The 72,089-nt window shown below is 42.9% G+C and overlaps 2 protein-coding genes across 2 annotated transcripts; one reads left to right on the top strand and one right to left on the bottom strand.

The window, feature by feature from the left end:
- Window positions 1-14,816: 14,816 nt before the first annotated feature.
- Window positions 14,817-28,108, bottom strand: LOC127237416 (lysozyme-like protein 1). Its single transcript, XM_051205704.1, has 5 exons — window positions 27,982-28,108; window positions 27,686-27,849; window positions 27,020-27,178; window positions 15,672-15,750; window positions 14,817-14,987 (listed from the first exon to the last, which is right to left on the bottom strand). The coding sequence occupies exons 2-5, from the start codon at window positions 27,822-27,824 to the stop codon at window positions 14,918-14,920; spliced, it is 447 nt and encodes a 148-aa protein (XP_051061661.1). The 5' UTR covers window positions 27,825-27,849; window positions 27,982-28,108; the 3' UTR covers window positions 14,817-14,917.
- Window positions 28,109-52,427: 24,319 nt separating this feature from the next.
- On the top strand, window positions 52,428-52,919 carry LOC127237391 (protein BEX3-like). Its single transcript, XM_051205642.1, has one exon. The coding sequence runs from the start codon at window positions 52,452-52,454 to the stop codon at window positions 52,764-52,766; it is 315 nt and encodes a 104-aa protein (XP_051061599.1). The 5' UTR covers window positions 52,428-52,451; the 3' UTR covers window positions 52,767-52,919.
- Window positions 52,920-72,089: the final 19,170 nt, after the last annotated feature.

Below are 72,089 nucleotides of genomic sequence, written 5' to 3' on the forward strand. Positions count from 1 at the left end.
ACAGCCTAACTGTTGCTTGTGTAATTAATAGAAACCAAATGCCCCAGTAGCTGGCCATACCACAATGCATGCTTTCCTTTTTCCCACTGATTTGAGAATCTCTCCCCATGAGCTCATTTTCATCTCTGTCCCTTGCACCCCAGGCTTCAAATGTCTACAGTCTAAAGGTCTTTTGTCAGCCACACTTAAAGACTCCCGCCTCCTTGGAAGTGAATTTGCCTGCCTGGGTTCGTTATTTGCATGGCATTCCTCACAGATGGGGACCTTGACCTTCTGAAATTCTTGTTTAAGATTAGATACCAAACGCAGCAGTCCACAGGAGAGTTAACGGGCAGCTTCAGTACACACAGCAAGACCTCTGGAGGGGTCTGATTATTAACTCATGGGGAAATGTGGATCTGATAGTCAGATAGGATGTAACTCGAATTCTAATCCTATTCTGGCACTGGGGTCGTTGAGTCCTAAGGAGGGAGTAGCATAGGATTTGGCTCATAGGAGGCCTTAGTTTGGAGACTTTTTTTCTTTTCTTTTCTTTTCTTTTCTTTTTTTTTTTTTTTTATTCCAGAAACATGAATACCATTGAGCCCCACTGTGGGATTTGAGAGCCCTGTTTTCTCTTGCTCAGATCTGCTCCCACCCTGTCTCCTGCCTTTTTTTTTTTTTTTAACCAATGCAGCATTAGAAGTTTAAAGTATTCCACAGCTGATCAGTAGAACAGAGGTTAGAAGCTGTCATGCAACTTTTCCTGAGAAGACTAAAATAAATGTGTGTTCACCTTCCCCGATGGGCATCAAAAATTGGAGAAATGGTCCATTCAAGCCTGGTTGTCAAACCAGTGAGCTTATTGGTGTTACATGAATATGAGTGAAGAGTCACTTGCAGGAGCCTTGGTGACTTAAAGCCAGTTTGTGGTGGGGGGAGGGGAATCTCACTCCAACATGGATTATCACTCACAAAAGGGTATGTATGCTCTAGCATGCCGCAAGACTGCATGTAGTTAGGTATAGAACCAGAGGGAACTGAACTCTCAGGTGAGGGTCTAGTGAGGCCTCTCAGCTTAGCCACCACCAAAGACCCCAACCACTGTTCTGCTTCCTGCTTATCTCATTTCATGACTGCAGGGACAGGCCTTTTCTAGGCTTTTAGATCCTGATGGCTGATGGTTCAGTCAGGCCCGGAGGAAAGAGCCCCACCCACTCCAGCACAAGTCAGTTTGGTTTTTTTTGTGTCTCTAGGAGGTTTGTTGAATTTGCAAGTCTACAAGTAGGGAACCAGCCTAGAAATGCATGTTGTTCATTTGTTATGTGTTGTTTTGTCATTGGAAACTTTCTTTCAAACTTTGCTGAAAAATCTGGATTTTACTGACCAGGCCTGGAGAAGCAGGCTCTTGATCAGTTCCCATGTCTCCGCTGGTCGCTCTGTGTGTCTGTCTCAGCATTTGGTGATCTTTAGTTCCTCATTCTATGATTCGTGTTCAGAACCCTGTGTTTGGTATGTTAGGGTATTTCTGAGGGTCCACCCGACGTCTCTCCCTTCTTCTGTTTCTTTTCTTGTTCAAATGGCTAGCAGACCACCAGGTGGGTACCTGAGTGTGTGAGTGCCTATCTGTATTCTGTATTGCCACAACAGGAAAGGTGGCACAACAAGGACCAGAGAGGCTTCCTCCCATATGGACAGAGGTTACATAATTCTGACAGATTTATATCTGGTGGATTCAGAAATCTGGGGAAGCCTCCCTTCTTTAAGAATACACTTAGTATTCATAAGTTAAAAAAAAAATAAAGGTAAAAAATGTTAAATATCTGCACTGCCTTTTAAACATTTTTAAATTAATTTGTGGCTAGCACATGAAGAGATAAGTTTCATTCTCAAGCATATCATTGCACTAGGTTCGCATTTGTCCCCTTACTACCTTTCCCTTCTCCTCCTTTCCTTCCCCAGTCTCCCTTTGTGCCGTCATGGCTGTATATTTCATGACCTTGTCTGTTCCCTCCTCTCTGTCTCTCCTTTCCTTACTCATGCCCCCCCCCGACTTAAATCTATATATGAAAGAATATATGTGAAATCCATATAGAAAGAAAACGTGTTCTTGTCCTAAGTCTGGCTTATTTTGCTTAACATGGTGGCCTCCGGTTCCATCTATCTCCCTGCAAGTGACAGGATTTCGTTCTTTGTTACAGCTGAATAAACTCTCTTGTGTCTAAGTACCATGTCGTCTTTAAGTTTTGGAATTTGTTTGTTTTGTAAACAAGCATACAGATGTTTTCTTATGGCATTTTCATGCACAGTTTGATTTGCTGACCCCCTCCCATTAGCCCCATCTTCCTGCCTTTCTATACTCTTCCATCCCAAATCGTCTTTTTTTGTTTCATGGTACAGGTACCATACTTCCTTTGCTCAGTCATTGGGTCATGGACATCTAGGCTGGTTACACAAGCTTGACTGTTTCCAATGGCACAGCAGCAAGCATGCTGGGAAGCTGCCTTTTATTCATTTTCTGAGTTAGACGTTTCAGAGCCTGTGACCTGGCCGGAAGTTGAGTGACATCTTGGTCATCTGACAACTCAGTTCAGTACCGTTGCCCTCACATTCAGGCCTTTCACACAGGAAAGTCCCTGTAAACCACCACACTAATTCCCAGGTACTGACCCCTGACCTCACTAGGGTGGGGATTTCCTAGAATTCCCTTAAATTGTTTTGTCTTCAAGGAAATTTCTGCAAGTATACAGGTGAGGTAAGGATTTCAACTTCTCTTCCCCAAACTCTAGAAGTAGCTGAATGTCTGTTCTGGCTCAAAGCCACCATGTGAATAGCCACCACCATAACAAGCTGGAGTCCTTTAGGGTAGTGGAAGGTGGCTTGGATATCTGCCACTGTTGTGACTGGGACTGGGAGGCCCTCTGGACTGAGTTAGAAAAACAATGGTAAAAGCTTACAACTATGAGCAACATAGAGATGTTCAGTGAAGCACTGTAATACACCAACCAACCCTGTGAGACGACCTTAACACACTATCTGAAGGTTACCAAAGGCCTGAAGGTTTAAATTAGCGACCATGCTAGATAAAGTGTGAACTGAGGACTGCCTGGCTCAGCAGGCTGTATAGGTCATGGATGGAGGAGATAGGCAGGTTCCTGAGAGTGAGAAGGACCTTCAAAGTCATGTAGCTTCTAGACTTCTCATTCTCTGCTTGGTCCTAGTCTAGCTACCCTGTGCTAAATGCACTCACTATTTTGGATAATTAAACTTTAGATCACTTATAAAGCTGAGCCTAGCCTACAGCTGGAAGAGAATTAGAATTTGTCCTATGCAGCAGGTCATTGAGTAAGGGCCTCAGTGCTTCCCAGCAGCCCAGCTTGTCAAGGCAGCGACCCAGCCCTGGCTACCAGGACAGGGACAGGTGACTTTAAAATGCCCACAACCATTGCAGATTAGAGGAAGGGCCTCTGAGGGTGGAACCCAGAACACATGTCTGGAGAGCCCTAGGAAGCTGCTGGTCAGTCACATCCTGGGCTTGTCCCTGAGCCAGCTTCCTAAGAATGGTTCACAGGAAGTGCTCTTGATGCCCTTAGTCCAAGGCTACGTGTGAGGAATCTTAATTTCTAGGAGATGCTATATAAAATTAGGAATTTTAAATTTAAAACCAACTGGGGGCTTCGTTAAGGTGAGGGAGAGAGACTATAGGATCCCTTAGACCAGTGGTCTCAACCTTCCTAATACTGTGATCCTTTAATATGGTTCCTTGTGTTGTGGTGACCTCTAACCATAAAATTACTTCTGTTGCTACTTTGTAACTGTAATTTTGCTACTGTTATGAATTGTAATGTAAATATCTGTGTCTTCCCATGGTATTAGGAGACCCCTGTTAAACAGTCATGACTCAAGGTTGAAAGCCACTGCCTCAGACTAAGTTACAACAAATGAGCATGCCTTTTCTGCAGACCAGGGAGCATGGCTGTTTTTGGATTCCCAAAGGTTTCTAAGGTATAGATTAGGAGTTTCCAAAAGCTAATGTGTTGATTACTCCAAAGGCAGCTGGAGAACAGAGTTCAGAATATGAGCATTGGACAGGATGAAGGCAAATGATAAGGGCCAGAGCTACTAGAAGCTTTGTTGTCAGGGCCACAATCCCACACGTTAGACCTGGTAATCTGTTGAAAGGGTGGGAAATACAGCCTAACTCTCCAATGACCCCAGGAAGCTAAAAGTTTAGAAATACTATCTAAAAAGCCCTAAAAACCTCAAATTCCAGACTCTGTTCTCTGCCAGTAAATAGGTGAAAGGTCACACCCCTTGCCGCTTAACTGACTTTGTAAATTGCTTGTGAAAACTCAGCCCCAGCGATCTATCTAACTGCCATTTGTCACCCCACCTAGAAGCCCACGCAAATGCAGACCTCTAGGGCTATAGAAAACTGATTGGTCTATAAAGCATGGCTTGGATGATTTAAAATGATTGGTCTAAAAACTATAAAATGGTTTAAATTGATTCTCCCGCGCTGCAAGGGCTCTTGGTGCTATGAGATGATTGGTTTACAATGTGCGGGCTTTGTTGTAAACCCTATAAAAGCTGTCTCGATTCTGCACTTGGGGTCCTCAGTCCTATACCCCTGCATGGCATATGACTGTGGGCCCCACAGCACTTGGAATAAAAAAGTCCTCAAGCAGTTTGCATCAAGACCACTTCTCGCGAGTGATTTGGGGTGTCGCCTTTGCTGAGTCGGAGCATGAAGGTCCACGCTCTGAGGGTCTTTCACTGTGAGTGGAGCTGAGAAGTTAATGTGTTTGGGTTTTGTCTGGCAGTGCTGGAGACTCAACCCAGGGCCTTGGGGATGTTTAGGCAAGTGCTGTCCTCTGAATGTAATCTTGGCCCCGAACCGGTATTTCTTAAAAAGCTTCCTACATGACTGTCACCAACAACTGTGACATGGCACAGGTCTGACGTGTTTTTAGTGTTCAGGTCAGACTGAAGCCCCAGATTGTCCCACCAGCTTGCTCTGCCTCTTCCACAGTGACAGCTGTTTGCTGTATACTGTTCACAGGCTTAGGGCCTGAACTTCTCTCCAGGTGCTAAGTGCCCCCCATACTTGTCTTCTACTTCTCAGAAGGACCCTTCCTTCACCCCATTTCCTTCCCCCCTTTCCCTTTCTCTCATTTCTTCCTCCCTCCCCTGCTCCCTCCCCACCCCACTTCATTGCTCAGAAAGATTCCAACATGCTTATTTTCCACTTTATATTACTAGGTTTACATGAGGGTCAGATTTTAGCATACCACTTATGTAGGTTCTATAAATTGAGTAATAGAGACAATAGCATTTGAAATTGCTACTTTCACACACACATTCAATATAATTCAAGAAAGTCTATAATAAACAAAATATCCAAATTTCAAAATAGAGCAAAATCATTCACAGAACCATATAGACCCATCTAAGACCTCAGGCACAAGAGATGAATATGACATAGATCATGACTCTGACACTTCCTTCCTCGTGTAATTTTTGCATTAGTTTAGTGCATTAAATATTGCAAGGAGGTAGGTTATTAAAATATGCAGACCTCGGCGACCCCCAGTTCTCATGTGGCTTGTACACATCTTCCTGTCTGCTGTAAGTCAGTGTTCACACCCTGCAGCATTCGCTACATTGCAGAGACCACGCAAGTGTCCCCTACACTGCAGTTTAGGAAACAATAAAAACCCAAGGTGCCAAACATGTTCAGTAATGGTGCATGTTTTCCCCCAATTATCTTCCCATCTGGCCGGTTGAACGTGTGTACAACCTGTGGGTATGAAGGCTGCATTATGTTTATCATAAAAGTGGGTGAGAATTTTGCTTTCTTATTAGCTACTTATAAAAATCTTTAAATCAACTTTACTCATTTTTTTTTTTTTTTTTGGAGAGAAAGTTGTAACCTAGGCCTTGTACTTCTAATGAAGTTGCCAAGGCTGTCTTTGAACTCTGATCCTACTACTTGCACCCCCAAGCACATCAGATTTTTATTTAACTCCTTAAAAAGAAGTAAATCCTTAAAACTCCTTAAAAACGAAGATGATTAAGAAAAAACAAAAACAACAAGGGGAAGATTGGCCTGGGGAATATCTCTGAGAGAGAGTAAGTACTCGCACTTGAGTTCTTTGCAAGGCAGAAATCTAAAAACCACCCACGGAGGCCCCAAAGGCCTCATCTGGAGGGTCTGAGTCTGCTGTCCTGTCCTGCAAGAGAGGGGAAGGGATGCTTTGTCTGCCCAGTAGCAAGAAATAGTTGAAATTTCAAAACACATCAACTGAGGCCCAGAGCAGAGGCCCAGAGCAGAGAGAGCAGCTCTGCAGTTCGCAGAAGTCACCCGGAAACTGAAGAATTTGGATCTGGAATGCCACCTGATTATGTTCCTGCCATGCACACAGTGTACCACAGGTTCCAAAGCAAAGAGGACAATCTGCCACTGACTGAACTCTGCAAAGCTGTGAGTCCCTGGCCACAGAGACATGCAAGGAGGAAAGGTCCGTGTGAGCCTTTCCTCTGCCCTTGGTCATTTGGCTCCATTGCTTTGAGGCCTGTGGTAGGAAGTACATCCCAGAAGGCCACATATGGAGGAGGCCTGCTTGCCTCATGATGAGCAGGAATCAAGGAGGAGAGGAAGGGGCTAGTGTCCCAATATCCCTACAGAGGACACACTCCCAGTAATGTAACTTCCTTCCATTGTCATTCTTTCCTGAAAGTTCCACCATTGACCAAGCCTTGAATACACTGGCCTTTGAGTGATACTCTAGAACAGTGGTTCTCAAATTTCCTAATGCTGTGACACTTTAATACAGTTCCTCATGTTGTGATGACCCCCCAACCATAAAATTAATTTGTTTCTACTTCAAAACTGTAATTTTGCTAGTTATGGATCATAATGTAAATATCTGATATGCAAGCTGACTGGTGTATGACCCCCATGAAAGGGTCATTCAACTCCTAAAGGGTCACAACCCATAGGTTGAGAACTACTCCTCTAGATCTAATCCTCTTTATAATGTGACTATCAGACACTTTGTTAGAGGAGTAGAAGCTGACTCACCCAACAGGCTTTCTGTTGTTCACTGCTGAAAGGACTCAGTCTGTCTCCATCAGCTCTGCAGGGCCCAGAGGCCGGCCACTGCTGGTGTATGGTGATCCTAGCATGGCTGTCAGCAGGAACAATAATTTTGTGACTTATAAGTCTAGGCGTTCTTGTGTGTGTTGCTACCCAAGTATTTCTTCCTTACAGTGTGAGCTCATTACTCTTTCCCCACTATTAAGAAAAATGTTGAAAAACTTGGAAGACAGACAGATAAGCAGGCAGTAATTGTTATGTTCTTTAAACATTTTTCAGAGACAAAAATGTACTTTCTTTAGTTCACTGTTTAGTGCTTTCTAAAATACCTAAGTTTAGAAAAATTATAAGCTCTAAAGCATGTGGTTTATTTTCCCATCTACATTAGGTTATACTGACCAGGCATCTTAGTGCCTGAGCCTGGCATTCCTTCAGTAAATTGCTCATAGCTTATCGATCTGTCAGAAATACTTTTAATACTGTTAGGTTTATTTATTTTATTTGAGTGTTTTGCCTACATGTATATGGGTACCACATGCATGTCTGGTACCTGAGGAAGTCAGACTAGGGTGCCTTACCTGTTGGAACTCTGTCACTGATGGTTGTGAACTGATGGTGGGTGCTGGGAACTGACCCTGGATCCTCTGCAAAGGTAGAAAATGCTCCTAACTGCCAATCATCTCTTCATAACTCAGAACTGGTTTTAATACCTGCCATTTCCCTCACTTATAAATGAACGATACATTTCATGCTCAAATGAAGTCATAATTACCTTTTTGGTAACTGCACTTGAACCCTCCCTGAGCCCATGGACCTCAGAAGTGTGGATGTGTGTGGTGTCATGCCTGCTGAGGAACACCAGAGCAGCAAAATTGGTCATTGGCCACATTTACCACTTCCATGTCTCTGTGGATGGCATATACCTACTGAATGTTACACTATGTTATACACCTATCCCTCTCCATCTTCCTCTGCTTTGTTGACCAGGTTTGTCTCTAGACTCTGGGCTTGACAGCTGGAAAGACTGACTCACTCACTGCTTGATACAGAGGCTGGGCCACAGAGGATTACACTTGATGCACTTGTCTGAGTGACAGGATGCAAAGGAAGTCTGAGAGAGCACAATGAGGTAAGGTAGTACAGGAAGAGGGAGATGGGTGCTGGCAGCCAGACAGTTTGGATAATTGGAGAGTTCAAGGTTCAGTGAGAAATGCTGTCTCAAAAAATAAGATGAAGAGTGGCTGAAAATGCTTAACACCAACCACTGACCTGCACATACTTATGTACATATACATGTGCATACTTATATAGATGTGCACACACATACACACACACACACACACACAGAGACAGAGAGACAGAGAGACAGAGAGAGAGAGAATGAGAATTGACTGGAGGATTGAGAAAAATCCCATACCTCAAAGTTCCACTTTCGGGAAACCTAATTAACCCAATGAACAAGGCCGGGCATCAGCATCTTTGGGAGCCTGTCCCAGTGACTGTCAGGAGTGAAGTCCGGCCAACCCTACTTCCAACACTGCTCCCAGTAGCCCAAGGGACTTTGTGCCTTGGCTCTCCTCCTCTTCCCCCTCAAATGTGGTAAGTTGAGCTGTATTGAAAGCATCCCCAGGGAGTTTTATTGTGTGAAGCACCCCTTAGTCTTCCAGCCTCCCAGAGGAGCTCCAAGTCTGCAGAACAATCCCAGGGACTAACTCTCATCAGCTCCTCTCCTGCTCAGGCTCAGCACAGGCCTGCTTTGTGTGAGGGTGCACCTCCACTTCCTTTTACCTCCCCTTCCCCCACAGACCCTTTTAAGTTTTAAGCTCCTGGGCAGCCACTAAAATGCCTCTGGGGCAAAACCAGCTTTGAGTTGAAAATGGCAATTGTTAACAATTTCCCCAAATCTCCCTTTTCTCAAGAGTTTCTTTGATGCACTGGCAGACCTTGTCTGGGAGCTGATATACATAGGACCCTGATCACTGACCCTACCTCAGGCCCCTCTCCTTTCCCACCTCCACTATGTCTCTCCCCGACCAGCTCCTGCAAATTAAGGTGCTGTTGCTGGTGGGTGACAGGGGAATGAGGCATCCCAGCTTCTCTGCCATCCTGGCCTGACAAGTTCAAAGCAGCAAGTTATCTGATTCCATATGTGCCTGAGCCCATGTGCCCTGGCTTCCTCGAAAAGGTCAAAAGTGCAGCCCAGGAGCTCAGGGTGGCCAGAGTGCAGGCAAAGTGTTCTGTGTCCCCTCTGATGTTTTCTCTCCACATCCTCCTCCCTGAGTCAGCTTTGCTCTGCAAAGATAAGGAAGGCTCTCTCCTAGCTCCTGTCTCCTTCTCCAGCTTTCCTTTCCTTTTATTTCAGACTGAGGCAGGCAGCCCTTTGTGAAGGGTGTGTGTGGTTTTTTTTTTTTTTTTTTTTTTTTTTGGTTTTTTTTTTTTGCACAAATATTTAATCTTTCCCAATCTGCCCTTTCGCACAGCCAGGCAACTCCAAACTGCTCTGTTTGCTTTAGTCGGTAACAGGATACAGTTTTGAAAGGCAATGCAGAAGTCTGATCACTTCTGTATCTGGCCTTTATTTTTGTATGAACGCTTTTCAAGGTAACTATAGATTTAGATTTTTCTTCCTCACCAAGAATTATGCTGTCCATGTGGATGCAGCAGGGAGCAGCCAGGAAAAATCTAGCCACAGAGTTGGGTGATTTTTTTTTTTTTTTTTAGATTTATTTTTTCCATATAGTTTGGAAATTACAGTTGCAGACAGAGGTTTTAAAATAAATCCAACCACATCTTCATATGGCTCTCTTTTAGTCAGGACCCTGTTTCCTTTGGAGCGAGTCAAGACATTCATATCTCTGAGAACTGTTTGCAGAGCCTGTGAGAAGTCACCTGCTAGAACATACTGGAGAAGGGAAAGTAGATAGGTTGAGCTGCAGGGGTAACCAGTTAGGGTCTGCACTGTGGCATGTGCTCCCGCTATTGTGGAGATCCCGTTTCCATGCTATGAATGGCACTTACCACTCCCGTTCTGCAACAGAGAGGGAGACACATGGTTCCTTGTCTGTGCATACAGCTCGTCACAGAGCTGGCTCCAGTACTTTCTTCTGAGCTCTTGGCTCTGTTTGGTATTGGCTTTGATCTGTGTCCAGGGATGGTGAAACTGTGATTTGCCATTATAGTACCAACCAATGACAGATAACAGACCCTAATTGTTTGAGACTGTGATCGACACCATGCTTCTAACTGCCTTCAAAGTCACCCTAAGCAGCTCTAGGGTCAGTAAAGCCATGGGATGACAGAGGCTGTAAAAGTGCATTGAGGACTTTGGATGAAGGTTGGAGCAGAATAAACAGTAAGAGAAGAAAGGATATTTTGTAGAATTTGGCTTAGAGTCCAAGGTCTGAAAATGCTATTGGTTAACTCAAAGTTACAACTGTAGAGGAAAGAGAAAATGAACTATGGGGAGTCGTGAGAACTTTCATGCTCTTCCACATGACTATTTTGAAAAACACTTCTGTGGGGGGGGGGGGGAAATCTCATGGTACAGTGAGAAAAAATGAGCAAGATACAAAATAACACACACAGAGTAGATAAAGTAGAAGAAAAACACACAAAAAAATTAATTGTAGCTATTAAATGAGATTTCACTTTTGTAGTTTTGGGAAACAGTTTTCTTTGTGCTTTGTGATAAATACAGATTTCTATTATAATTATAGATTAACTAGGAAGGCGAGGAAAAGAAAGGTTGGGACAATTCCACAGCCTGGCTGTTGTTCTTTTACTGCAGCTATCACCAACAGGAACATGAGACTCAATGCGCCCATGCGGAGTTTATTGGTGGAGAGAAGAGAAAGGGGGTAGCTGGCGGCCAACCGAAAGCGGGGGGTGGGGGGTGGGGGATGGGGGGTGGGGGGAGTTGGGAGAGAGAGAGAGAGAGAGAGAGAGAGAGAGAGAGAGAGAGAGAGAGAGGAGGGTGTGTGGGGCGCTTGCTTAAAAAGAGAAACTCGAGCATGTGTAACTTAGTCCCTACACAGCCTCATAATGAGTGACATAGTGGAGACATGGCCAGCAGAATGCCAGTTTCCAACACTGGTATATAGCACATCAGCCACGAGGGCCTCAGTGGCCAGAGGGGTCCCCTTTGTGGCTGTGTATGTAGGGAAGTTCATCCTTTCTCTGCCACCCAATGGAGCAGTTAGCTTCTGAGTCAGTCAGAATCTTGTCAGTGTGCCAAAACAACAGGGTCAAAAAGGGATGTCTTTTGGTTTAATGTATCAGGGTCATGAGTCATGATCTCTATGATGAAACAGAGTCTTGTGACTGAGAGATGTCTGCCAGGAAGCAGAAAGAGAGGAAGGGGTAAGGGCCTCTGTGTCCCTTCAAAGGTACACCCCCTGTGGCATGATTTCTCCACGAAGCCTCCATCTTCTAAAATATTTCTTAATTTCTTTTTGTGCATGTGTTGCACATCTAGAACGTATGTGCAGACAGGTGTGACTGTGCACATGTACAGATTTCAGGGGAACATACTAGGTGTCCTCTCATTTTCTGCTTTATTTCCTTGGGACAGGCTCTCTTGCTGAACCTGGAGCTAAGCTGATGACCAGCAAGCCCCAGAGATCCATAGTACTGAGTTACAAACACATACAACCACATCTTGCTTTTTAAAAGACTTATGTTCTAGGGATTTGAACTCAGGTCCTTAAACTTACACACAAAGTGCCCTTACCTGACAATCTAAGCCCCAACTTCTGATGTTTCTAACACATTCCAATAACACTATGTGCTGGGGATCAACCCATGAACCTTCAAGGCATATTCCAGATCTAGAGTTTGCATGATAGTTTCTTTTCTGTCTGTTGATCTCATAGAAGGATAAGCTGAGATAAATGTGTGTTACACTATGAAGGTGGAGAGATGCTTCCCTAGTTAGCACATGAGTGACCAGCAGAAATTGTAGCATGCTCTACCCAAAGCCAAGATTATTGCAAGCAACATCTTGAAAATTAAAGTGTTATAAACACAAGACACTGCTTGCAATTCTTCAGTCACTCCAAGAATCCAGCAAAACCAAACAGCTTCAGAGTTTTGATAATCAACTATTACTTGGTCATTACTGCAAAGGGGATTGTGAGAAACCAAGGGCATGGACGAGGAAATCCAGACATCAAGGACTTTACAGACTGGATAGGAATACCAGCCCTGGATGATATGAGCTCAGAGGAAAGACCTCTGAGGGTCAGAGAAGAGGGAAGTGTCATGTGGGTTGGGCTCAGCTCTAGCTGAAGTTAAGGAGCCAAGTTCAAGCGTAGGCAAGGGCCAGTGTCAGCTGTATCTAGAGGGGGAATGGCCCACTAGATGCAGGAGGTGTCAAGGAAGATGGCAGACCAGACCAGAAAGTGTTCAGGGGTACCAGAGAGCAGGCTGAGATGCAAAAGACAGAGACGCTCTGGGAGGGGTTTCCTCAAAGGGAAAAGAAGTGTGCTCATTACACACTCCTAATACTACCCTTCTGCTCAGTGCATCTGGTGGTCCTGCTGATGTGGTGGTCATGGGGAAAATAAAGAAGAAAATCTGCTTCCAGGTGTCATGGAAACCACATGCAGGAAAAGAATGAGGGTTGCTGCCTCACTACTCTTTTGTCAAATAAAGATAACCTAAGAATAGAAGTAATCATTTCCTCTTGCATTTCTGAGGCATTAATTATGGAAAATTATATTTTCAACCTAAATTAGTATTTATAGAAATGCTGAATAAATAAAACATTTGTGGAAGAAAGTAGTAAGATGGCATGCTTAGAGATTTTATGAGTTTTACCAAAAAAAAAAAAAAAAAAAAAAAAAAAATCAATTTCGTAGTGCCAGAAAGCTTCCCATTATCTTGAACTTTGGGGACTTTTTTTTTCCCTAGCCATTGAATGGCTGGCACCAGGTCTCTGCCAAACTCACTCATTAACTTGGTGCCACTGGTTTTAATGAAGCAGGAGGCTCCACTAAGAATGAGGCCTGCAGGACAGATGGATGCCTGGGTAATAACAGTGAAAATACATATTTATGGACTTCTATAGGCACAGGTTATTGATTTAGTGGACCTTAATGGGTCCTACATGTTTTTCAGTTCTTCTCAAGTCATCTTTTCTTAGACGTGTTTTGAAAGCTTTTTCTCCCATGGTCTCAAGTCATCTTATAGAACTGTTTTTCAATTCTTAGACGTGTTTCAAAAGCTTTTTCTCTCACGGTTTATGATGCTTGTTAAATTGTGACAATACTGATACATATTCTCTGACAAGCAGCTATTATGACTTTTCAAAGATGAAAGATGAAGGTTAAGCTAGTGGGTATGAAGTGAGCGGTCAAAGCTGGGCAGTGGCAACGGGAATGCTGAAGGGTTTTGTGGGTTGGGACAGCATTCATTGTCTGGGGATTTTGTTCTAAAGGAGGCTTATTGCTTTGTATCCATTTCTCCAACAAACCTCAATTTAGTGCGGTCTAGATCATATTGCACTCAACAAGAGCCTATTTTCACCTCAAGTTTAGAACAAAGCAGGTTGAATCAAAGCTTCAAACAACTGGGCATGTAGGACAGAAAGATGTGTACAGGAAAATGGACATGAATCGGCCAGGCAGAGCCATCCTGCTGTGTGCATCAGGAGAGACAGCCACACCCATCTCCAGCAGATCCATCCTAGAAATATCTCCCTGGTTGACATCCTGGGGCCCCTGCAGCATGGTCATATAGTCATCAGATTCCCGGCCAAGCTAATCCAATCTGCATGTCTTGAGATGAAAATCATTATGTCACTGAGTACAATGAGTACAATGAGGACATGACTGTGCTGAAATGATACAGTTGTGTAGGAATGAGAAGCTAGGGGAAAGGAAGCCCATGAGCTAAAGTTTAGGGCAAGAGAGTTCAGGGTATGAAGAGCTGAGCCAAGCCAGAGACTATGTAATAGCCTGGAAACCAGAATGCACGTTGGTATGCTAATAGACACCACAGGTAGCCATTTGCCTGAAGTTTCTTTTGAATGATCTAATGTTGCTTTGGAACTTGGTAGGTTTAACTCAAATGGATATTGTAGTAACAGGGGGCAGTCTCTAGATCAGTGGTTCTCAATCTTCCTAATGCTTCAGCCCTTTAATACAGTTCCTCAAGTTATGGTGACCCCCAACCATAAAATTATTTTGTTGCCACTTTATAAATAATTTTGCTACTGTTGTGAATTGTAATGCAAATATCTGATGCACAGAATGTCTGATATATGACACCCACAAGTTGAGAACCATTGCTCTAGATTGTTGGCATTAAGAACTGTGATTTCACCTTTTTATTCTACTAGAGTTGCTATCAGGATTCCACCCAGGATGCAGAAGGGTTCTCTCCGGCAGCGCTGATCTGAGAAAGTGATGTGTGTCCTCTGACTAGAAAGAACAGCCATGTGCTCTTGGGGATGTAGGGGTTGGCAAACCAGCTGGAAGCCTTCTTAAACTTCCTTACCAAGTGCAACTTTCGACCTTCAGAAACCTCAGTTTTGAATGAGCAGACATGTCAGGGCTCCACACTTGGGAACCTTTACAGCAAGGAAGGGAAGTGTATTCTCTGCAGGTCTTCAACATTCCAGGGATGATTTTTCCAAGTCTTAACACCATCAAGTTATTATGACATCAAGCCAGAGGGAACTCAAGACAGAGGGAAGTGAAGACATATAAATGGAAATATTTATTTCCTTTAAATACAGCTTGGAATCCCTCTCCAACTTTGAGAAGGGATACTGTGAGGGATACATACTCATTACAAATCTGGGAAGGCACACCAAAGCTTCCTTGCACCTGTTCCAGATCAGGACACCTCACATCCTTTCTTCCACTCAGACATGTCTTTGCCCTCACAGTGTTTCTTCCAGCCCTGCCTGAGGAGGAGATGGATATGGGAACAACAGAAGGAAGCAGGCCACCCCCAGTGACCTTAGCTGTAACCTCCAGAGGAGTACTCAGTGTTTAACATGCTTCAGACATCTAAAGTTTCCATTCCTCTGTCTGTCTGTCTCCTCCCTCACCCATTTCCTCCTAGTCACTGTTTGCCTCCCCAACAAGCAAACTGCTTTTGTAAGGACTGGTCAATGACAGCCACAGCTCTGAACTAGCAAACGGGTAGCCTGATTAGCAGCATTCATTAGAAACACAGCCTCAGAGATGAAAGGGGCTCGCTCAGAAGTGGATCCTGCTAGTTGTCATTTACAGGCTCGGGTTTTCATCCTTAATGCTGTTTATTACCTTTCTCCACCAGATACTGTTGCAGCCTCTAAATCTCACACAAATTTAGGGCAAGGTCAGTCTCCCTGCCCCCTGCTGTGTTGACAGATGTGATAGATGGATCCCTTTCATTCATACGACAGCAAGACTTTTCCCGTACTTGTCCCTTGGACTGTGTTGCTCTGGACCCTCACTCTCATGGGGATGAATGTAAACTAGTCATGTTTCCTTGTTTGGACTACTCTGCAGGCACCAGTTTTCCACATGCACCCTAGTCACTATGAAGAGTCACACTGTAGGTCCCACTCAGGTCAAATTGAGTCTCCTAAGGAAATGCTCACCAATAGTTCATCCCTTGTGTCTCTTTAACAATTTTCTTGGCACAGAGAATGGCATCTGTGAGGTCATCAGTGATCAAGGCTGCAAAGAAAGACAAGAGGGTTAGCTGGGGCTTTTGCTGTCTGAGGGATCCTTGCATCAGTGCGTGTGTGCCTTTCTGGAAGGGGCTCAGAAGAGTTGTGACTTTCCCTACAGAGAAACATGAATTCCTCTACCAGTAATACAGCTTTGGTTTTCAAGACCATCCTCACCATGGGCTACCTGAGAATAATGCAGTTTGGGGAAGTGTATTTAGAGGGTAGTGGGAAGCATTAAAAATTTTTTAAAAGTTATTTATTGTGTGTGTGTGTGAGAGAGAGAGAGAGAGAGAGAGAGAGAGAGAGAGAGAGAGAAAGAGAGAGAGAGAGAGCATGGGACAGGGAGAGGGTTGGGGAAAGGGAGGGAGAGAGTGTTTATGCATGTAGAGGCCAGAACAGGGTGTCAGACTATATGGAGCTATAGACAGTTGTGAGCTGCCCAATTTGGATACTGAGAACCAAGTTCAGGGTGGTCTGGAAGAGCTCTTAACTATGTAGTCATTTTTTACTGTCCTGTAGTAACACACATGTAAAGCGGGGTAAAACCATGGTTTTTGTACTCAGACTACTTTGACATCTATGCCATCTCTATCTGGTAAAGGCTAAACCTTCATCTATTGTAATTTTCAAGTTTGTACATTAAAAGAATTATCAAAGGTGTTTTACACGTTAAAAAATGTATTGTTTTAAGGCAACTGTCCCATTCTTTATTACTTTGTTAATCAAAATATTTTCATTGAGGTGTAATCCTTGTTAGGTTTGTTTGTTTGTTTGTTTGTTTTCCCTGCTTGCCTAGAAGTGGTCTCCAAACCTCTGTGCCATCAACATTACCGAAAATGTCAAACAAATATGAAAAGTCTAACGTCATCACTCCCACAGTAAAGAGACATTGGTACAAATTTACAGAAGTAATATGAGGGGGTTCTGGATATCCAGGGCTCAGCATAAGGATTATGTAGTTAATACTGTATCATATACACCATATACCACACACCACACCTATACACACATACCACCTTCCCCCACCCACACAAGCAATCTCCACATACACCACATACACATATATATCGTATACACATACCATATGCATACACATATAACACAATCATATGTGATATGACCTACAAATATTATTATCACATGTACAACACACAACTCATACACATACCACACAGATAATACACACTCTCTACAGACCATATACCACCCCATACCACACACACTATATACACATCCTATACCCTCATACATATACCCACCACACACTAAGCCAGTCCCCTGTATGCTACATGCATACAAATACCCAGTAAGTCTAATGCTCCATTAGCTGAGTGTAGAAATCACTTCATAATATACATGGACCAGAAACCATCACATTGCATACATACTTTACACAGTTGTGTGTGTGTGTGTGTGTGTGTGTGTGTGTGTGTGTGAATTATACTTAAATAAAGCTGGGAAAGATAATGCACAGTAAACTTAATTAACATAATACATTTAAAGTCTTAGCCTCTCTGCTGTCTAGCTAGATTTCGGATGTGTTGCCTTGCAGTGGCTCTCCTGTCATGAAGAACAGAAGGTCCCACTTTTACACAGTCTATTGGGCAGCTTTAGAAAAGAGACAACTGTGAACTCACTGATGTCACACTGAGAATTAGCTCTAAGATGTGATTATCAGCACTTTGAAATAGAGTTGTTTATCCTCTAACGTTTTACAACAGACATGTATTTATTCTGTCAGAAATAAAATAGCCAGAAAGAAGAAAGATTGGATTGAAATGTCATGTTTTAGTAAAACATCACAATAGGGAATTGCTTGTAAATTTGCTAGAAGTGAAATTTTCCTTCAGTCTGCTGGTTTACTTTTAATTGTATTACTTTTCTTAGAAGACTAAGGTAGTGACATTTCCTTTAGGCAAATTTATTCAAAATGTGGTTTGTTTTTATTCTGATTTAAAACAAACCACCATTTAACAAGAAAAAACAGGAACCACAACAAAAAGAAAACTGGAGACAGGATTGATCCAGAGGCAGTGGCAGCTAAAGCAGTGCGTACAAACCCTTACATTTAGTATAGTGTCGCCAGGAGCAGCAAAGCTACGGTTGCTTGTAAGTCTTATTTCTCAAGATACACCTATCTACAACAACAGCCATTCATTACCTTCAGATAACACAACTTCATCCTCATTTTAGTGGATACCATCATTGTCCCTATAAACTGAAGCCCCACGCCCAGTAAATGAGCCTGGGTTTGAAAGTGGATGAATCCTAGAACAAGTGGTATTGATGTTGTCTCAAGATGTGGGAAGGGCACATTACACATTGTGAGGAGGAACCTGCCGTGTTCCATTATTCTGTGGCAGGAGTATATCCCATGCGTATGTCCCTTGAAAAAACAGTTGGAACCCTGAATAGGACTCACACTCACAGCAGGTTCAGGTGGTGTGTGTTAGGCACCATGGAGAAGCTGTTTATCGGCCTGGCTAGCACATTTCAAAAGTGCTACTTAAAGCTGAGTGGTGGCAGTGCATGACTGATTCTAGCTCTTGGGAGGTAGAGACAAGACAGTTAGTTATGAGTTCAAGACCAGCCTGGGCTATGCAGTAAGTTGGAGCCCAGCCTGGATAATAGGAAACCGATACAATAATAAAAGAAAAAAATAACAAAGAAAAATTCTCTTGAAAATGACTGGATTAGCTTAGTGTTGAGGAAGCCTTGGGCTGAGACACAAGGAGCTAGAGGCAGAGTTGAGACATTGAAACAGTGAGATCACCACAGAGGGGCAGCAGAGTGGCAGAAATCGTGGAGGTAGCAGGCTCTTTTTTTTTTTTTTAGAAGGATTCATGCCAATAATTGTTTCTGCCCAATTTACCTTAAATAGACAATTCTGTCTAGTCAAACAAGAATAGGAACAGTTCCTCGGTACCAGTAGTTTATTCTACTTTCAACAACAGAAAACAGCAGCAATTGGTACCCAAAGCAGTTCTCATTTCCAGTTAGCACATGTCAAAGTCCCCATGCCTCCTGGTGCCTCCCGGTGCCTCCCTGTGCCTCGTCCTGAATAATTACCGCCTCCATGGTCCTGGTTCTTCTCCGAAGTAACAAAGGACAACTCAGATGCCTGACTGATGAGATGTAAGATTAACACACATGGACTACACTATATGGATATGTAGGTACCAGCAATCATCTTTCCTGTAGCCATCTTTCATTAGCAAAGTCTTTGTTTTGGAAGAAACTAAAGCTTGCCATAATATCAGGAATTTCATAAATGGCATGTGTGTTTATGTATACATGTATATATGTGTGTGTGTTTATATACGTGAATATTTATTTAGTCCATCTTCTGGTGCTCTAGCAAAATACCCAGGACTAAATAATTTATAAATCAGAGAATTTTGTTTAGTGCATGTTGCTAGGATCTGCTGGTGAAGGCATATGACAGAGGACATTATTGGAAGACAGCATGATCATTTACTCCAGCCTCTATCTCTATCCTATAAAGTCACTGATGTCAAGATGGGGCCCCCATTCTTCCACCCTCATCCAACCTGAACTGCTTTCCCAACACCCCATTTCAAAATATCAGTCACATAAATTTGGTATTACTTCTAACACATAACCTTTAAGGGAATACATTTAAACCACAGCACATATGTAAAATAAATTCTGAGTAGTTTGAAGAAGGGAACAAAGGGTTTTCGAAATACAGTTTTGAAATGAAAAAGATAGTATAATTTCTGAAGTGGCATGAAGTCTACACTGTGCTTAGATGTAGGGTCATGTATCTTAAGAACATACCTAGTACTAACTCATTTCTAGGGTTTTATAACGAATATTCCTATTTTTATACAGCATGGGACAGAAGGACATTGTTCTCAATTACAGCCTTTCTGGCTCAAGGCTGAGGTTCACTGAAGGCTGATTAGGATGTAAAGACAACATCCTGTTTTCTATTTTAAAGCTGTGTTTAAAAATTCCAAACTAGAGATGGAGTCCAGGGTCCTGTGTATGCCAAGCAAGCACTCTATCATGGGGCCACAACCCTAGCCCTCTGTCTCTAGGTGACGTGGATGTCCTTTAGCACTAACCATCAACTGCCAACACTTTAGCTCCCTACATGAGGGATGTCCTGCATTTCCCAAGACTTCTGTAACTGGAATCAAAATTGGGACAGCATTAACTGAATGAATAGGTTCATATCAAGTCAAGCATATCTGTGAGAGTGAGAAGAATTTTTTTTCCTTATTGTCATCAGCCGGAAAAATAAGGCAAATATGTGTAAAGCTTATTTTCAGACATTGGACACCGGATGGTACTGTGCTGACCTTTAAGAGAGAAAGCAGAGGCACAGAGCCCCGTGGTTGCTGTGACATTTTGCTCAGAGAAGAATAGGTAGGTGAAAGCTGAGACATATCAGAAGCCCTGGAGCAGGGGTCTGTGGAGAATATCTGAAACAATCAGATGAGCCAAGAGTCTGACTCCCTGGGCCACACAGGAACAAATGCTCTGGAGCTGGACAACAGCATGGCTCTGCAGGTTGGGAGACTTACCCTATTTCTGCTTACTCGGGAGGAAGAGAACTCACTGAACATCTAGAGCAGTGCTTTTCAACCTGTGGGTCAAAAGCCCTGGGTGGGCATGTGTGTCCAAACAAATAATAGGGATTGCATATCAGATAGCCTGCATGCCAGATATTTATAATTCATATCAGTAGCAAAATGACAGTTATGAAGTGGCAATGGTAATAATTTTATGGTTGGGGTCACTACAACATGAGGAACTGTATTAAAGAGTCAAGGCACCAAGACAGTTGAGAACCACCGCTCTAAGGCATACCAAACAGATGCTAGGAGAGTCACACTTTGATAGAGGATGAACCAACCACACCACAAACTAGTTTAGAACTCCATCATGGTATATAAAGATGAATTCAGCTGCTTGTCAAAACCCAACACTACTTCCTTAAGGGAACAAGCCACACACCCGCCAAGGCTACTTAAACATACTAGCTGGTAGCCAAGAAAAACTATTATGTGGACAAAGACCTGTCAATACATAACCCATAATAAATATAAAATGTTCAACGCAAACAGAAAAATATAAGATGGAGGATAAAATGACTTCCTGCCACTAGGTGAAAAGGAGGTATTGCACTTGAGTTTGATAGGTTAGACACTTCAGGAGAAAAGATCGGAGATCTTGAAGACAGGATTGAAGAATAAATGGGAAAATGCTGAAATCAGAACGTATAAAAGGAGGAACTCAGTGAGTGGCGAGAGAACATTGAACATGTAAAGTGTGTCCAAGTCAGAATCTAGAAGGAGAAGCATGACGAAAGATCGCAATTCTTCCTTTCCATCTAGAATTTCTTACATATATAGAAATACATAGTGTTTATACACATGTTTTCATATTTGAGACATTTTATTTCTGTATGTGTATTATTATGCAGAAATTTATCTATACATTTATTTTTATATAAACTCTCTCAAGAATGAAAACAAAATGGTAGTCACCTTCAGACAAAGAAATCTGGGCATGCTCGTTAGGAGGCCTCTAACAAAATCAGAATCAGTTGAAAAAACTCTTCAGGCTAACTGAGAATGAATATTCCATAACTGCCTGCCCGAAGGACTCCATCTGAAGAAGAGCGAGCGCTGAAAGTGGTGCATGCATGGCACGCAGTGACAGCCATCTCCGTTGTAAAGTGGCCTGCCAGTCAATTACTTAAAGTGAAAACTCCCAGTGAGGAGCACAACATGCTGAAATGAAATACATGGGCACACAGCACTGAGATAGAGTGCCATAAAGCAAGGATCCCATTGAAACCACAGATAGCATACATCCATGCCCATGCTGCCCACAAGTTGACATCATGGGGTCTTCCATCAATCACTTCCTATCTTATTTTTTGAGACATGGTTTCTCACAGAAACTGGAGCTCACTGATTGGCTAGACTGGTGGCCATGCAAGGCCCCAGGACCCCCTTTACTTCCTCCCTGCTACTGGGATCATACCCACTGAGCAAGGGTTTTCATGTTGGTTGTGGGGATCCAAACTCAGATGTTCATATTTGCATAGCAAGCACTTTGCCAACTAATCCCATCTCCCCTCCTCTGTCTCGGCCCTTGTTTTTAAATAAAGTCTTATTGGAAAACAGCCAAGCCTAGTCATTTACATATTTTTGTGGCTGTTTTCACACATTATGGTTTAGTTACTACAACAGAAACCATATGGCCTGAAAAGCCTAAATAAAATCTTTACTGTGCGGACCCTCAGGAAAGCAGTTGCTGACTTTGGTTCAATCACATAAACCAAGTATGTGACTGCCAGAATGGACACAAAGGATAACTATGTTTTGCCTATAAAAACTCACCTTTAGTACCCAGACATAGATGAGTTAAAAACAAAAGCATAGAGAGAAATTGACCGTGTAGATACTTCCCATAAGAAGCTGCAGTTACAATCACGCTATTCTACAGTGTTTGTGTAAGAGATGGTACCCTGGTTAAGGCAGCACTCTAATGAGAGCAGGGCTAACTCACTGAGAAGACTGCCATCATCAATATGCACACACCTAGTAACAGGACTTCAGAAACTCATGTGTTAGAAAGAGAAACAAAACTACAACATCAACTAATTTAAGAATGTCTCACTCACACCGGTTGTTGGTGGCACACACCTTTAATCCAGCACTTGGGAGGCAGAGGCAGGTGGATCTCTGTGAGTTTGAGTCCAGCCTGGTCTACAGAGCTAGTTCCAGGACAGGCTCCAAAGCAATACAGAGAAACCCTGTCTCAAAAAACCAAAACAAATAAACAGAAAAAAACTAAGACAGAACATATTTTTTAAAATTTAGCTCATAACTCCAGAGCATCCAAGCTTTCTTCAAATGTGTGTTTGCCATGGAGACAAATGATGTGCTGGAGAGCAAAGATCAGTTTTTCCACCTAGAAACCATATAGATTTTCCTGCCTGGGCTATGTTGAACATTCTCTTGACTTTTCTCTTTCACTGAGTTCCTGGCTACTGGCTTTCTTTATTTTCCTGATTTGTTTCTTTGTTTTTCTTGCTTTAACTTATCCTATTGTGAAAAACCTCCCCTAACACTTGTTATGAGAAAATTATATGGCAACTGTGCTAGATTCTTCCTCCATATCTGTCTTCAGCATCACTGTACATTGGCAAGCAAATCCACAGAAAAGCCACCAATGGACTTCTAAGTCCTCTGATTTCAGGAAGCTTACAGCAGAGTGAAGGGAGGAAGTGAGGATGGTGAGTCTGGAGTTATTTTCCTCTAGATTTTTCTCTAGGTCACCTGACATAGCTGTGTCCCCCCAAAGAGAGGTCATGTCTCCTCCACAGATTCTTCAGTGAGAAACTGGTCACAGCCCTGTTTTCTTTCTGCTTTAGGTCAAGTAATGGCAAAGTCTGCTGTTCCCCATCATCTGCTTCACCATCCTCATTGTCTCCCAAAAGAAAGATTATTTATTAGTAGTTTTGTTAAAATTTTTCCTGGATTGCTGGAAGGTGTTATCTATGCTGTTGGAAGAGAAGAATAATCTGAAGGTCATCCTTCAAGCTGCAATAATGACCAGCTTCACAAGATGCACCCATTGGTAAAACAGTGGCATGATGTTGTGTGAGTAACCAACCACTTCCTGATGAAACACATACCTGGCCCTCTTGACATGGCTGAGAATCTATGGCCCTAGGGAGAGCCCAATTCTATTAGTGTGCTAAGTGGACATACTATGAAAATGTTTCCTAATGGCTTGTTACTATGCTTATAGAAGATAGTAACACTCATCACACTCATCAGAGAAGCTTCCTTTTGCAGCAGATGACAATTAATATTGGTATCCTCAACTGGGAAACATGAAGAGATGAGAAACTATAGCGCTCTCAGTCCTCAGTGGGATTTCCATTACGTGAGTCACAGGGTAGGTCTTATGTGCTGGAGTCCTATCCCTTAGTTTGGGTTTTTGGGGTATATATTGAGCTGGGGATAGAAATGGGAACTTTCCCACATTTCTCCTCTCTCCTGTTAAGGATCATATCCTTGCATTTTGCAATATCATTCATTTTATTGTCCATAATACTGCTGTTTTCTGTCTCCTGTGCTGCTACTATAGGTTTCCTCATGATCTTTTCCTTCTCTAATCAGGGTTGCCTTTCCACCATCAGCTGTTAATTCACAAGAATTCTTTCTTTGTTTTGTTCTAAAGACTCTCCTTTTCCCTAAAACATGCCCTGCTCTGGCTTTATCAGTGATTCCCAGTGAACACAGTGGCTGTCGAGTAGCAGTGAAGTGTATTTGTTTTCTATTTCTGCCCCCAAAATGACCACAAGCGTCATGGCATTGGCAGCACAAGCTTTTCTCACAGCCGTGTGGAAGAGCAATCTGGGCTCAGTTGAGTGAAAATCATGTGTTGGCTCATGTTTTCCTTTTCCAATGGTCTAGGGGAGAACCCACTTCCTGGCTTGTTTGTGTTTTGGTAACATTTAGTACTCTCTGATTGTAGGACTGAGGTACATGTTTGTTTGTTTGTTTGCTATAAGATGGGAGACAACCCTAGCTTCTGCAGGCCACCCACAATGTTTGGCTCCTGTCTCACTCCCGGCTTTCCAAGTCAGTAATGTTGGTTCAGTCTCTAATCTTCATCTCTCTTTCCATTCTTGCCTCCATGTGACCTCAAATGGACAAGACTCTACTTCTAAGAACTTGCATGCTTAGGTTGGGTCTAATCATTTTGTCCAATACTCCCTCTCTTGCTCAAACTTAGCACTCGTAGTCACGATTTTGAAGCCTCCTTTGCCACGTAAGGTCATACACTCATCAGTTTAAGGAATGACATGGTGTATTAGATGTTTTTCTTGTTGTTATGACCAAAGAATAAACAAAGGGAAAGGGATAAAAGTTTTTTGAGGGGAAGCAGTCCACTATGGTGGGAAATGCACGGATGGCAGTAGGAACAGTAGGCAGATGGTCCCCAGTACAGAAGCAGAGAGAGATGACTCCTGTTGCTCAGCTCCCTTCCAATTTCACCCCCTTCCTTATTTTTCTCTTGTTTTTGTTGAGACAGGGTCTCTATGTTGCTCTGGATGTTCTGGAACTCATTCTGTAAGACGAGGCTAGCTTCAATCTCACAGAGAACTGCCTGCCTCCCAAGTGCTGAAATTAAAGGTGTGCACCAGCAGGCCTGGTTTGTTTCTCTCTTTATATTCCATCCATGGAAGGATGCTGCCCACATTTAGGGCATGTCTTCCTTCCTCAGCTAACTTCTCAGCAAACACCCTCATAGACATGCTCAGGTGTGTCTCCTTAGTGCTCTAGCTGTTTCTTAAAAGCAATGAAGTTAATTGAAATTAACCCGACTAGAGAGAAAACACATTGAAATGCCACTATTGCGCTCTGGTGCAGGGAATGCACAGGTCTGATTGTCACACTTAGCAGGAAGTTCCTACTCTAAGAGAGTGCCAATGAAACTGACTTACACTAGGAGGGCTGAAAGGTCTTGTCAAAGATACAGATGGTTTTAGCACAGGACATAAAAAATCTAAAAAGGCATATTTTTCAGGTAATCAATAGCCTTCAACAATAAGATAGGATGAATTTGTTTTGAATGGATCCAGAACCAAGGGGAAGAAGCAGGCCTGAAGCTTGGTAGAATAGTCTTTTATATGAAGGACTAGTAAACAGCTGGGCAGTTTGTCTTTGAAGGCTGTGACCATTCTGTATTAATGCTGGGTATGGACAAGTCACTGTATTAATGCTGGGTATGGACAAGTAAATCATTGCTTGATTCAGTCCTCAATCTGTGCAAATCTATTACTGTCTGTCTTTGATGAAGCAAAGATCAATTAAAACACAGTTTGTTTTCTGCTCCCAAAGAATTTGGCCTAGAGTCTTTTCTGACTGACTTCAACCCTGTCCTTCATTTTTTCTGTTCACGTCTTTAATAAATGAATATTTATTGAACACCAATAATGGCCAGATAATGGTCTAGGTATTGGGGACACATGAGTGAATGAATTGAGAAGAACACAGCAATATTCCCCGATCTTTCCTGCCTGCTTCCTAGCTCTGCTTCCTCTTCTCCAGCCCCCCCCCAGCACTGTTGACCACTGGCTACAGTTGTCACTTGCTATGACATTGCTACAGTCATTGCAGTGCTGCTTAGGTGGCATTCTCTTTGACCTACTTCATGCCCTTCTTGCAAATCAGTCCTTTGCAGTCAGTGTTAAACTGACTGATCACAACTGTCCACCCACTGCAGGCAGAAACCAAGGCAGACTTCTTAGCCTGGCTGTCACCAACCCCTCGGCTGGAGTATCCTGCCTTTCCCACCATGATTGCTGGGATAGTTAGGTATTCCTTCCTTCCCTGTAGGAAGAATGTCTCAGTACTCCCCGACCTTAAACATTCCCAAGTGCAGGTCTTCGTTTTTGCTATTTGCTTTGCCTAGAATGACTCTTTTTTGTCTCTAGATTCTCAAATCCTGTACGTCTTCCATGTCCCCCAGTCAGAGTTTTCCATGAAACTTGTTTTTTTCTATTTTTGGTGGAGCTAGGCATTGACCTTAGGGTCTCCAAGATGCTGGACAAGCACTATACACTACTGAGATAGATCCCCAGGTCTGGAATTTCTTAAAATATCATTTTCCCTTGGAGCACACATTAATCAATTCCCACCTCGCCAGCCATCGAGTTAGCTTTTGTATCAGTGCACACTCTCCTGTTCACTGGGTAAGGCTTGGTAAATCAGAGTTCATGCATGCTACATTTCGTTGTTTTTTTTGACCTCAGTCCTGGTCCCATATGTGTTCCTTGAGTAACAGAAGCAGAGAGCAGGAAGTGAATCCTAGTTTAATTTCTACTCTTTAAGAAATGGAAATGGATCCCATTTGTCTTAACCCACACAAAGAAACAGAGTTCAGTACACAAGGAGGGGCAGTTCTGGTATGCACTTGTCAGGGAACACTTTCCATTCCTGTTGAAAATGGAAATGTTGCAGTTCAGGAAAAGACCTAGGTAATCTGTTCAACCCCGTTTCCACGGAGGGCTCACTAAAAACCACCATAGGACGAATGAGACATTTGTTCACCTATGCCGCAGGAGAAGCTCCTGAGCCATATGCCGGCCCAGGAATGACAAGGCTGTGAATATGAACCTTGAGTTTTCAAGCAGATGCAGGTGCACCTTCTGTGACCTACGATCTTATCTTGGCCTCCAGAAGATGGAGAATTTGGATAATCAGGGACAGTACCTGAGCAGGCAACGTGACAGTGATTCTTCTGCTGTCTTCTTTTATTCCTGCACCAAGTGAAGCTGTTTATCTGGAATATGCCATAATCAATGCTCCCGTCCTTCAGGAGGGTCCGGACTGTGGTGTTGTAGTGGCTCTCATAGTATGCCATGCAGATCCCTATATGTGGAGAGAAAGACCTAAGGGGACCACAGTCCTTTAGCTCAGTCTGCCCTATGAAGTGACTTTCTCTATACAATTTCTTTATACTCACTAGCCTCCTCCCAGCAGAACTTTGGGCAGGGTGCACATGTGAGAACGAGCTTCAGCAGGGTGCGGGAGTGTGTACAGGAGCAGGGTGCCCACAAGAACCACTACTGAGCCTTATCTGGGCACTCCTAGTCTCTTCTACACACTGGGATGGGTGGCATCATTGTTCTTTTCCCACCCTGGGGTCATGAGCACAGGACTCCAGCAATGAGCAACCAAGGACCATGGGGGAGAGGAGATAAGGGTGAGCATAAGCAGCAGAGGAGAATATGTGAAGAGCTGGGAGCCATCTCAGGTGGGGGTAGAGCTTGCCAGGCTGGAGATCCAGGTGGAAACACGGAGTGGTTCTGCAACACCTCCTAGCAGACGCCCACACTCAAAACTAGAATAAGACAGGAGGCAGGGGAGGAATCTCACAGTTTCCAAGGCTAAATCCCCGGTAATTGTCCAGGTTAGCATTCACAAATATTTTTGCCAGTTTACATCGAGTGTAGACTTTGGATTCTGCAACTATGCTGAGGCTAATAATCAGGGCCAAGACGCCGGCAGCCTTCATCCCTAAGGTCCGTTGGAAGCAGAGCCTGCCAAAAGATCCAGAGAGATCAGACAACCTTGGTTCATCCTCAGACCACTAGTCACCAGAATTTCAGAACATAGTTATCCTGGTTGAGGGCAACCCCATGTTAGTACTTCTTGGTTGTGGGCAACCCCACCTGTGGTGATATTTTGTTTATGCTATAACAAATAATGCTTGCCTGAATATCAGAGTGTAGAGATAAGCCACTTAGTTAGCCATAGAAGCCAGGCAATAGTGGCACACACCTTTAATCCCAGCACCTGGGAGACAGAGGCAGACAGATCTCTGTGAGTTCAAGGCCACCCTGGGCTACAAGAGATTAACTCTAAAAGAGAAACAGAGCTCACACAAAGGTGATTCCGGCACTTGGGATCACATGCCTTAAATCCCAGCACTTGAGGAGGTGGAGACAGGAGTGATACAGCTTGGCAGAGAGAGGAAAATAAGACAGGAGGAGACAGGAGCTCAGTGCAGACTGAGGAGCCATACAGTCTGAGGACAGGATCGTCGCTTTGGTCTGAGCATTGGTATTGGTAGAAGTAAGAAATCTACAGTGGCTAGCAGCTCTGCTTCTCTGATCCTCCAGCTTTCACCCCTGATAGCTGACTCCAAGTTTTTATTATTAAGAACAATTAGAATTCATGCTACACCCACCTGATGACTTCCTGCCTGTTTTCAGCCATTCTGAACCTCTATGTTGGCGCGGTGTGTGGATTTTGGTGGTGGTGGTGGTGGTGTTAACTCAGACACAATACACAGGGCAGGAATAAGACTGGGGGCTCTTGCTGTGTCCTTAGAATCAGACAAAGAGGAATGTACCTTCCGTCACTGATATCCAGGTGGACACCATGGCCTTTCCAGATGTTCACCTTCACTCCATATAGATGAGGAAAGAAAGGAGAGAGGTATTCCCTACATATGCACTCAATTTTGTGGCAAGAGGTGGGACAAATTAGTGTCTGTGGGGACATTGGACTTCTGGTCTGCTGAGGGCTCTATGTCTCTGCCATTCTCCTATTTGATGTTTTTCCAGATGGGGAGGTATTGAGAGACATACTATCTGACGTTGCAAAAAAAAAAAAAAATGGGATGTTTGTTTTTGAGGGGTCTCCCTCATTGCTACTCCAGTGGAGGTGGCTACATGTTTGGCTTCTGGTGAATTTGAGTGGAGAGAGGACAATGGGTGGGAGATGTTGAAGTGAGGAACAGGGACAACAAAGGAACTTATTTAAACAACAAAGGCTTATTTAAAAGAGGTGCAAAAGTGAGAGTTGGCTTTCTTGTTGGAGACTGACTTACAACAAGATCTTTCTCCACCCAAACAATGCCATCTTCAAGCAACAGGACTTGGCTGGAGTGAGGCTACTGTGATATTTCTGGTAATTATCCAGGACACTAACTCAAGATTCCTCAAAATTGGTACAGTTTTGGGTTTTTTGTTTTGTTTTTTCTACTATTATTTTCTGCAACTGCCTAGAATCTTCCCAAGGTGCTAGTCATTCCCATGGAGATAGCTTTCCCAACTGAGAAATTTGAAAGCAGGGCTCAGTGTTTCAAGCATGGATTAGCAGAGGACCACAGTGGAGTTTCCAGTTTCTAAGCAATGTGGTACCTGGATGCTGGTGAAGGACAAGGCTCAGAAAATCAGATCTATTTTTCTAAATAAAGTTTTATTGGAACTGGGGTTTGCCTATATGGTGGTATATACGGTGGTATATTGGTGGTAGGTGGTGGCCTATATGGTGGTATACTATGCTTGGCTGCTTTCACAGTGCAGTGTCAGGCCCCAGGAACCATGTCAAACTGTAGAGGCCACCAAACCTACAATACCATCTGTCTCCTTAGGGAAATGTGTTGCCCGGTGGCTTTACACTAGATACAGAGAGGCAGACAGATGATGTGTCAGTTTCCATATCTAGTCAGTTTCCATCCATTGCATCAGAATCTGCTCTGAAGCAGATCAAGACAATAGCCACAGCAGTGGCAGCCCCACACATACTGTTTAACCACTCTGAAGCCAGGGCTTGCCCTTGCTGGGCTTGTCAGAAAACTGGGGTTCCTCTGTTACTGAGAAGGCAGATTCCCAGTGCCATCTGTAGACTGGTTTCCTGGGTGATGGGTGGGAGGGACCTGGTTCTACTTACTCAGTCAGTGAGCTGTAGTTCCCAGGATCTTCCTGAATCCCTTGAAGCCATTTCTGATTCTCACAAGGCACAAGTGATCCTTCACTAACTCAAGGGCCTTTCCCTAGAGCCTTGGCAAAGGAAAGGTTCTTATTGCCTTTGTTTCCAGATGCCTGGAGGTTCTAGAACCCCAAAGTTCTCAATAGACTTGTTCAGCGTCTACCTGCCTCTCTTTTTATCCTTCCAAGTCAACAGCCTGATCCATTAGACAACTTAGCCAGGGCCTCCTTTGCAAGTGAGATCACTTTTCTAAAACGACATCTCCAGACTACATCCCAGCCCCCATCACTAAATGGGCATGAACCCAGAATTCCAATTACAGGTTCCTGTACTTCCATGCTTTATGGACCATCAGTACTATGTAAGTTAAAATTTAAAAGATAGAGGTGAAATTAACATTTAAGACTTTAACAGCATAAATTTATTTGCTTTAAGCAAATGGCTATTAATAAAATACCTTTAGAAAAACAGGAGAATCCAAGTAGAACTTAACAGCGCCCAGAAGGCAAGAATACAATATTAAGGTGCAAGAACTCCCAACCCCTGATAAAAATGTTTGTACATGATGAGCACTCTTTCATTATTATTGAAAATTTTTATGTGTCACAAAAGACCTGGTTTCAAGCCTGTTTGTCTCCAGGCTTCAATGGGACAATACATCAAAATTTTAATTGAGATATGCAGGTCTAGTTAGAAGGATATTACCAGTGGTGCTTAACTACTTACTGCATTTTCTTAAATTTCTTATGCCAATAAAGCAGATGCTTTGCCCAAATTTACTTTTTAAGTCTGCATAATGTTCAGAGCTAGAGTAACATACATAGTTCATTGCTGTGCATACATGAGGCTGTTTCTTTCTTCTAATATAAAGATATTAATAATCTCACATTTTTTTACTTTTCTAAGAATGTCTGTAGGACCAATTCCTGGGAAGGGGGCTTCTGGGCTTTTATGATTTTGTATTGCATTGTCAGATTGCATTCCATATTGAGTCATGTTAGGAGAGAGGGCTCCTGCCTCACAAAAGGTGTTGTCAAACACGGTAGTGTTGCCTGTATGAGATAAACTACAGTTCTCGGTGGAGCATCAGCTTCTGGCTCACTAGTTTCGAGCTGTTTGAGCATCTTTTCTTATGTGGACTCTGTTCATGGATGCTGTGAAAAGTGTGTGATGAGAGAAAAAGTGTAGGCTCATTCTTTAAACTCCCTTCAGCATGCTTCAAATCAGATTTTACTATTCATCAAGTCCACAGGATCAGCCAAAGAATCTCTTTCATTTTCTTTCTAAAATACCTGCTTAACATCTTTGCAGGCCATAGGAAAGACATACAAAAGCCATTCATATTTTTGTATTTTGTATCAGTCACTTTTCCTGTTGTGGGAGGGTTATGTGCTGATGATGAATCAGAGAAACTCTGAAAGGATAGAAAAGATACACCAGGCTCATGCACTTATATTAAGATTTGGCTTGCTTTCATGTTTAGTAGAGTCCTAGTTAAAATTCCAGACATTTGCTTTGGAAATGCCAGTCAGGTTATTCTAAAGCATATTTGAAAACAAAGCTGAGTGGGACAGTTAAAGGAACCCTGAAAAGATGAAGTGGGAGGGCCCACAATGACCAACTTTAAACCTAACGCAACACTGCTTCAATCAAGGAAGGGCAACTAATGAGATCAACACGTGGGCCAACAGAACAGGGCGCAGAGCCCATCAAAAGCCAGGCAGCTCAGGGTTGTTGGGGATACAGATGTCATTAGATGAGATGATGTTATTTTTGACAAATGGCTGGAACAATGACAAACAACACTCTCCATAAGGCATAACTAGTAGCTGGTCAAGTTGTAAAGCTTCTGTATGTTAACATTGAGAATCTTCTGGATTTCGTGCTAAACTTTCATCTTGAATTTTGTGCTAAAATTGCACTGCCAAACTCAATTTACGAAATAATTAAAAATAGTTATAAACTGGACTTGACCAAATCAAAACTTTAGCTTTTTGAAAAATGCTGTTAAGAAAATGAAAAGACTAGCCACAGTTTTGAAAATATTTACATGTTGTATGTCTGATAAAAAGTCATATGTGTGTGTATATATATATATATCTTAAAATTTGACAATGAGCAAACGACCTAATTAAAAAATGAGCAATAGTGACCAATAGGGCATCTCTATCACACCCCTCCCAGTAAGGCTCAGAGACCATTGTGAGAGAGGATGCAGAGAAATTGTAAGAGGGGATGGGAGTAAAACTGGCTTCTGGACATGAGGGTACATCTGCCCTCATGAACTCACAGCAGCCATGGCTGTCTGCCCAGGACCTGCATAAAATCAAGGCATCAACATCTCATCATGGAGTGGGGAGGGGCTCTTGAGACTCCTCCCCTAATTGAGGAGCCATTGACAGCTTCTGGGGGGGAAAGCCCGTTTGCTTTAAGGGTATGGCCCCTGGTAGGTTGACCAGCGTATGACTCCACACCTTTGAGTACACAGGCAACACAAATTAGACTTGGTGGATTGTTATTACTCTTTTTAAACAGGAGGACACAGAGTTGGGAGGGGATGGCAAAGTGTGGATGGGTCTAGGAGGAGTTAGGGAGAATGTGGGGGGTGAATATGATCAAAATATATATATTGCAAGCAAGCAAAATTCTCAAAGAATAAATAAAATATATTTATGTTTTTCTTTGGAAGAAATGAGCAAAAACCATCTGAAATGGGGTATCAAAGAAGATTTGTAAGTAGCAAAGCTGTTGAGTGGACATCTCCCATTATCTGTTGCTAAGTGATTTCTAAAACTATAATTACTTATGGCTTCAATGAAAACTGAAATTGACAGACAATAATCTTGTACTCAATGAAGCCAAGGAGAAGAAGGGACGTTTATACCTTGCTTGCAAAGTGCAGTGTGGCTTACCCATTTGGAAAGTGGCTAGATAAAGTTTATTGCATAGTTAGACACAGGCTTACGGTGGAAACCAAACAACTCTAAGGCACTTATTCAAGTGAATCAAAACCTTGTGTTCACACAAAAACAAATTAAACAATATCTATAGCATAGCTTTATGGAACCACTAGGAACTAGGGACAGCACAGATGTTCTTCAACATGGAAATGCAGACATAACGTTTTGTACATCTTACTGTGGGCAGCAGTACTGCTCAGTAGGCTGATCTTCACAACTATAAGGATGGTTCAGATTCATGTTGCTAAGGGAAAGCAGCCCAGTCCAAAGGACACATATTAAATGATGCCAATTATGTGCTGCTATGAAAACGCAAAACCATGTGTATAGAAAGTGGGTAGTTGTGGTGAGTGATCAGGGGAGGGTGTGATGACAGAGGGTCTCTTAGACAAATGTCAAGTCATCAGCAATACTCTCTGTAGTGGTAGGGTGGGGGCCACCTGACTTCATGAATGAATCAAAGCTCCTGTAGTTCCAATTCATGTAAACCAATGCTGGCTTTGGATTTGGCTTTCCTTCTCTAAATTCAAAGCTTCTGTGTGTGAGTGAAGAAAACTCAACCAGAATGTGGGGCTTCCTGAAATGGATTTCAAGAGCAACAAGAAGACTTGCCTGTCATAAATGTGTGATGGACCTCCTCGGGGGAGATGGAGGGAAAACTACTAATAAAACTGAAAAAAGGTATTTTTTTTTTTACCTATTTAAGCCTAAAGACAAAAGGTCAGTATAGAAATTCTACACTTTGGTTGATTACTTTTGTTTTTTGGATAGAAAAGTTAGCAGGTCTATAAAAGTTTGTCAAGGGTTATCAAGCCTATAAAACTGTTCCAAGAACCATGGAGGCTCAGTTAGGAAAGTGATTCCATCAAAGTATGAGGACCTAAGTTTGGATACCCTGGACCCATGTAAAAGCTGGGCACTGTAGCATGTGCCTGTATCCTAGCACTGGGGAGATGATTTCAGAATGATCTGAAGCTCGCTAGACAGCTCAGTGGGCTCTAGACTCAGTGAAAGTCTCAAAAATTAGATAGCAACTGAGAAGAAGCCTGATCCTGACCTCTGGCCTCCTCACACATGCTTACAAATACAAACATTCAATGACACACACATGCACATACACACATGCAAAAAAACTATGTGTATACTCTAAGGTGAACAAATGCATTAATAGATCGTGGCTAATGGGGGGGGGAGAATCAGGTTTCACACTGTCAAGGGAACTATTAAGAAACAAAAGAATAAATCCTGTGATATGGATGAGGATGCCCTGTGTACTATCTATCCTCTATCCATCACCCATCATCTATCCATCACCTATAATCTACCTGTGCACCATCTTTCCTCTATTATCACCTATCATATCTTCTCAGGAGGAAAAGTAGGTATGTGTGTAAATATTAGTCCACATATACTTACTTATTAACTATGTCTTCTTAGACAACCTAGACAGTGACACTCCAGTAGTAATGTATGCACTCATTGCCCAGAACCCGCATATAGTCTTATTCTCCAACCAAAGGAACCACAACTCCGTGGAAAATTGGCTGGTTTTAGACCAAGGGCAGGAAAAATAAGCAAGATGAGCCTGGATCATCTTGTTAGTGTAAGAAAATAAGGAAGTACTTAAAAAAGAGAAAAACAGAGGGTGTGGAGTGGTTGAACATATCAAAGGGACAGTAAAGCCAAACTAAATGAATTCCTCATGGCCATAGCTGACACAATTTGAGCAACAAAATAAACAGCAATGCTATGATATTATAATAACCAAGAAAGAAATCAATACTGCTAAGTCCCTATGAGTGAAGGACACAGTAAATGTTATAGGGGGAAGGAATACATGTTACTTTATGGAAAATTCCAAATGATCTACATGGATTATTGTTAAACTCCAGGAAATGCAGTTTAATTCCCCTCCCTCCTGGTAGGAGCTTGGCTTAATCCCTGTTTCCAGCAGACAAGGCAAAGCAATAATGCTAACGTTATGTAAGAAGGCCAGCAGACTGCTTCAACGATGGGACCTAACCAGGAATGGGTCACCGTGGTTTTATTCCCCCAAATCTATAGCCTCAACATGATCCAAAAACATTGGTCTGAGAACAACCCATGACACACCTGACCAGAACTCCTTGAATTTGTCAAGTCGTGACAAGTAACCCAGGGAAATGCTCACAGACAGGGAGAGGCAGAACTGTGATGACTAAATGCAGTTAACAGGATCCCGGAAAGCCAGGATTTTAGAACTGGTGTGGTGAGGTTGAGGGCTGTGGTTAGGCCTCTGCACCCATATTAGTTTCTCTACTATGGGAGTGAAGCCTAGGGAAGCCACAGGGGGCCTATGTGTCCCTAGGCATGTTTTCTGTAGGTTGAAACTGAATTGAAAACAAGTTAAAGTCTTAAGATTAGTGTGCTGCCATGATCCACCAATCATAGAAAAGCTCAGCGAACATGAAATGTTGACTATTACAAAAATGAGTAACCCATCCCCATATGTGACAGTCTTTTTAGTTATTTGCCAATGAGAAATCCAGCAAACGGGTTTTTCAAAGCTCCCGACAAGTCATTGTAAAGATTCTATTATTTGAAGGCTTTGTTTCTATAAAATTGAGAGCAAGAGGTGGGATGTGCTAGGATGTTTAGGATTATTGGGGATGTGCCTTGAGGACTGTGGGCCTCTGACCCCAGATTCTTCCTTCGGCTTCTTGGCTGAGATGAGTAGCTTCATTCTGCCATGTGTTCCCAGAATGCTGTGCTGCTTCACTACAGGCCCAAAGCTTTACAAGGACAGCTGATCATGAATGGGCACCTCTAAAACTGTGAGCTGAAGCCAACCTTTTCTCTCTATAAGCTGAGTGACTCAGGGATTTTGTTATGGTGGCAGAAAGCATACTGATAATATTATTCTTGCAGTTAATCTTGGTTGTACAGTCTGAGCCTCATAATTTTTACATCGTAGTGGTGATAGCCTATTCCTTCTACACTGAGATAGATTTCCATATATTGTCACAAACTAAAATAAAGGAATAGACACACTATTCTTAATCCATTTACCTGGGAGCCATAGAGAGTAAGGTAAGGACACATGACTTATGCTTTGATCCACAGAGGGCAACCAAGTCAGAAACACTAATCCAACCCAACACAGACTTAGCCATCATAATGGCTCAATGGCACAGCAGTGGTTTCATGATGTACAGCATGTGTGGTGTGCATCTATTGTGTAAAATCTGTGTAACATAATATGTACGCCTTTCTCTGTTTTCTAGTGTTCAATCCTGAGGTATCTTGTATACTCAGTGCCATGTATCCCCCACTACTACCTAATCCCAGATCTTCATCGCCTCCCCCAAAGGAGACCCTACTCCTATGAAGCCAGCACTTCTGACCCCCTCCCTAGCCCTAGTAACCATCTACACATTCTTTGGCTCCTTAGATTTGCCTATTCTAGACTCTTTCTTAAATGGGCTCACAATGCTTTTTTAGTGGTGTTTTCTCCAAGTATGGTCCAGGAAACATCTATAAAATGTGTTTAAATGAAGTTTTATTGGTGTTGGTCTACTTAATAGTCTATGGAAGAATCTGGACTTTGGCATGCTACTTATGTGTCCATAGTGCCACCAGGGAATAAAACAGTATTCCTAAGATTTCTGTCTTCAAGAAACATGGGTGTCTGGCAACCCCCCCCCCAACCTCTTTGGGCTAAGTCAGGCAATGTGACAAGTAAATCCACAGCAGAGTGCTAATCCTTGAGGCTGTCTTGGTAAGTGACCTCTTCCAAGAGACTTGCAGTACATTTGTCCCACATATCCACAGACTCAGTTATATCTGGGCACTGGGATAAAATAGTATCATAATTGCATATAACCTGTATGCATGTTTCTAAATGCTATAGATTGTCCCTGGGTTACTTGCGGTGGCTGGTGGGATAAATACTATGGAAATAGATACCTCACATCATTGACAAGATGATGATGTGAAAGGAGTCCACATAGACTTAAATGTGATTCTTTCATATTTTAACATTTTCATTCTGAGGCTGAATTCATGGGTGTGAAATCTGCAGAGATGCAGGGCTACTAACTGGAGACATTAAAAATGTTGTGCCCAAGACATGCTCAGTGTTAAAGTTACATAACTTCTTTAGAGACTGGTAATTTAAATGGGTTTGGCCTCTATAAGTTCATAGGGCATAGCACTATTTTTATTTATTTATTTTTATTTTATTTTATTTTATATAACAAAGTCCAATTAAATGAAAACAAACATTTACACACAATATTTGGGAATTTGGGCGTCGTTCTTTCCAAACTACTTCCTGCTGGTAAGGGGCACTGTCATGGGGGATTCGAAGAAGATTCAGAAATCCTGGCTGTAGTCTGTAAGGCTGCTTTGTCCAGCTGTTTTGAATGTAGATCACCTTGTACTCTGTTTCAGGCGGTCTGGCGTGATCAAACCACATTAGTCTGGAAGGAATCCACATCTTTTCATTTTCTGTGGAAACAAAAATAGAAATCCTTTTCCCCAGTAACTTGTCCTTGAACTTAAATTTTGGAGTCAAAGCATTTTTTTTTAATTTAATTTATTATTTTACATGTCAATCCCAGTTCCCTCTCCCTCCCTCCCTCCTTCCCTCCCTTTTACCCTCTCTGCCCTCTCCAATGCACTCTAACCACCCTCCCCTCCCATCCCTCCCACCCCAATTCCATATGTAGGGGAATGCCATCCAGTTGGGGTCATGTAGATCTGACAGGTCATGTGAAGTAGGGACTAGGGCTTCTCTCCTGTCTCTAGATTAAGGCAGTTATCACTCCATGGGGGATATGTTCACAAAGTCCTTTTGTGCACCAGGGATACATCCTGGCTCTACTGTTTGAGGTCTCTTAGACTGCTCAGTCCTTCTGGCTGAGACCCATATTCAGGGGGGCCTAAGTCAGTCCCATGCTGGCTTCCCAGCTATGAGTCTAGTGGCCGTTAGCTCCTCCTTGTTCAGGTCAGCTGTCTCTATGTGTTTCTGCCGCATGGTCTTGTCCTCTCCATCTGCATCTGGGTTCTAGTTCGACTCAGTGTTTATGTATGGGTGTTTGGTCCTGTTCTCAACAGGCATTAGTTGAGGGCTCCATGGAGAAGTTAGTTGTTGATCTCACTCTCTGGGAAGGGCATTTATGATAGCCTTTCCACAGAAGCTCAAATTGTTAGTTGGGAGCAGTCTTGTAGTTCTCTAGACTTTTCTTTGTGTTCAATTTTATCTTTAAACCAATATTGGCTCCCTCTTTTATGTTCTCTCTCTCTGTCTCTGTCTCTCTCTCTTTCCTATCTTCTATTCCTAACCAGGCCCAATCTTCCTGGTCGCACATGTTTTCCTTTCCTCCCCCTCATTTTCTCCTACTTCTCTCTCCATTTGCTGCCTCCCCCCACTTCACCTGAGCTCTGGGGGACTTGTCCCTTCCCAGTTCTGTGAGGGACTTTATATGAATCTCTTAGAATACACCTTGTATCCTAGTTCCTCTGGTGATGTGAATTATAGGCTGGCGATCCTTTGCTCTAGGTCTAAAATCCATATATGAGTGAGTACATACTGTGTTCCTCTTTTTGTGACTGGGTTACCTCATTCAGGAGGGTTTCTTCAAGTGCCATCCACTTGCCTGCGAATTTCAAGATACCATTATTTTTTTCTGCAGAGTTGTATTCCATTGTGTAGATGTGCCACATCTTCATTAACCATTCTTCAATTGAGGGGCATCTAGGTTGCTTCCAGGTTCTTGCTATTACAAATAGTACTGATATGAACATAGTTGAACAGATGTCTTTGTTGCATGCATGTGAATCCTTTGGGTATATGCCTAAGAGGGGGATTGCCAGGTCCTGTGGTAAACTAATTCCCATTTTCCTGAGGAACGGCCATACTGAACTCCAAAATGGCTGTATGAGTTTGCACTCCCACCAGCAGTGGAGGAGTGTTCCACTTTCTCCAAATCCTCTCCAACATAAGTCATCACTGGTGTTTCTAATTTTAGCCATTCTGGCAGGGGTAAGATGGTATCTCAAAGTTGTTTTGATTTGCATTTCCCTGATAGCTAAGGATGTGGAACATTTTCTTAAGTGTCTTTCAGCCTTTTTGATTTCCTCTATTGAGAATTCTTCCTTCAGTTCTGTACCCCATTTTTTAATAGTTTCTTGAGTTCTTTGTATATTTTGGAGATCAGCCCTTTGTCGGATATAGGCTTGGTGAAAATATTTTCCCAGTCTGTGGGCTGCCGTTTGGTCTTCTCCACTGTGTCCTTTGCCTTACAGAAGCTTCTAAGTTTGAAGAGGTCCCATTTATTAATTGTTTCTTTCATTGTCTGTGCCCCTGGAGTTATGTTCAAGAAGCAGTCTCCTATACCAATTTGTTCAAGGGTATCTCCTACTTTCTCTTCTAAGAGGTCCAATGTGGCTGGATTGATGTTGAGGTCTTTGATCCATTTGGACTTGAGTTTTGTGCATGGCGACAGACATGGGTCTATCTGCAGTCTTCTACATACCCTCATCCAATTGTGCCAGCACCATTTGTTGAAGATGCTGCCCTTGCCCCATTGTATAATTTTAGCTGTTTTGTCGAAAATCAGGTGTTCATAGGTGCATGGATTAATATCAGGATTTTCAATTCGATTCCATTGGTCTACCTGTCTATTTTTATGCCAATACCAGGCTGTTTTCAGAACTATAGCTCTGTAGTAGAGTCAGGAATGGTGATACCTCCTGAAGTTCTTTTATTGTATAGGGTTGTTTTGGCTATCCTGGATCTTTTGTTTTTCCATATAAAGTTGATTATTATCCTTTCAACGACGGTGAAGAATTTTGGTGGGATTTTAATGGGGGTTGCATTGAATCTGTAGATTGCTTTTTGTAAGATTGCCATTTTTACTATGTTTATCATACCTATCCAAGAGCATGGGAGATCTTTCCATTTTCTGGTATCTTCTTTAATTTCTTTCTTTAGAGTCACAAAGTTCTTATTATATAGGTCTTTTACTTGTTTGGTAAGCGTTACACCAAGATACTTTATGTTGCTTGTGGCTATTGTAAAGGGTGATATTTCTCTGATTTCTTTCTCTGTCTCTTTGTCGTCTGAAAAAAGTAGGGCTACTGATTTTTTTTTTTTAGTTTATCTTGTATCCTGCTAGTTTTCTGAAGGTGTTTAGCAGCTGGAGGAGTTCCCTGGTAGAGTTTATTGGGTCGCTTATGTAAACTATCATATCATCTGCAAATAGAGACAGTTTGACTTCTTCCTTTCCAATTTGGATCCCCTTGATCTCCTTTTGTTGTCTTATAGCATTAGCTAGAACTTCTAGTATGATATTGAAGAGATATGGAGAGAGAGGACAGCCTTGTCTTGTTCCTGATTTTAGAGGAATTGGCTTAAGTTTCTCTCCATTCAGTTTGATGTTGGCAGTTGGTTTGCTGTATATTACTCTTATTATGTTTAGGTATGTTCCTGTTATCCCTGACCTCTCCAATACCTTTATCATGAAAGGGTGTTGAATTTTGTCGAAGGCTTTTTCTGCATCTAGGGAGATAATCATATTTTCTTTTTCTGTTTGTTTATATGGTGGATCACGTTGATAGATTTTCGTATGTTAAACCATCCCTGCATTCCAGGGATGAAGCCTACTTGGTCATGGTGGATGATTTCTCTGATGTATTCTTGAATTCGGTTTGCCAGTATTTTATTGAGTATTTTTGCATCGATGTTCATCAGGGATATTGGTCTGTAGTTTTCTTTCTTAGTTGTGTCTTTGTGAGGTTTGGGTACCAAAGTTATTGTGGCCTCATAAAAAGAGTTTGGCAATGAACCTTCTGTTTCTATCTTGTGGAACAGTTTGAGGAGTAGTGGTATTAGTTCTTCCTTGAATGTCTGGTAGAATTCTGCGCTGAATCCATCTGGCCCTGGACTTTTTTTGGTTGGAAGGTTTTCGATGACTGCTTCTATTTCATTGCGGGTTATAGGTCTATTTAAGTTGTTTGTCTGTTCTTGATTTAATTTTGGTAAGTGATAGTTATCCAGAAACTTATCCTTTTCCTTTGAATTTTCAATTTTTGTGGAATACAGATTTTCAAAGTATGACCTGAAAATTGTGTGGATTTCCTCTGTCTGTTGTTATGTTCCCCGTTTCGTTTCTGATTTTGTTAATTTGCATGTTCTGTCTCTGCTTTTTCCTTAATTTGGATAAAGGTTTGTCTATCTTGTTGATTTTCTCAAAAACCAACTCTTCCTTGCATTGATTTTTTTGTATTGTTTTCCTGGTTTCTATTTTGTTGATTTCAGCCCTCAAGTTGATTATTTCCTGGCGTCTACTCCTGCGGGGAGAATTCGCTTCTCTCTGTTCTAAGGTTTTCAGTTGGGCTGTTAATTCTCTTATGTGACTATCCTCTGTTTTCTTCATATGGGCACTTAGTGCAATGAACTTCCCTCGTAGCACTGCTTTCAAGGAGTCCCATAAGTTCGGGTATGTTGTATCCTCATTCTCGTTGAATATTAGAAAGTCTTTAATTTCTTTCTTTATTTCTTCTTTGACCCAGGAGTGGTGCAATTGCACATTGTTCAGTTTCCATGAATTTGCAGGTTTTCTGCTGTTTGTGTTGTTGTTGAATTCCAATTTTAAAGCATGGTGGTCCGATAAGATACAGGGGACTATTCCTATTCTCTTGTAACTGCTGAGGTTTGTTATGTCACCTAGTATGTGGTCGATTTTAAAGAAGGTTCCATGTGGAGCAGAGAAGAAGGTATATTCTTTTGTCTTTGGATGGAATGTTCTATAGATGTCTGTTAACCCCAGTTGAGACATAACTTCTGTTAATTCGTTTGTTTCTTTGTTGAGTTTCTGATTTGTGGTCCTGTCTAGTGTTGAGAGTGGTGTGTTGAAGTCTCCCACTATAAGTGTGTGAGGTTTTATATGAGCTTTGAGTTTTAGTAGTGTTTCATTTACGAATGTGGGTGACTTTGTATTAGGGGCATAGAGACCTTGTGTTGATGGATTTCTCCTGCAATGAATATGAAATGACCGTCTTCATCTCTTTTGACTAATTTTGGTTTGAAGTCTAACTTGTTAGATATTAGGATAGCTACGCCTGCTTGCTTCTTATTTCCATTTGATTGGACAACCTTTTCCCAACCTTTTACCCTGAGGTAATGTCTATCTTTGAAGCTTAGATGTGTTTCTTGTATGCAGCAGAAGGATGGATTCTGTCTTCGTATCCATTCTGTTAGCCTGTGTCTTTTTATAGGTGAGTTAAGACCATTAATGTTGAGGGTGAGTAAGGACCATTGATTGTTGATGCTTGTTTGATTTAGGTTTTTTGTTGGCAGTGGTATTGTGAATATATTAGTTCTGCTTCACCCTTGGTTTCTGGTGTAGTTGGATTATCTGTTGCCTACATTTTTGTGGGCGTAGTTACCTTCCTTGGGTTGGAGTTTTCCTTCCAATACTTTCTGTAGGGCTGGATTTGTAGATACGTATTGGGAAAATCTGGTTTTGTCATTAAATATCTTGTTCTCTCCATCTATATTGATTGAGAGTTTTGCTGGATATAGTAGCCTAGGCTGGCATCCGTGTTCTCTTAATACTTTTAGAACATCTATCCAGGACCTTCTGGCCTTGAGGGTTTCCATGGAGAAGTCAGGTGTAATTTTGATAGGTCTGCCTTTATATGTTTCCTGTCCTTTTTCCTTCGCTGCTCTTAATATTCTTTCTTTATTCTGTATGCTAGGTGTTTTGATTGTTATATGTCAAGGGGTCTTTTTTCTTTGGTCCAGCCTATTTGGGGTTCGGTATGCTTCTTGTACTTTCATGGGCATGTCCTTCTACAGATTTGGAAAGTTTTCCTCGATCATTTTGTTGAATATGTTTTCAGCACCTTTGAGCTGGGCTTCCTCACCTTCCTCTATGCCTATTATTCTTAGGTTTGGCCTTTTCATGGTGTCCCACATTTCCTGGATGTTTTGTGTTAAGGATTTGTTGGATTTATGATTTTCTTTGGTTGATGAATCTATTTGTTCTAGTTTATCTTCTGTGCCTGAGATTCTCTCTTCCATCTCTTGAATTCTGTCGGTTATGCTTGTGTCTGTAGTTGCCGATTTTTTGCCCAGCTTTTTAATTTCCAGCATTCCTTCCGTTTGTGTTGTCTTTATTTTCTCTATTTCAGTTTTCAAGTCTTGAACTGTTTCCTTCACCTGCTAAATTGTTTTTTCTTGGCTTTCTGTACTTTCCTTAAGGAATTTGTTCATTTCTTCCACTTTTTTTTCTTTAAGGGATTTTCTCACATCTTCTTTGAGGGCCTCTATCATTTTTATGATGGTAATTTTTAAGTCGTATCCTTCTGCTTCCTTTGCTTTGTTGTTGTGTTCCATTCTAATTGGTGTAGATTCCCTAGATTCTGGTGGTGTCATGCTTGTCTTTCTGTTGTTAGGTGTTCTCTTGTATTGCCTTCTTCCCATAGCTTCTTCCAGTAGGTGTTGGTGGTGTATCCCCCCTCTCTCTATGGTACTTCCCCGATGGGGGGGTCTGAGATTCAATATCTGTAGCTCTGTGTGGTCCAAGCTCTCTAGGAGGTTTCTCCGCAGACAGGGATCCAGGGATGGGGTCAAGGATTAGGATCCAGAAGAAGATGCCAGCAGGTACTCACAGTGGTCCTCTGGCCAATAGCTCTGGCCAATAGCTGGCGGAAGAGGGCAAGGGCTGAGCTGGAACTTGAGAAGGTTTTGCAGGATAGTCAGATCTCACTGGAAACTGAAGCTCTCCAGCTGAGACCTCTTTCTTTGGCAGAGGTCTGGATTTGGGGGTCAAGGATTTTGCCAGCAGGAACTCAGAGTGGACCCACAGAGATAGGCGGATCTCTGGGAGGGGCCCAGGACTCCAGCAGAGGACTGGAGGCAGGGTCAGAGACCAAGCCGGTGGAAATTACAGGTGGTCCCGAGTGGATAGTCAGGTCTCCTTTGTTCAGAGTTGCTCCTAAAAGTCTCCGAAGTAGGGTGGACTGTTGGCTCCACCCTCTATCCCAGTGCTCAACCAGAGCGGCAGCACCCTCTGTAGGGTAGGGCACAGGGTAGGGGGGATAGGCTGGCGGTGGGGATGGGTGGGGGTGTATCAGAGCTCCAAGGGTGCTCTCGATGGGGAGACAGGAGCAGCAGGATCAGGGGCCAACCCAGGGAGTTCGGGCGGGGGAGTGGGGGAAAGAGGTTGTAGGGGACAGGCAGCCCAGATTGGGCCCAGACTCACCTCTGGCCAATAGCTGGCAGAAGAGAACAAGGGCTGAGCTGGAACTTGAGAAGGTTTTGCAGGATAGTTGGATCTCACTGGAAACTGGCACTCGGGAGTAGCACTATTAGGAGGTGTGGCTCGGTTGGAGGAAGTGTAGTATTGTTGGAGGAAGCTGGATGGCTCATGCCTTTAATCTAGACCCTGAGGCTGGAGGGCACACCTTATATCTGGGCCACAGTTTCTGTTGGAAGTGTGTCACTGTGGGATGGGCTATGAAATCTTTTTTTTCCTCAAGCTTCCCTCAGTGTGACAGTCAGTCGACTTCCTGTTGCCTGTAAGATGTAGGACACTCAGCTCTGGCATCGTGTCTGCCTGCACATTACTGGGCTCCTCACCATGATAATTGAGTGAACTTCTGAAACTGTAAGCCAGTCACCCCAATTAATGTTGTGGTCAAGGAGGTGCCTCATGACTGCACATCCTCCTCTACAACAGAGACCTGAGCCACTTAGTGGGGAGTGCAAACATGCTCCTATCCCCAGAGCAATATGAGAGATGGTAGAAGCTTGAAAGTTCCGGTTCTGATTAGGGCTTGTTTCTCAAATATGCTTAAAAACTAAAAGGTGATGTCTTACCCCAAATGGATGAGCTCTTGGTGGTAAGATTTGTTTATTATTTTTGAAACAGCATGTAGCCCAGGTTGGCTTAGAATATTTTTGCTTCTCCTTGAACTAAGGATCCTCTAATCCTTAAGCGGTAGAATTATAGGCTGGTAGTTAGGTTTCTGATGTTACTAGAGTCCTGTGGGGACCTCGTGCCACTTGAATGACTGAAATGGCTAAGTCTGAGAGTAGTAAATGGAAATGTAGGGATCTTGACACAGGTGCTCAGGGTCAGGGAGGCTCACTGGTGCTGAAGCTGTAAGTCAAGCAGGTAGCCAAAGGCCCTGGATGACTTATCTAGTTCTAGACAGATGAATAGTGCATATGGAAGCCTCATAAAATACACAGAGATGGAATAGTAATAAAGCATAGCTCATTTCTACATCACAGCCCTTGTCCGACTCTCCTAGAGCGACCTGCTCTGCCTCCGTTATTTTGGACAGAGGAGGCTACAATTGCCATGTAAACTCATTGCAAAAACTCCAAACGCAGAAGAGAGACTAATTACACTAGCACAAAGAATTGTTCTTTGTCTTTTAGATAGTTCTAAAAGTGGCCATAGACCTGGGTCAGATTTCACTACTAGTTAGTTAGCCCTATATATCTTAGCATTGTAACTCAGATTTTTGTAGGTTCTGGTCTATGAATTTCCTGGGGTTGTGGCTGGACACTGGGGCTGCAGAGCAACACATCTGCATGGAAGGATGGGCACCATAATCAAAACACTAGGCTGCCACCTGTAGTACTGCCTCTGAAATAGCGAAGCTGGAAGAAAGCTTAAATATACTTTGGTTCATACATATTTATTCCATACATTTATACATTGCACATGTTTTCATGTGTAAAAGAAATTAGAATGTTAAGAATGCAAGCAAGTTCTTGGGGCTGGAGAGATGGTTCAGTGGTTAAGAGCACTTGTACTCTTAGAGTAGTGGGGTTCAGTTCCTAGTACCCACAATGGATCTTATAACTCCACTTCCAGGAGGGGATCCAATACTTTATTCTGACCCCTATGGGCATAGACATACATGTGGCACCAGTGCACGTGCACGCGTGCACGCGCGCACATACACACACGCACAGGCAAAATACATAAAACAAGTGTAAAAAAATTAATGAAAGCTCTGGAATCAGATTGCAAAATATGGTTGCTCGGTTCTGTTACTGTGGTCACAGGACATTGTGGTAGAAACAACATGGCAGAGGCCTGTTCACACCCATGGTGGCCAGGAAGCAAAGTCAGGAAGGGTCCTGATGCTCCTCTGAAGAGGGCAGACAATTACTTAACTTCTTCGTCCAGGGTACACCTTTGAAGTTGCTGCCACCTCCCAGGGGTGCTACAAGCTGGAGTCGGAGTCTGCAGTATATGGTTAGCTGACATTCAAAGTCCAGACTGCAGAAATTTCCCTGCACTTCTTTTGTTTGATCTGGTAAACGTAACAATGGCAAAGCCTGTTTAATGGGAAAATGCCTTGCATGCAACACATGTTGATCATCATCGTTAGTAGAGATCAGTTCTCTGACTGTCACTATTACCAAGGTGAAAACCAAGTCTTAGGGGAGAGCAGCATGCAGGCCTGGCAGTTACAATGAAGCCATTCAAGATGGAGACTCATTCCTCCATGATCTCCGGAATAAGTCCTAGTAAGAGTGTCTTAGGTTGACAAAGTGAACCAAGACTGTCTGTAGGCACTTGAGCAGTGACAGACTAACTCCCACCTAACTCTTGAATGAAGTGGGACTCCTATATCAAAGCCTGCTGAGCTAAATCAAGTCCCCAGGCAGAGGAGTCCTACTCTGCCTGTAGGTGGATGATTGCATATGACTCAAATCTTTCATTTGTCCATCATGCTGCATTCATCTGGCTATGGGTCTTTCGGATGATTGATACTTGTGGCTTTTGACACATGCAAAATGAGTCTTCTTACGGGACCCAAGCACTTCAGAACACTGTGTGCAGTGCTTAGGACAGTGGGATAACACCTGTTACTCCATGAAAGAAATATTGGTTTGCTAACATTTATGCTGTATCACAGACTTCTTCAGTTGTGCATCCCTATTCATGGAGCCTCTCTCTCTTTCTCTCTGTGTGTGGGTGCACACACACACACGATCATGCATATGCATGTGTTCAGTCCCATTGCATTACGCTCCTCCCTGTCCCCAAATGCCTGGCCATTGGTAAGCCTCTTTTCTTTGCCAATGCCTTTGTAATCCTTCCTCATTTTTATTCTCCTATGTCAGCATGTCACATTACAACCATTTCCATTTTTTTTTCTCACTCCAAGATAAATGCAAAAAGAGCTTGCCCTGTGGCTGAACTCTGAACAGCTTCTCGAAAGGAAAATGTTGGTGTGGCATGACTTTTTCCATCATTCAATCCAACTGTGCACTCCCAGAAGTAGGAAAAGTCAGAAACGTAGCAGGCACAGAAGGGCTGGCTCCTAAGAGTGCTGGAAAGCTTGTTTCTTTGAGCCAGATAATAGGAGCTGCCCATCAACCACTTCTAGTCCCCGGCTTGTGCTTGGAAAGAAGGGTGACATCTCTGGGGGGGGGGAATCCCTGATAAGGCTTCCCTTAGGGAGGGGGGGCTGAAGTTCTGTGGGAATAAGCCGAGGGAGCTTCCTGTCATTTATTTATTATGTCTGAGGTTTGCAATAATTTGTAAGCATGTATTTAAAATTCCAGCTAGCATTTATCTCTAGCCTCCATGTCGGCAGGCTCCAAGGGTGAGAACCAGTGGGTGAGACTGTCTGGTAACCTTTTGAATGTACAGTTTAGATTAAGGGGGAGTAAAAAAAATCACAATAATGAACCTGGATTCTTGAAGTTTATAAATTAAAGAACACTAGTTATAAACAAATAATAAGGCCATGAAAATGAGATCTTATTTTACTTTTTTTTTAAAGCAGGAAGAAATCCCCAAAATGCTTTTGCTCAGTGCTTGCTTTGGTGATCCAGATTATAAGTTTGGATCCTAGAGTTACCAAGCTGCCTTTTAAGATGTAGCTCAAGCCTGGCTCTAAATGACACTCAGCAGTGTTTTTGAATGAATGCTTGTGTTCAAGTAGCCTGTTCTAAGAAGGAGGCCCCTCCCTGAGCTTGGTAGCACCCTTCTCTCATTTTAGCACTTTGGAGGATGATGCTAGAGGATGTTTCAGGCCAGCCTAAACCATATAGAAAGATTAGAGTTAGACTGGGTTACATGGTTAAATTCTGTCTAGAAAAATGAGGCGACGGTGGTGTGTGTGTGTGTGTGTGTGTGTGTGTGTGTGTGTGTGTGTGAGGGGGTAGCTTGTCTAGCAAGCTTGAAGCCCTGGGTTTGATCTTTAGCACTGCAGAAAACTAGGCATGGTGGTGCATTGCCTATAAACCTAGTGTGCAGGGTAGTGGTGGGAATGGGAGGGCTAAAGAGCCCAAGGTCATTCTCAGCGACATAGCAAGTTTGTGGTCCGTGGGGACTATAAGAGACTTAATCAGAAAGGAAGTGGAGAGGGAGGGAGGGTGGGGAGGAGGAGTAGGTGTAGGGAAAGAAAGGGTTCCCTGTAGCTGGCACCTCCTGATGATTGGGCATGTCAGCATTATATTGAGTTAATAGGACGCATCTATGAAAGTTGAGTTAGCAAATGAACAATAAGCTCCCAATTAACACGGAGATGCCGTCCTCCACAGACCAGTCGGAGTACAGTGACAAGCCCTATCATCACTCTTCCTAGATGTAGCAGTCATCTAGTATAGTCCACAGGAACAGTGAAGTTCTGCTCTCTTGCTCAACGCCCTCCTAACAAATTAATTAGGATGTGTACTTCTTGCTGGCCACCTTGATGAAGGGCCTTCTGTCTCTCTTAGAAGTTGCAATTTCTTTCACAGTCTCTAGGGGGTAAAGTTTCTCCAGGACTTCAGTCAAAGCCCCCTTGCTTCTTGCAAACCCTTGTGCTCAAGGACCTGGTCCTCACTGTTGCTCTGTTTAAACAGTTATTCTTATTGACCTGATTTCCTTAAGGTACCCCTCTCACCAGTCCCTCACCCCATAGCTCTGACTCTACTATGCATGGTGTGAGATTTTACATTTCTAACATTTTGACAAATGAGAATACTGGCCGAAAATCTGAGTTTTCACGGCAGAGTTCATGCCACTAACAAGGCTGCATGGGAAAAATCCAGGTTCCAATCCTGCACAGAAATTTCACTCGCCAACCCAGACGTGGTAATAATATTTGATATTAACTCAAGCAAGCATTCCACGGATGTTAAAAGTCATGGGCACTTCCAGGGGGTGATTATTTCTAATTTCATGTGGGGGTTGGGAAAACTCTTGTCTCTAAGTTTTTCCTTTGGCAACAAGGTTTGGGGAATATTTAAAACTCCTGTCTCTGATTTTTGCAAGATCCATTCATTTTCCTGGCCATTCCCAACTACATTAAACAGAGGGAAAAGACAAGCAAAACAGGACCCCAGAATGTCATCTTCTTATTTCTTAAGGCTGCTGTTGTGGAAGAATTCCAGAGAGTTGTTAAATGATTTGCAAAATGGAGGCTTAAGGTCTCACTGGGTTTGAACTGGTTAGCCTTCCCAGAGACCTGTGAAAAAACAGAGGTTGGACTTGATTTTCATTTAAGAGACCAGCAGCTAGCTGGCTTTAGGATTCTTACAGGGTCATTTGGATGCCTTGGATGGCAGGAAAATCTTGTCCTTTGTGGTATTGTTTGTTCTTGGGTACCAAGGAGTGAATGCAGAATCCCATGCATGCTAGACAAGTGTTGCACTCCTGAGTTATTTCCTGTCTTTTAAAATGTTTCTTTGTGGTTATGTGTGTGTATATATGTGTGTTTGTACACACGTGCATGTGTGTAGTTATATATGTGTACATGTGTGTGCGCAGGCATGTTGTGTGTTGTATGTGTGAGTGGTGCACAAATTCAAGTGTATAGGTTTTTGGAGCTTTGTGCACATGCAGAGGAGCCAGAGGAGGATGTTGGGTGTCTTTTCCCATCATTCTCTACTTAATTGTCTCAAAGGAAAAGTCTCTCTCTGCCCCTGTCTATCTGTCTGTCTGTCTGTCTGCCTGCCTGTCTTCCCATCTTCCCTTCTCTCGTCCCTCTTTCTGAACCAGACACTCCTCATTTTGGCTAGACTGGCTGGCCAGCAAGCTCCTAAGACACACCTCTTTCTCCTCCCCAGTCCTGGGGGGGGGTCATAGGTCCACCCAGGCAGACCTGGCCTCAGCCTCTTAACTTTTTATTTTGAGACAATATTTCCAAGTTACACAGCTGCCCTTGAGCTCAATCTGTAGTCCTTTCAGGCCTTGAACTTATCATCAGGCCTACTCTGCCAGGCCTGACTTGTCCTTTCATTTTAAAAGTATGGTCTTTTATAATGGGAAAACGTGCCTTTATCTATTAAAAACAGTACTTATCATTTGATTTCTTTTCCTTTCTGAAAGATAACCCCATGCTATTTCTAGAAAGCAGTAGACCCTCATTGTTATAGGTTTAGATACCTGGGCTTTATCTTTTCCTCTGTGTTTGGGAATACCCCACACAGGCTGTGACCCTGAAAGCAGACAGTAGATATGCAAATGAAGAGAAAGGTAGAGATTGCTGAAATCAAGAGTTTCGCTCTATTTAGAAAGCTCTAGTCATTAGGAACTCAAGGACATTTTGAAATGCTGAATTTATTTGGTTTAGAAAATCCAAGAACTGAACTTGGGTGTAGGCATCAGCAGTCCATTCACCACAACTCTGCCCAGAGAGGACCCTGCTGGTGCCTGAGAATCAGTGGCAGAGCCAGGCCGGCACCAGCTTGCTTTCCATAACCTCAGGGCAAAGTGAGGAATTGCACAGGGCCTCAGAATCTGCCCCAGAGATCTAAATGGAAAATCTAATGCCACTTTGCCCCTTAGGAAAATACACATGGTGCTCAGTCATTGGCCCCAGGGAATATTCCTAACTTTGGGGACAAAGAACAAATGATAACTTTATTTTTAAATGTCTGAAATAAAATTTTAAGTTCCTACAAGACAAAAATCAATCCCAGTAGGAATCCTTTGCCCCTTCCCCTTTGCACGGCTAAGACATTCCATACATGTTTATAATAAATCTTTTTTGTCCCTTATTAAGTGTTTATGTTATTATAGAACCCTTTGTCCTATAGATAAAATTCATTCACATGGGTTCAAAGCGATTCTGGAACATTCAGGTTTCTAGTTTGGGGAAACATGTATATTAATGTTATTTGTTTTCTGTTGTGGCATGGATGGTATAGATGATACTACTACGTTTGCCACTTACTTCCCTGCCTTGTGTTAAGAACTTTATAAGATTCCCCATCTTATAAAGTGTGTTTTTATTTCAGCTTGTGCCAACTCTTGTATTTGTGGAGTACAAAGTTCTAGTAACTTTCTTTTATGCCTGACAATGTGCCTTAGAGAGAGCATTTCTTAGGAGTTAGAAGGGCTGAGGGCTGGAGATTTTAAATACCAGCCGGGAGCTTGCTGCCTTCTTTCCCTCATAAAACTGCTATCTCCATCAATCTGTGTTTATTTTTCTCTTGTGTTTTAATTTGCTTAATGGACTTCGGCTGAAGATTTCCCTCAAGGTCCCAGGAAAGTTAAGTCTAGTAAAGCCCAAAGACCAAACTGTCATAGGCAAGCACTTTGGGGAATTATTTTGTCTGACTTTCATCATGTTTTCTTCAGAAACAATGGCTAAAGAGTAGGCTGGACCTCTCCTTGCCACTTGGAAAGGCAGCAGGCAGACTGGCCAGTCCCTGTCTCTGCCTCTCCTCCCCCTCTGTTTTCCCCTGCCTTCTCAGCTCCAACATGGATAGCTAGCTTCCTTTCTCAATACCCTTTCCCTTTCCCCTGACCTCTCCTGCCACTCTTCCTACACATTCTCTGACTCATAGATGTCAACTAAAGTAACATCCGAAAATGCCCCCCCCCCCCGGCTGTTGTTGTTAAGGAATTTGCTCATTACTGAATAATTTGCTGAGAGTACAGTCTGGGATACCAAAGTGATAAGGGGGTCATCGGCATCACCAAGGAGACAAAGGAGATTGGGGTGTGTAAAGAAAAAATGAGGAAGGTTAAATAAGTTGTTTTCAAACAGTTCTCCTGGACTCCAAGGATTCATAGTGAGGGTGGCATCAGACCAAGGTTGGATGGGAGGCTGTGGAGTAGGTGTCCTAGCAGAGATGACCTCCGTGGGGAGACTGCACTTCCTTGTGGCTATGTTTACCAGTCTTCCAGGTGAGCTTCTGTTTTCAGGAAAACCCCACCTGAGAGCCATCTGTCTTTGGCCTCCTGGGCTCTGTTTTGCCAGGTCTGACACATGCTGTTCCATTCTGGTCCTGAGAACTTTCCTTGGCATCTCTGGTGCTCTAAGAGTGAGCACGATGTGAGTTGTCACTCGTGTCTGCCCACCTGCTTCCCTGCGCAGGGCAGGCTGGCATCGGGCCCTGGGCGAGCAGAGCAGGTCCAGTAGCCGAAAGTCGCGGCAGGAACATCTCGGAGTGACAATTGAGAGGAGAACTGTGCAGCAAGGGATAGGCCCAGGAAAACGAAGAAATGGATCAGCCCCTGCAGAATGGACAAGAAGACCGCCCTTTGGGAGGAGGTGATGGCCACCAGCCTGCAGCAAACAACCACAACCTAAGAGGACAGGCTCGCCGATTTGCCCCTAACTTTCGATGGGTCATACCCAACAGGCAGATTCATGATGGGTTGGGTGGAGATGGAGATGATATGGAAATGTTCATGGAGGAGATGAGAGAAGTCAGGAGAAAACTTAGGGAGCTACAGTTGAGAAATTGCCTGTGTATTCTTATGGGGGAGCTCTCTAATCACCATGATCATCACGATGAATTCTGCCTTATGCCTTGACTTCAGCCATTATCCATGAGATTCATACTGTGATTCCCGATGTATTCCTGTACCTTGCATTTTCCTGACATGCCTTTACTGATCTGTTTGTGGTGAGCCTTGTGTTACTTCCATGTGCCAGCTGGGTCTTGTGTTGCCAGCTTCTCTAATTGCAGATTGCCTTCCCACTCTGTAAGTTTCTGTCAACGATACAGTGTTGCCCATTTGCATGGAAAATGTAAAGTAAAAAAAAAAAAAAAAAAACTGAAAAGCAAAAAAAAAAAAAAAAAAAGAGTGAGCACGATGCAGTTTGATTTTACATGATTGGCTCTTCAACTGTGGATTTGTCATCTCAGCATCTGATGGAAACTGTGGCTGACACACACAAACTCCCCAGTCCTACAGACTCACCCCAAAGCTCCCGTGGATCCACATCCAGAAGTCCTGAGGGTTACAGCAGGTCCTGAAGTGTTCATCCTAATGTGTGGACAGTGACTCCACTGCCAATCACATACCAGTAAGAAAGCCAGAAGCAGATTCTCTGAAACCAAGCCTATGTTCTATCTCATTTCTCACAGGACTGTTCACCACCTGAGAGGTAAACATGCTGGCCCCAATCCATCTTCATCACCAGTTTATCCTTTTAAAGAGAAATTCAGACCATTCCAGACCATAGTCCATCTTACTGCAGATATGCAAAAGACTTACTTCCTTGTTTCCCTCCAGCAGGCATAATTTGTTTTTCTTTTTGGTAAATATTTGATGTTCTTATATCAATATTTTCTTTGAAATGGGCACATTTTGACCCAGTGCCAGGAATATTGTTTTGTGAGAAGAATAACGTCATTTTTTAAATCTCAGATGTTTTCTTTCAAATGTTTTATAGCAATAAACATTTCTGGAGTAACTCACTTTTTTGAAACATAATTTGAACAAGAAGTGGATAGAGGGTACATGGCTCTTTCATGCAGTCCAGAGAGGAATCCTCACAAACTTCCCACCATGTTTATGATTCATGCTGGAATAGAAGGGGTATGTGGCTGGAGGGTGGCATTCATTCTCCAAGACCAAATATCCCTGAGCCTGGAGATGATTTATAATAATCTCAAAGGTGGTGTTCTTTTCTAGACAACAGAGGCCTGTACCCAGGTCAAATCTTCTGGTGGGTAACTTTCTGATTGTTTCATCAACTTCTTCTTGTATCCTTATCTCTCAGTACCCACCTTAGTACTGTCTTCCAGGAGTGCTCTCTGTTTTGCATGATCAAATTTAGTAACAGTTTATAGACTTAGTTCCTTCCAAGTAAAGTATTACATTGGAATGATTGTCTGTGCTTAGGCTTATGAGAAAAATGCACAGTAAATTATTGTTCTGATAAGGGAGAACCATAGGATAGAATCTGATACAAAAGCACTCAAATTTCTTCACACATTGAAAGGAAAGAATGCTGTTTCTGGTTCTGTTGGTGACATTTATTTTTCAGTGCCCAGTATTGAATTTAGGGCCTCACACATACTAGGCAATAGCTCTACTAAAGAATCTCCAGCTTGCACACTTATTAAGGAGCCGACTTCCAAATCAATTCCATTCCTCAATCTTGGTTAGAATTAAACAATTTGTGATGACTATTCTTGGTTGTCTCTTTGACTACATCTGAAATTAGCTAAAAACCAAGTGGCAGGACACACCTGCGAGAGATTATTTTCTTTCTTAATTAAATCATTTGAAGTGGGAAGACACAACTTCAATCCCAATCTTTTGAGATGGGAAGATACACCTTTAATTTAGGCCACACCTTCTGATGGCAGCCTATATAAAGGACATGGAAGAAGCTTTTGCTCTTTGTCTGCTTGCTCTTGTTCTCCCTGGCAAGCTCATTTCTTCACTGGCATTAGAGCCTATTTCTTCATGATTCTGGTGTTTACTGAAGACCAGCTGAGACATTCAACCTCTTGAACTGAACAACTACTACAATCTAGGACTTTCCATTGACAGATAGCCTTTGTTGGATTCCCTGGACCACAGCCTATAAACCATTCTAAACTAATATATATGATTTATTAGAATGACATATATATGTACATATATATATGTATATACAAAGTAAACACATATATGTGTACTAAATACACACACACACACACACACACACACACACACACACACACATATATATATGTTCCTACTGACTAATACACCATTCTTTCCAGACCCTATAAGGATCCAGATGAGTAGGGTAGCATTTGATAGCAGTGGGCAGTGGTTATAGCAGATGTGGTGAGTCTGGTATGTGTGGGTGAAGCTCCTCTTAGACACAGAGGATTTGTCTTAGGCTGATGAACTGTGCCAACCCCCAGTGCCACTGTGTAAGATCTGTCTATAGAGAATAAAAGTAGACCCATGTTTGCCTATGTCTAGATGGATATATAAACTAGCAAAATATTTACGGAGATTTACCAAGAATGTAGAGAGAGAAAGAACACCAATATAGTTTTAATTCATATTCTCTCCTGATACAGTTTTTCATACCAGATCTTTATGAAGACTAATTATAAAAAAGAAAAAAGAAAATTAAAAAAAAAGAAAGACAAAAAGAATTTATCTTTAACTACCTTGAGGACATGAAACCATCAGTTTCAGTGTAATCAAAGATATCATGACAATGTTGGTCATCAAGAAAGTTCTAAACATATTTGGAAATTTCAAAACATTTTGTAAGGCCTTGAAACTCAGCAAGGAACTTAATCAGTTCTTTCTTTCCATTCTTAGGGATGTCTGAGTCTCCTCCTTCATCTGAAAAGAAGCCTTTTCTTTTCTGGAACCTACTGTGAACATCACTGTATATAGTAAGAATTGAGAACTGTTTCTGTGGGAAGTCTGTGAGCTTCTTGATTCTCAGTGTTTATGAAGAAGGACTTGGGAGTGTTCTCAGGCAGAAAATCACAATTTGCATTTTGGAAATATAAACAAAACCATAATGAGTCCCAGGACTAAGGACCAAAACAAGGCTTGCACACACACACACACACACACACACACACACACACACACACACACACACACATTCATATTCATGCATACACACACACTCATACAGGTACACTCACACACATGTACACTCATATACACCACAGACACAGACACACAGACACACACACACACACACACACACACACACACACACACACACACCTATACCAATGAGGAAGTTAGGATAAACAGTGTACTTGACTGACTGCAGCAACTGTGACTACTCATGGCTGCCATGTGCTGAGGTGAAAATGGGCACTCCCTGGCCATCTTTATTCACCACTCACCTAGGGCATGTGCTTCACTATTGGCTGATTTAAACAGAGTGGGCAGCAGCTTTCTCCTTGCTGCCCTGGTGATATTTGCATGTGTTTTTGTTCAACAAAGCTGTATAGTGCCGAAGAGTTCAGTTGTTGAAGTGGGTGGCCACATGTTCAAGTGTTTGGAGGTGCAGGCTGCCTGTGGGCTGACCCACCCCTTCTTTTATTCAAGGCGTTGCTCTTCAGTGATGGTCTGTGCTTTCTCTCTCACAACTTTTCAAATGAATACAAATGCATGTGTATAGATTCAAAGATATGGAAAGAAATTCAACAACCTAACCTTCCCTGTCTTGGGGAAGCAGAGCAGTGGGTCCTTTCTGCAATGGGGTGAAAACAGAGCCCATTTTCTTCTAGCTCAGCCTGTGGTCGAGCACAGAAGCTTCTTTCTCTCTCTGAGGCCATCAAAGAAATGACTCAGACCCAAGTCAGCTTTCTTTGGCTACAGCAGAGCCCCACACAACCCAGAGTCACTCAGTGTAGACTGCCAAGCTTTTGTTTCTGTTTTCAATCTGTGTAATAGATACAGGAACTCAGACATGGTAACTCATTTGCCTGTATTTTAATGTTGGTGTAAAGATTTGACTACACATTTGAGCAAGCTGAGTAAACAGTTGTCCATTTGATGTCCTTTGGCTCATACCTGCATATCAGTGTGTTTTAGCACAGGCTGTGCCCATCAGCTGCCACCATTTTCAAACCTTGGTCTTTTCTGGGTGATGAATGATTACTGAAGTGACTCTGGATCTTATAAGGCTGAAGGACTTATAAAGGGTGAGTTTCTTGGAGCTACTTCTATGAAGTCCCAGAGGCTCGGGATACCACTGGAAGAGTATCTAGTCCACACTGTTGCTTGTGATATTCTCTTTTCCGTCGTGATTTTTGCCTTCATTTCAGAAAGTTTCCTTCATTTCCATCTTGCAAAATTTCCACAATGGTGTCACAAGGTTATGAACTCTTTCTTAAAATGAAATAGGGGGACACATGGAGAGTGAGGTTTGAAATATGCTGATGGTGAAAGTAGTATGTTACGAGCACTTCCCCACGAGCCTGATCAGAGCTGCTTCAGTCCCAAAATAACACACAGAGATACCTTATTAATTATGAAACTGTTGGTCAGTTACTAATATTTCTTATTAGCTAGCTTTGTCTTAAATATTAACCTACTTCTATCAATCTAAGTGTTTCCACGTGGTCTTATCTTACTGGAGAGAGGGTCTGGACCTCTTATCTCAAGTCCTTCTTGACTCCTTCTACTACATTTCCCAGAATCCTTCTTGTCTTCTAGTCCCACCAATCTTGCCTTCCTATTTGCCAATGGTGCTTTATTCAATAACCAATAAGAAAAACATATTTACAGAATGACATCTCCCATCAGTAGAGTTTCCATGAGGTAGCCACCCTCAACAGTTAACCCCCTTGATGACCCAGAAGTGGCAAGTAGGAGAAGTCAGGCAGGTTTTCCCAGCAACATCTGCTCCGAGCAGCCAAGGAGGCGACAAGTCATTATTATCATGTGGTCTTGGGACTCCTTCAGAGACAAAGATGTACTGCTTTCAGATCCAGAAGGACTTCCTTCTGGGCTGGGGTGAAGGGCAGAGAATAGGGGTTGCTGGTGTCCAGTTCTGCTGCAGCCACCTTGCTCTGGTGCCCTTCATCCTTGAGACCAACCAGCACCTCAGAACTTGAGCCAGCCAGAGCCTCCTGAATCCCCCTCTGAGTTCCACCAGTTTCCGAGATGTGGGGCTCAATGTGGGGCCTTGAGCTATATTTTCCACTGCAACTACAACCTGCAAGGGAGGAAGGTACTCAGTTCAGGAGCCCATTACCTATACTGTGTAGCAACTTCTTCTGAATTCAAACATTCCATCACAGAGCTTTGAGACTTAGGAAGTATACACTCAGAAGTCTCAGGAAGTCCCTGAAGCCAGATAATGTGCTGATGTATCCCTAAGATTCAGTTTCCATGAGTCATCACCCAGGCTGGGGTGGGTTTCCAATGACACAGCTGCCTTTGAGTCATACATGCTATTCTAAGTAACCCTAATTTACACTCCTATCGTCCCCCCAATAAGTTCATTGGTTCACCAATTTGTACTTGGTGCTATCATTAATTCAGTCTGTCTTTGGCTCTCTATCTGGGGTAAACAGATGTTTGTTAACTTCTCCACAGGAAAAGTCACACAACATTATTACATTCAATCTTCTCATGCATGATGACTCGTTGTCATGTTCTGGGGAGCAGAGAGACAAAGTGAAAGGAAAAGCATTCTATGTACACAGAAATGCAAGACCAAGTTCTCAGTATAAAGGAGATTTATTTGCCCCCGAGGGACAGAGGGACAAGAAACAAAGAAGACAGAGGACAAGGGAGAAGGGGAAGGGAAAAAGGGAGAGGAAGGAGGGGTATTTGTCCTGGACGACAAAGGACTGCCTCTGGTTAGAAGGGAGGCAGGTGGCACATGGGAAAATGACAGTTTATAAAGGTACAAGGGGAAACCCCATATTAGAATGAGGTGTTTCATTTTAATTGGGCATGTTAATCAGGTGGGTAAAGGGGGGCTATAGATTGCTGGACTTCATAGCTGGATCTTGGTCACCTCAGGAGGGAGAAGTGGCCAAATGAGGGGATAGACTTTGATGGCTACCTTTAGGGATATAATCTAACAGTTTTAGCAAGACAGGGGCAATGAGGGAGAAGGGCACTGCCTGCCAGAACCATATGTGCTAGTGGGCCAGTGTGCCTTCACAAAGAAGGTTCAGAGAGAACAGGGACTTCTGCTGTAACATCAATTCATTTGGATTATAAATAGAAGGGTGGAGGCTGGGATCAGGGCCTCACTGGGAACAAGCAGTAGAGCATGACCAACACTGGAACTGGGGGAGGGGAGAATGGATGCCCAGTTCAAACAGCAGAAAACTTGCTTATGCTCTGAGGTTTGGCTCAACCTGGCACATCCCAGGTCCTCTGGCATTTTACCTCAAGTGGGAGGAGGCCAGGAGGTAAGCATGTTTCTCCTAATTTGATATTTAAAAGTTACTTTGGGTATGGAACCCAGGGCTCATACATGCCAGGTCAATGCTCTTCCCAAAGCCCTGCCATGCCCTTCCACATGATGGCGAGGAAGGACACTAAAGAAAGGATTTATTTTCCTTAGCTGACAAGGTTTTCCTACTTTACTGGCATGTTTAGTACAAAACCACTGGGACATATTTTTAAATGGATATATAAATGTTCAAAGCAAAAATCGAAAAAGAAAAACAATCTCACTTGAACTAGTAGAGTAGACTTCTTTTATGTGTTAATTCATTTAATGCGATTTTTAAAAAGTTCTGGCATGAGTGAGGCAGGCCCAGCACCTTAGAAGACAAATGTGCTTCAGTCTTCAGGAACAATAACAAACTGAATCTTTCCCTCAGCCCTGCAGTTTATTTGCCACACTTTTACCAATAATTATTTTCTTACAAATGATTCCTGCCCCTCGTGTTCTGCCTGCCCCTCATTCTGTCTGTCTTTGAGTGGGGATCAGGCTAGTCTTCTCAAGCTTCCCCTTCCCGGCCCCCCAGAGAAGCATTACAAGGTCCCAGCACATGAGGAGCTGGATGGCTCAGTGGATACTCCCCTTTGCTGGGGACAGAACTTGGTGCTTTACTAGTCTGTGTCCTACCACTGAGCAACATTCCGACCTCACAGCAGACTTGACAGGACTACGGGGTCACCTCATTTTATCATTACTTAAGCCTTATTTATTACTCATGTACCATTACTTAACCAATGCCTTGTCATTAAACACTCCATTTTTAAATCTTCCCTTGCTATTTTGACAGTAAAATGTCATGATCATATGTTTCTATTATTTTTGCTAGTTTAATACCGGGATTGGTCATTTTAGAGAGCTTAGTAAACTATTCTTTATTCAGAACCTTCACTCATAGCTGCTCAGAAATAACTGGCACAGTGAGAATCCAAGCAGCTTATTCCAGATAGAGCTTTATAAAAATTAAAATGTTATTCTGCCCACATATACATAGTCTGTCTGTTCTATCTTACCTTGTATAATAGGGTCTTGACATATGAGTCAATGATGCAATATTTGCTAAAAATTATTAGCTTGTCAATCTCATGCAAGTGCATTTGCAATCAGTAATACAGAAACCAACTTAAGCTCTTTTAGACAAAAGAGGTACTTTCTCTTACACAGCACAAACATAGGAGACTACTGAGTATTTTCCCATTTGGGGCTAAAGACTCCAGAGCTTCTAGACTAGAGATTCTCAACCTGTGAGTCAAGAACCTCTAGGTTCTTGCATATCAGACATCCTGCATATCAGATATCTACATTAATATTAATAACAGTCAAAAAGTCACGGTTATGAAGTAGCAACACAATAATGTTATGGTTGGAGGTCACCACAACATGAGGAATTGTATTAAAGGGCCACAGCATTAGGAAGGCTGAGAAGCACTGTTCTAGATTTTATGATTATCTAGATGATAATCATGGTATAGCTACTTTTGCTCTAGGTTTCATATCTTATTCAACACAGTAAGAAGCAAAATAAGACCCCTCACTCCTCAAGCAATGTGGACATAGACTGTCCTGGAAATCTAGTGTTCATCTTTTCACAGCTCTTCATATCACATGTCTGCGGGGAGCAAAGCTTCATATGGAGTGTCTTTAGTTTTTATGGTCAAAATGAACTGGAGGGAATTAGTTCATAAATGGTGGTTGGGATAGCCAGCCGACAGTGTCTGCCATGCCCAGCACTGCACTTCATGTAACTGGTCAAGCCTCTCACAACACTCTGGGTTGCAGAGATGTGGCTTTGATTTCACCAAACTGCATTCTTTCCAGACATCCTGACCATTAATGCCAGCACCATGAGATTTGTGCAGAAGGATTCTTGTGAAAAATTATCTTAGAAAAGAAAATATAAAACATAACAATTTTTGGTGTATTGTCTTTGTAATTATTTTCTAATTTTGTGTACTTTATATTTTCTTTTACTTATTAATATTTTAAAGAAACATAAAAGTAATGGGAATTGTCATGGATGACTTTTTTGTATGTGTATTGGTATTTTATTCATCTTCTTCTCTACTGCCCTTCCACCCCTGTTTGTTATTCCTTTGTCTAGCTTCATGACATATGTATGCACAGTCATGCACACATCCACCTACACATTTACATCTAGGCTTTGCATAGGAGAGAAACAGGCAATGTTTGTCTTTCTGAATCTGGACTCTTTTCTTTAACATAATTTCCAGTTCCATCTGTTTTCCAGCAAATGACATGGCCAAGGCAGTTCTAAGAGGAAAGTTTATAGCCATGAGTGCATAAATTAAAAAAACAGAGTGGTCTCCAGTAAATAGACACCTCAAGGTCTTAAGAAAGTAGGCAAAGTACCCAAACAAATAGATGGCAAGAAATGATAAAGATAAAAGGAGAGATGAATGACATTCAGACTAAAAGAACCATGCACAGAATCAATCAAACAGAGTTGTTTGTTTTAAGTGATAACAAGCCAGACGGTGGTTTTTGTGGATCCCAGCACTTGGAAGGCAGAGGCAGGCAGATCTCTGAGTTCAAAGCCAGCCTGGTCTACGAGAGAGAGAGAGAGAGAGAGAGAGAGAGAGAGAGAGAGAGAGAGAGAGAGAGAGAGAGAGAGAGCTTGACAAGCCCAACTAAGCCAAAAGATCCAAGTGAATAAAATTAGACATGGACAAGAGAGTGATACAACAGATTCTGGTAAAGTCCAGAGGATCGTCAGAAAATATCCTGAAAACGAATACATTGCAGAATAGACCAGAAGATAGAAATATCAAATCTTTGTATCCTAGTTCCTGTGGTGTCAATTATAGGCAGGAAGAAGGGCCTAGTCCTTACTCCAAATGACTTGAGAGATTTTGTTGATCCCTCCTGGAAAGCATCACCCTCCCTGTGCAGTGTGTGTGGGGAGGTATGGGAGGGAGAGAGAGGGAACTGGGATTGATATGTAAAATAAGAAACATTAATAATAATAATAATAAAAGAAAATCACTTTTACACAAATCACAAAAAAATCAAAAAACAAAAACAAAACAAAAAACATAAGAAAAAGAAAAAGAAATATCAAATCTTGTAAAAAGATTAGAGCCTCAACAGCAGTGTGGGAGGGTCTCTTCCCTACATTGTCCCAGTCTCATCATTAACTATAAAGTATTTGTAGATTTGGTAAGAACCAAACAGCACCTCATGGCTCGCCTGTTAGTTTTTCTGATGGTTCCTGAGGGTTTCCACAGATCCACTGGCTGTGTGTTTCTTGGTTTATGAGCCACTCACCCATCTCTCTTACCCCTTGTTCTGTGTATCACCTTCAGATGTGTCATGTTGCAACAATTGATCATTTCATGCAATTTGTGTCATGCTTAGGAAGGCCTTCTTTTGATTGCATTGCTAGAGATGGAACCCAGAGTCAAGTTTATGGAAGACAAAGGCCCTGCCACAGAACAAAAATCCCCAGCACCCACTGTCTTCAGACCAGTAGCCACATATAAGGTTAGCAATACTTGTGCAGTTTAGTAAAACATGTGCACTACAGGTTTAGTACACCTGAACAAGTTAGTAATAGCCTGTGTACATCTTCATGGATGCTATGGTAAAAGCATCATATATCATTCTTAGATCATTCTTTAAACCAGTGGTTTTCAACCTTCCCAAAGCTGCAACTCTTTAATGCAGTTCCTCGTATTGTGGTGACTCGCAACCATAAAATTATCTTCATTGCCATTTCATAACTGCAATTTTTTTTTACCATTATGCACCATAATATAAATACTTGATATGCAAGATACCTGCTAATTGATCCCCAAAGTGATTGTGACCCACAAGTTGAGAACCATCATTTTAAAGTGTTTGCCCTGACCCCTTGACTTCTTGTTCATTCTGACCCAAAGGCTGCATTCATTTTATTACTGTAGTTTCATTACATATTTACGCTTTTTCCTGTGAGGCTACTGGCTCATTGGTCAAATGATTTTGCTAGGTTTTTCTCATTTGCATAATGTCCTTTATTCCCTAACATGATGGTTGGAAAAATGATGAGTTGAGCAATGTGAGAGCCATGAGGGGCCAGTGGGCTCCTATGGCCTCAAGTGCCATGGGCCAGGGAGCCCAGCTTAGATGCTTGGCCTCTGAGCATCTTTAAAGAGCTAGCATCTGAGGTGAATTGTGGCCTGATTCCAGGAAAGGCTGACCTGGAAACTCCTGAAGGTCTCTGAAGAAACTGACAGGTAGTTTTCACCATTGATGAATACTGATTTCCCCTTGTATCCAGACGATTCTCCGGTTCCTTCATTTTCCTCTGGCAAACTCCATCTAGGATTCTGACTTCAGAGAATCCTAGACACATATCCAGGAGCAATCAGGGAATGGAAGACACACTTAGGTCAGTGGTGACTGGGACACGCGTCCTCTGGCTTCTTTGGCTTTAAGTGAGTATCTATTTTTAGCTAGACATACGGTATGTCTAGCCTTTACTTTTCAAAGCTCAGACTCTGTGCCAGGTATGTGGTTTAGACAATGGGGGCCTACCTGATGGAGTGCCTTGCATTCCTGGGGGCTGGAGTGACCTCCCTCTAAGGACACACTCCCAGAAGCCTGCCTGCTCCATTCCATCATTTTGATCCATGTGCCAAATTCCTGGGCTTGACACATGTCAAGAGATAATTCACATGATCGCCGGCTTGTTTTTGACTCTGTTTAAAAATATGCAGTAAAACTTTACAGTATGACCAGCATGACTGAGTGTTGTTTTTGGACTTCAAACTACTGAGGTTAGCTGTGCTAATGATTGTCTTTGGAGTTGTTTTACAAGCCCAGCCAGGGTCCCTCTCACCAGTATCTCTGAGCAAGGATGGCTATGCTTTCCCAGGGACACGCTCTCACTCCAGCTTCCTGGTCCCCAGGTCTAGCACCCAGAAGGTACAAAAGATGGGTTTAATAGTCCCTGTGAGGCACAATCCTAAGACCTCCATTTCAAAGACTCTGTACTCTTCTGTGATACAGTTGGAAGCAATGGAGGAAACATTGCTTTTTCTAGACACATCTGACTGGGTTAGAGTTTCCCAGGAATATGTAAACATCTTTCTCCTTCTCTCTAAATGTCAGCTGTCATCCGATTGCCTTCTCCTCCTTTTATTATCTCGCTTACCCTTATGGTGTCAGGGTCAAAAAGACTGAATGTAATTACTAGAAAATAATCTCCTTGTTTTGACAAGATAAATCTTGCTTCTTTGTAAGTTTTAATTTCCACAAGTGTTCATAGTGTTTATCTGAGAGAGAGAGAGAGAGAGAGAGAGAGAGAGAGAGAGAGAGAGAGAGAGAAAGAGAGCACATGATAGAGTTAGATCCTGGAGCTCATCTGACCTCTTTCATACAATTATTTATGGGAGAGCCCTGTGGCATATGTAAACCCCTCTGATGTGTGTTTGTTTTCATTAACATTTTTTAGAGATTTTACTTATTATTATTGTATGTGTATTAGTGTTTGCCCTAAATATTGTTGTATGTGTATTAGTGTTTGCCCTAACGAGTGTCTGTAGTACATGTAGAGGACAGAAGAGGACCTTGGCTAACCAGGAACTAGAGTTACAGAAGGTTGTTGAGTTGCCATGTGGGTGCTGGAAAGTGAATTAAGGGCCTTTGGAGGAGCAGCCTATGCTCGTAAGCATGGGTCCACCTACCCAGCCCTTTTCTTCAATTTAAAATGCCAAGGAAAAGGACCTTCTTGCAGAACTGTAAAGGTGTTTGCCACCCGCCCCCCAATAGCTGGCTTTAGGCAGAACAGCTCACAGGAACAGTCATGAAAATAATGTGTCTGAAATCCTCAGCTAAGAGCGTCCCTCAGAAGGCATCAGCCTATCTGTGTGCCCTTTGTTTAAAATCTGAGTGGTGGTAGAATCTGGGTTCTAACCATAGTAGGAACCAAGGGTGTTGGAAAATGCTTGTAATTCTTGCTCTCAACAAGTGGAGGCAGGAGGACCAGAAGGTTAATGTCATCATTGCCTACATGTCGGCTTGAGTCTGAGGCTAGCCTAAGCTACTTGAAGCTCTTTCTCAAAACTCAAACTTTTAGATACATTCCTGCCCTGTCTGAACCTCTCTGGAATCCAAGGGTGGGGCGTTGGGGTGGGGCAGGTGTTGCTCCTGGTTGGGGGGGGGGGTTTAAATTGTTGCCTCTTCTATCTCATGTGAGTATCTATCCATTAGTGAGTCTCACACTCATCTCAGAAGGTGGATTTGGCTATTTCCATATTTTGCCTTCATTCTGCTTTAAATATCCAACCCCCAGACAAGCTTCATTTTGCTTAAACTACACAATTGACCAGGACTCTCCTTACGCAAACTTAATGGCTTCTCCTAAGAGTGCATAAATAAATGACAGGGAGAATAAAACATTGATGTCCATCCATGGGCATATGGTCTCTTTTTACTTTTAAAATTTGTGTGTGTGTGTGTGTGTGTGTGTGTGTGTGTGTGTGTGTGTTTGTAAGGAAGTCAATTCCATTCTGTAGATTTTGGGGATTGAACTTTGGTAGTCTGCCTTGGTGGCAAGTACGTTTACTTGCTGAGCTATCTCTCTGGTCCTATGTGGTCTCTGAATGGAGTAATTTCATTGGCTAATAAAGAAAGATGGACCAAGAAAAAGTATTTCCTTTCTCTATTGAAAACCAAAAATGAAGAACTTCTACAAGATCCCAACTGACTGCAGCTGGCAGCCCTTACCCCTGCATCATGAAAATGGAACCTATTCCAACCCCTCAACTTTACCACCTGAACTCTTGAGCTTGCCCCTTCTCTGGCCTTTTTCTCCTTGGGCCAGCGTGACTTTATGCCCATTCCAGTCACAGTGAGAGGAAGGAAGTGAAGGTCTTTGATAGAAGGGTAATGGAACCTGAACTAAATGGAGTGTCACAGAATGAGACTTCCCCAAGTGACATGGGGTGCCATTTCATCTTTATGACCTCCAAATTTCCAACCCTAGAATGCAGTAAATTTTGACTCACTACAGATTAAAGGGTGAGTGAGGGCTATTTTCTTTAGCACTGATGTCAAGTCCTAGAAGATGATTTTAATCCTAGTCTCCAGGAAAGGAGCTCATGTTTGTTTACTGAAATTTCTGATCTGGAGCTTTTCAGAGTCCCCATGTCTACTGTCTTAGAAGTATATGTGAACACATACACTTTCAAGATTAGACAATATTATTCTCACCCTCTAACCTTTTGAGTATTGGGTTAAAATATTATAGACAATGCTTAAATTCTGTGTGTCCTCTTTGAGTATGAGAGTGTGAGTGCAAACATCATTTACATCACAAATACCTCTGCCTGGCATCTAGCAACAGAATGGAGTCACTGTTCTCAGAAGAGGCGACTGACAGGGTTATCTGCACACACCGAGTGTAAGCCAGGACAGTGAGGGCCTGTAATTAAGGACCTTCGGTGCTTTGGGGCACTTTTAGTCATGATGGTGTTTTAGATAGCATCTTCAGGTATTAAAGATTGCTTTGTCTATGTGCTGGGCCAGCAGATCTGAGCCCCCCAGGCTGTGAAGGGGAGCTGAGAAAATGCAGGCTCTTGGACTGCTTGCCTTGTAGGTCAGGCTGGAGAGAATGTGTCCCCACCCCCACCCTGCTGCTGTGATCTGCTCAGGGCAGCCTGATGCTATCGGCATTCTTGTCAGAGTCTGTCTGGGTGATGGGTGATTAATGAACTGTAACTACAGCTATCTTTGACAAAAAACAGCAGTGGCTCAGAGGGTTGGACAGGCTAGGGGTAAGGGAGGCTAAAGAGAGTTCATTATCTAGACTCTAGTCCTCATAAAAAGTACCCAGGAAGCCTTCTTCCATGCAGCCAACTCAACCATATGCATCAGAGCTTTCCTAACTAAAATAAAGCATGTTTTATCATGGGCCAGTTTGCACATTTTAATAGAGGAATATTTTCCTCCTCTTCCCCTTTTTCCTTTTCCTCCTCCTCCTCTTTTTCCTCCTCTTTTATTCCTTCCCTTTTCTTCTTTCACCCTGTCTTCTGTTCAGGGTTCCCAAAGCCCTACCATCCGCCTTTGGTGATCCTGGGCTAATGTTCCACAGTGGAACAGTTACATGCACAGTTTCCAGCAATGGTGCCGGCAACTGCGAAAGAGGAGAAATGAGGAGTTTGCTTTGAAGACGTTAATTGTCAGGATTTATTCGCTATTCAGGCTCTCCTATTGCTGGCCTGGGCAGTTCCTAATTTGTTCCAGTGGGCAGCCATTCCCTCTAATCAAATTGCAGCCTGCTTCATGGCTATAGGTGTCATGCTGAAATCCAAGCTGGCCATATTTCACTGCCAACGTGAGCAATTACATTAGTCTTTTAATATGTGCTTTTGTCCAGTCAACGGCTGCCGTAAAAGCTCTTGTGTTAGGACTGGGTTGTAAATAATCGGCTGCCTGAGTATTTAACCTGCTGTAATTTCTCCCCAGCCATCACATAGCCACGTAGTGACAAGTCCAAGAAATGTGCTGGCTTCTTGTTCAGGTCAATCGTCCAGGTCAATCTAAGGTTTGGCCATAGGGATGTCTATTTCCAATGACAACTCCAGGTGACTTCTGAAGCACCAGCCCAAATTCCATCCCTTCCCTGCATTGCTGAACCGGTCAGCACCCCTGGCACTGTGTTCTGGCTCATGATTCCCCCTTTCTATCACAGCAGTTCTAATACTTCACAGCATTCATGGGGACTTCATCCTACGTTAAAAAAAAAAAAAAAAAAAAAAAAAAAAAGCTTGCAGAGGCTGTATGATGAAGTGATAGACTGCGTGCAGTGTCCTTTTGGAATACCCCAGAGCCAACAGAACCAGGTGAGAGCCAGGAGATACTGCTGGGACATTGTGGTGGCCTTTGCACTCACCAAGGAGCCTGATGCTTCTTCTGCAGTGACAGACAGGCTAATGAACCAAGGACACAGATTTACTCTTAGGATAGAAAAATCAAAACAGAGCTCAAGCCCATCTCTGCTGTCTTTTAATCACCTGCCAGATCAATGAATGAATGGCTCCTTGGGCCTGGATTCTTCAAGGCCGGTGTCTGTGAGAGAGCCTCTGTGTGGTAGAAAGATGGGCTGAGGCAGGCCCAGGCTTGCAGCAGACCATCCAGCTCCACTGCCAGAACTCTGGGCTAGCTTGCCTTGGAAGTTCAAAGGGCCCAAGGGGCATGGGGCACATACCCTCTGGAAAATGGAGGCAACTCAGATATTAATTCCAAGGGAAAAGAACAAACTAGAGATACCTAGGGCTCTCCAGACATAGGGCCTGACTTACTTGTTCTCTGTCATTATGATAAAGACACCACGACTTAGCAATTTGGGGGGAAGAACGGTTTTATTTTGCTTACACATTCAATAACAGACCATTATCAAGGGAAGCCAAGGTAAGAACTCAAGGCAGGAATCCTAAGGCAGGGACTAACGCAGGGACCATAGAGGGACACTTCTCATTGGCTTGTTCCTTTGCTTTCTTATACCAACTAGGACCCCATGCCCAGGTGTGGCCTGGGCCTCCAATGAGCTGAGCCCTTCTGCCTCAATTGTCAATCAAGAAGATGCCCTACAAACTTGCCTACAGGGAATCTGTTGCAGGCAATTTCAAGTTTCTCTTCTTGGACAACTAGCTCAGCCCAGCAGTGCAGAGGACAGTCTCATCCAATCTGATCACTCTAGACCACTATTCTCCCAGTTCCTAAATTCCAAGGTGCCTTCATTCCTCCAGCACATAGGTGCAGAGAAATATCTGCACTCTGCAACTTAACTCAAAGTTCTCTCCAATGAGAGTTGAGACAGTCCCTCAAGAACTCTAAATCCTGTGTAAGCTGTAGCAAGCCCCAAATTCAAGATACAAGTGTGGTTAAGCCATAGAATAGATGCAGTAAAAAGCAATTAAGCTCTTATTTGCTTGAGATACTGCCTTGCTTAGTAGGTTTGTGATTTTCCATGTTCATTATCTTTGAAACAGTTCCAGTGTTCTTGCTTTGCTGACAGAAGAAGAATGTGCTCAGTCTATGTGTACCAAGTAATCTAGCTCTGATCCTGCCAATCATCCTAGCTTTGCTTCCTTGGTTCACCCACTGCGCTGTAGGACTCAGGATCTAGAGCATGAAAGGACATCTGTGAACATCTGCAGCCCACAGTTCCCAAGAGCCCTGGTAGCAAAGAGGTTGCTTTGAGCACAGAATTAGCTTAGAAATTTCAGAATATGGAGGGCTTCATAGTTATCTGATCCAGGATTCTTCCCTGCCTAGCAGATGCAAAGGACAAAAGTGGGTCACGTGGACTTGAGGCTTATAGAGAGCAGAGTCAGATGTTGTGAGTGTTCTTATCCCGTAGAGAGGAGCATCCAGCATGGGGCAAAAGGATAGCATGTCTGTGAAGTCATCTCATCAGAACAAAGTGGATGGGGAAAATCAAAGAAGAGGGGGGTGCACACACCTTTAATCCCAGCACTCGGGAGGCAGTGTGCCTCTGCGATTTGATAGCCGCCTGGTCTATAAGAGCCAGTTCCAGGACAGGCTCCAAAAAGCAACACAGAGAAACCCTGTCTTGAAAAACAAACAAACAAAACAAAAATCTGAGAAGAGATGAGCAATCAGTGGCAGGCATGAAAGAATACACGATTTTTAAAATTACAGAATCATCAGAGTCCCATTTGGCCTTAGTGTTCATTGGATAGATCATTTTGTCTCTTGGATTCTTTACTCATGAAATCAGGATATTAATTCTCATATCTATTTTAAGGATGTAATTTTAAAAAGGAAAAAAGAAAGGAAGAAGGAAAGAGAAAGGGAAGGGAGGGAGGAAGGGAGAGAGGAAGGGAGGGAGGGAGGGAGGAAGGAAAGTCACTTGTAGGGGCTTCTGAGCCAAGGTTCCCAGATTCCATGATGCATGGCTCACAACTGTCTATTACTCAGCTCCAGGATATCCTATATGGGTATTCACGTGCGCATGAGTGCTGGCGAATGCATGTGCGTGCATGCGCGCGCGCGTGTGCACACACACACACACACACACACACACACCCCACACACACTTTTAAAAAGTATTTTAAAATATCCTTCACAAAGTCCAAAGTACAGCCAGAATGTAAATTGCTTGCTGATTGAAGTGGGGATGTGTTGACTAAATGCCAGATTATAGCTCCGATTATTGTCTATAAGGGGGGGGCTGTATGTTTCCTCCAATGAGATTTGTCTGGGGTGGGGCTTGGCGAGAGCTTCCATCTCCACAGCAGGCTTAGATTTTTTTTTTCCTCAAGGATGTGGGGACAGAGTTTATGCTTGGATTCCATTCAGTATTATAGCCAGCGTGGAAGGAAGGGCTAGGGGAAGTGTGGCTGTTTAGAAGTTGGTTGGCAGTCTGGCAAAGGGATTCTCATGTTACTGTTGATTTCAGGGCATTTGAAGCTTGCAACCTGCTCTTTTATTTTTGGCATGGACTACAAAAGCTTGCTGAGAGTTGAAGGGTGCATACTCTCTCAGGATGGCAGAGCCAATTCTGAGGGTGCCACGTGGCACCCCTTTCTGCCATCATCCTGCTTCCAGGTGTGTTTGTGCCTGTTCTGGGGAAGTCCTTAGATAAGACTCCTGGCCCCCATAGTCACAGTCCAGGAAATAGGTCCCTGAGTCCCAGTCTAAGATGACTGGAGGAGCTGCATGAGATCACAGCCATATACCTCAGTCCCTTGAAAAGACTCGGTTTCACCAGTGGCTTTCTGGAAACCACTTGTAGGCTTCGTGCTCAGCCTGGATGTGAAGCGGACAGACTAACCCTGTCTACTCACCTCAGGGCTTAAGTTCAAATGCACAGGACCTTTAGTTCCATGCCCCCTTCCCAGACCAGACCAGCCACTTCCACTCCATACTCCCTTCTACTTCAGCTTGCTGTGCTATTGGAACAGGCCCACAGCTTCATCTTCCCTGCCCTCCCCCCCCCCACTACTTTGTTTTGTTAGGACCACAACTTAATCTCCTAAATTGGAGTGGCAGTGAAAGGCACATCAGTGGGAAGAGAACAATGGCTGAGCATCTGTGTCACCATGCGCAGGCCTGAGCATCAGTAGGACTCCCCGTGTGCTGCTGACATTTGCTCTGGGTCCTTGCACAGGCAATTCTGATATAATGCTCAGTCTCCCCCATTCCCACCCCTCCTGAAATCTGGTATTTATTTCTTTATTTAGTATATGTATGGTGTGTATGGTGTGTGTGTGTGTTAGTGCAGGCATATACATGTCGTGACACATATGTGGAAATCAGAAGACATCATGGTGTGCTGGTCCTTGCCTTCCACCTTGCTTGAGACAGGACCTCATGTTAGGTGTTAGTCCTAGAATGTGCCAGGCTATCTGACATGTGAGATTGATAGAATCCCCCTGTCTCTGCCTCCCAAGTCTCTCTGTAGGAGTGTAGGATCCCAGACATGTGCTACTCTGTTCAGATTGACATGGGCTCTGGAGTCTAAACTCAGGTCCTCATGCCTGCACCACAAGTGCTTTCCCCACTGAGCCATCTCCTCAACCTGTTTAGCCTCCTCTACTTTCAAAAGTGCAGGTTTCTGCTGAAATATCCCTGTGGCTCCAGATGGAAATTCACAGATGCCACTATGCCTTTTCTAAGTAAGGCCTACCCATTACATTAATTAGCACAGAGGATTAAGTTTGAGTTCCTGTGAGTACCTCGGGAGAACTGCAGCACACTGGACGTTTTAGACAGATTCCCTTTGTGCCTGGGCTTCTGTGCTGGCCTCCTTGGGGTCATGCATTTGGCAGCCCGGGTTCCCACCTACGTCAGTGGAAACCCTGTGGGTAGAAGGAGGGCTGGCGCTCTGCATACTCCCACGCCATCGATTCAAAACAGGGTCGAGTGTGAGCTGTGCCAGGCAAGAGGGTTTGATTGTCTGCGTTTTTTTTTTTTTTTTTTTTTTTTTT

The sequence above is a fragment of the Phodopus roborovskii genome, unplaced genomic scaffold (assembly GCF_943737965.1).
Source record: "Phodopus roborovskii unplaced genomic scaffold, PHOROB, whole genome shotgun sequence".
Classification (NCBI taxonomy): domain Eukaryota; kingdom Metazoa; phylum Chordata; class Mammalia; order Rodentia; family Cricetidae; genus Phodopus; species Phodopus roborovskii.

Bases quoted from the DNA above. Each gene is read 5' to 3' on its own strand.
- LOC127237416 (XM_051205704.1), bottom strand. From the start codon at position 27,824: ATGAAGGCTGCCGGCGTCTTGGCCCTGATTATTAGCCTCAGCATAGTT. The intron at 27,179-27,685 runs GTGAGATTCCTC...CTCCACATATAG, and splicing joins GGGATTTAGCCTTGGAAACT to GGATCTGCATGGCATACTAT. The intron at 15,751-27,019 runs GTACTGTCCCTG...CTTTCTTTGCAG, and splicing joins CTGTCACGTTGCCTGCTCAG to CCTTGATCACTGATGACCTC.
- LOC127237391 (XM_051205642.1), top strand. From the start codon at position 52,452: ATGGATCAGCCCCTGCAGAATGGACAAGAAGACCGCCCTTTGGGAGGA.